Here is a 71,390-nt window from a genome sequence, read left to right as displayed (position 1 = left end):
ACCTGGGGTTTAGAGAAGATGAGCGCGAGGAGAGAGGAAATGCTGCTTTTCTCCTCAGGGAGGCCGGTGTTGGGGAAGGAAACTGTAGTCCGTTAATCCCGCCATCTTAGCCCCTCTATCTTATTAGCCCCAGCCTGGGCCTCTGTGTGTCCGAGGGAGGTGTGGGGGGAGGGAGGGGGCTGACAGCATCATCCCAGCTGATACCACACCCAGCCTCAACTGACCACACTGTACTCTGGACTGAGACTCTGAACTCTTCCCTTTCTGAAGCGTGGAAATCTCTTGCCCTGTGGTCATTTCCCCCCAGTTGTCTCCATAGCTGAGAGTTCATATTGATGGCACCCCTGTTATCACGTGGAGGGGGACCAAGGCCTGACCAGCCATAGCTCAGCACGTCTATGCCACATCTCCACTTTTGGAGCTCCTACCTAGTAGGATTGACCCCAAGACTTGGAATTTCTGCATGTTGAAGGGGAGTGCTTGCTTAGATAATAACTTCCATGTGGAGTGAAGAGGGAGGAAGGTGGCAGAACTCTATAGCATTGAGTAATGCCCATGGTGGGTTGCCTTGGCAACAGCCTCTGGAAACAACACCTGGGGATGTTGGGGGAGAAGAGAGTTGCCATTAGTTGATCTTGTAGGAGGGGTGTGGAGGTGGGAGGAGGAGGTGACTGTCAAATTGGAAACACTAAGTGACAAAGATCCCTGGGAACAGAATCATACTTGTCTAGGCATCAGAAGAGTTCCGGACTCTTAGGACATGCCAGCTGATGCCTCAGAGTGGCCTGCCACTGAGAGAGTATCACCCAGCAATCCAGGGACTGATGCACTACTCCAGTAACATCATCCTCTACCCCACCCTCTGAAAGGGCTCCAGGATCTTCCTTTTCTTTCTCCTGAAGCCGAGGATATAATCCTTTAAGTTGCCAGAAACATCATTCCCAAATAGCCCAGATGATGCTCAGCCTTTCATAACCAAGGCATAGATTTTCATACCTAGAACTAAACTGGAAATTATAGACCCCCTAGGAAAGGAACCCTGGCATGTCAGTTGAACTCGAATCTTACCGAGGTTAGGACAAAGGGAAGAGTAGACATGTTTGAAAAGGAGGAAGAGGGGGGACCGTCGGAGGAAGAAAAGAACAGAGGGCACTCTGGAACCAAGCTGATAGGTCCATTTCCACCATTTGCACCCTTGCCCACGCTTGCTTTCTGTCCTCTTCTGGAGCCTTTCTGAGGCCAAATGTCTAGTGAGGAATTGGGGAGAGGGTGTGGGTTCACTGAGGGGAACTGTCTCTGGGGAAGATGTGGGGGGAAGGGAAGAGAGATCTGGAGGCTGGGAAAGAATGGGATGCGGAGTCGTGGAAGGTAGACCTGGCTAAGGACACACTGCAGGCAGGTAAGGGAGCTCTCTGTCAGGTAAAGCAACAGGATCAAAGGAAGGAGGAGAATGTGCTTCAAAACGGCCCTAGGAGTTTCCCATGCTCCAGCCTGAGAGAGATGGTGTTGCTGGATTGGAGTTGGAGGAGAACGGGGAACACATTTGTGACAGATTGTGTGTGATTATTAAACACTGTGTCTAGGTCCTTACCTGTGGCTGTGGTTGACAGTTACCTCTCTATTTGAAATCCGATTGTGGTCCCTGTTTCACAAGTGGGTACGGCAGGAGAAGGACAGTCTCTGGCCAAAGGCATGGGCACTGACCACTCACAAGTTGGTCGTGTCCTTTAGAACATAGTTTGGCTGACAGGGCAGCCCCTAGAAACTTGAGGGGAACCTGCAGTTGTCATAGGAGGGAAGTGAACCTCGGGAAGAGATAAGAAATGGAAATCCGGTGCAGATTGACATCGTCAACCTGGATCAGACTTTGGGGAGTCTAATGCCAGGCAGTTCACTGTCAGCAGATTTAAGACACAGTACAATTTGAGAAAGGGTTTCCAGGCAACAATCCGTCCAATTCCAGGTGTACAGTAAAGCTTAAGGTGTGACTACATAGAAGCTCCTTTACAAAGTTCACGTGACCGTGAGGGTGTGTTCTATAAATAGCTAAAAGGCTTAGAGTCTGTCTAATCTATCTCTGACCAATAACATAAAAGTCAGCAGGTCATAAAGTAGTTGTGACATCTCCCTTAAGGATGGGTGACCGTCTAGGGAAGGAAGAGTCTGGGATAATCATTCTGGGGAATTTGAGTGAGGTCTGCCTCCACAGATAGCAAAAAGGTCACCAGGTCTTTAACAAAATCCACTTCCAGCCTTCTGAGCAGGAAAACAGGTATTTTATCTCCTCCATTGGGGAGAGGTCCCTGTGTGTTTAACATTCCTGGTTTCCCCAGTGATCTGTGGAAACAAGGAGCAAGGACCTTTGTGCCCCCAACAGAACCTGAGGCATTTAATTCACTTCCTAGCTGAGAAGTCAGGTCCCAGTAATTAAGTGCCAGCAGACTGCTCTGCCCCTTTCCAGCTGTATATACTTGAGCAAATTGCTCAACCAGTCTGTGCCTCAGTTTCTCTGTTTGTAAGATTGAGATGAAACCATAGAGGGCAGGCTTGTGCAAGGACTATCCTCAGGTCAGCCAGTGACCTCTTTCCCCAGGGTTTCCTCCTCCTCCTCCTCCTCCTCCTCCTCCTCCTCCTCCTCCTCCTCCTCCTCCTCCTCCTCCTCCGATAGAAAGGGTTGACGCCTCTTGTTCAGGCTCTCCTAAAGCTGAGTCACATAGTATCATTCAGTCAAATCAATCAGCCTCTTGACCCAGGCTGACCTTCTCCCTGACCTCATTCATCCACCTGTGGCTCTCAGGATCCAGCCCACCAGCCTTCTCTCTCCCTCCAGCATCAGAGTGATGTCTCAAGGTCATGCTACTGACAACCTGCCCCAAGTGCAGTCCACCGCTCAGCCCGGATTCACCTTGCAAGTCTCGACTTAAATGTCACCTCTTCAGGATGTCTGCCATTGTTCCCCAAAGTAATTGGTCTTCTGGTTACCTCCACTCTCCGCACTGTGTGGTTTCCAGTCAGAAATGCCTCACCGTTGAGCTCCAGCCAATCTTTGTGTCACATCAGCCTCTCCACCCCTGAACTGTCCGTTTCACGGGGGCTAAGGACTAGGCCTGCTTTATTTGCACCTGAATCCCCGCTGCCTGGAACATAGGGATGTTAAATAAATATTGCATGAAAATATTAAATATTAACTAGCACTACGGGCAAGTGCTTTGGACAGTAGAAAGTTGCTTTGCAAATGTGTTTTCACTTGACTTTTATTGCTATCTGCGGGGTTACCAAACAATAAAAAAGAGCTGTCTACAACAGCTGAGACTTCCAGAAGGATTGAGCAAAACCATTTGTGAGGAGGCCTTACTCAGAATAGTTCATGAACTGTGTGGTTTCCCGTGCTGTGGCTGTGCCTGAAGAACGAAGGTAGAAAAGGGACTCTGAGGGGACAGTTTGTCTTCGGTCCTGGAAACAACCTGCATTTAGCAGCCTGAGTTTGCCAGCGTCTGATCTGACAGCCAGAGAAGAAGAGAGGAAGCGGAACCGCACAAGATGGCTGTTTCCTAGGTTTGCTGTTCCTTGAGTGGACTTCTAACCTGCCTGTTTGACAGCCTGCCTGCCTGCAGGCACTGTCCTGCTGTGATCTCCAAGTCCACCCCAGCATTTGCGGCTCAGCCATTGGCTGCTCTCTCACACTGCTCCCCTTAGGCCTCGTGCTCTTGTCCCATGTTACTGACTGTGGCTCCCCGGGTAAATCTCACCCTCCAAGAGATGTTCCTTCAAAAACCACGCCCCGGAGCCCTTCTTCCAAGCATCTTCCATTCTCGGGTCCTAGCCCCAAACCTACCCCGCGTTTTCAATTAGTCCTGCCTTTTAATGTGCCAGGAGCAGTACACAGCTGGGCACATCAGGGTCAAGTGGTCACTCCACTTTTCTTGGGATCCTCAGTCTAAGGGAAGGAAACCCGGCTGAGAAATAGAGGCCTGTGGGCTGGCTGTCACAGGTGTGTGCACTGTGAGCAAGAAGGAAGCGTCAATCCTGGAGGTGTCTTTTCCCCTGGAAAGCGACAGTGACTCCAGACAGAGTCACATGGGGACGGTGTTTCACATTCTAGGGGTGTGGGAACTAAGGACAGTCACTCCAACCTGTGAGGCCATGCCATGCAGTTCACAGAGAGGTTAGAGTTGAGGGGTACACAGACACAGGTCTAAGTGGGGGTGCTGTGACCCCTGGGGAGCTCAAGCTTGAGCCTCTGTAGTAGAGAGCTAATGCAAAAAAAAAAGTTACAGTCGGAGAGTGAGAAAACCAGATGTCATTTGGAAATAAAACAGAAAGGAAGAGGAAGTGGGGGGGGGGCAGCAGGAGATGGCAGAGAGAGAGCTGTGGGGCTTCCTCTAACCCTGCTCATAAAGGATGCCATCGATCCTAGAGTTTTCGTGACAAGGAAGCAGAAAGGAATGCTTCTCTACTCCGCTGCAGCCGTGGTGACAAGAGGTAGCATAAGCAGACGTTGAGAGATACCCTAGCCCCGTGGCTCCCTGGGTCACAGCCTCGTGAGGTGCCTTGGGCAGAGGCGAAAGAGGTAGAATTTTAAGCTAGGTGAGGCCCTAGGCCAGTGTTTCTCAACCTAGGGGCCGTGACCCAATTTGACAAACATCTTTCTCCAAAAAATGTTTACGTTAAGATTCATAACAGTAGCAAAATTACAGTTATGAAGTAGCAATGAAAATAATTTTGTGGTTGGAGATCACCACCACACGATGAACTATATTGAAGGGTCGTAGCATTAGGAAGGCTGAGAACCACTGGTCTAGGCGCGGGCACTGGGGCTTGCCGGCCTTTGCTCCCAGGTGCCTTTGCTGCCCACTCAAAGGAGCAGGGGGACGTTTGGCCCCTAGAGCCAGGGGGAATGTGAGCCTCTGTCTGTACACATTTGAAATCCTGGTTTGCCATTTCAGCTTCAGACACAGTGTGCATCCCTAGCAGAAAGAAAATTATTTTCTCAGTGGTAAAATAAACCCTGGTTCTAAAAGCAGCCCTCTTGCAACCAGAAGTGGTCTCACTTGGGTCTCTGTCCCTTCTGCATTCCCCAGTGAGCAGAACTGTGCTCAGCTTGCCTGAGGTGAAACACAACCAGTTTCGGAGAGGTGGCTTCTCACTGTTCTTTGACCACCTACCACCACCTTACCCTGCTCCCTTCATGTTCTGGGGGCAGCTCTGGCCACGATGCAGAAGCCCACCGCTACACCTTCTCCTTCGGGCCCCAAGTTGCCTGATCCCACGGCACTAGTGAGGGCAGCTTGGAAGGAAGTAGGGTCTATACACAGCCTGGGGGTGGCTTTGAATCTTCCTAGGCTACCCCCTGCCATACCTGACTCACCTAGCCTTCCTGGTGCATTGGGGGCTCCAGATCATATCAAAACAACAGAGCCAAGCTCGAATTGGTTTTCAAGATTTGTTAACTGTCAAGTTCTTTACCTGGAACAGGTAGACGGGAAGAGAGTCTGCTGGCCAGACTTTCCACTGCACTAGCTGGGACACCAGTCTGGTCCTGGGTGCTAGTCCCATCCTGTATTCCCAGCTAACACCCTCCATCATGGTGGGGGTGGGGGAAGGAGCCCAGGTCCTGATCAAGGGAGAACTGTTCAGACTAAGTACTGTAGCCCATGGATCCTGTTGCTGCTAGATATGTCAAGGCTCCAGGGTCTTCTGCCACGAGGACTTTATCAGGGTGTAGCAGAGGCTCCTGGGAGGTGGGGATGGGGGTAGACACCAAGTGCTGGTAACAGCTGGGTGACTCAGGAAGGGAGACAGCTGCCCTGGGTGTGGAGATAAGGCTTCCATCGTCTTTCCTCCCAACCCCAACCCTCCCTTCCTGATCTCTGTTCTCTCCTGTCTAACACGAGACCCACAAGCTGCTTTGTATCACCAGGACTCTGATTGGGTGGATTCCTGTGGATGTGTGTAGTGTAAAGACTGTCCACACCTCTGAGTCATCCACTGTCTCCGTTACACCCAAGGGGAGAAGAGAACCTTTTTCTACCTGGCTCCCCTCAGACTGAAATAATACAGAGCCAACTTTAACCATCAGAGCCTGGTCTGGCTCCAGGTGCCAGGTGCATCGCCGGGCATCAGCTCCACACATCCTCTTTGGGAATATGGACAATATCCTGACAGTTATGGTCATCCAAAGGCTATGGGGTGCCTGGATGGGCCTCTCTCCACACAGGCAGCTGTGCCGAGTCGGGTCCTGCCACACTAGTGACCTGGTGTCCTGTGGCCGTTTCCTCAGAATTGAAGCATCCCCTCTTGGAAGTTGGAGCAAGGCTCCTAAGACTTGGAAGCCTCGAACCTGTGAAGGGCCTTCTCCAGGGTTATGTAAATAGCAAACAACTGATGAGGGGTGAAGGTGCTGAGTGCAGCCGGGGCAGGGTGCTCTAGAGATTCAGCTTTTGTGTGCCCCCACCCAGGCTAGGGTGGTCTTTGTTTGTTTGTTTGTTTGTTTTTCGAGACAGGGTTACTCTGTGTAGCTTTAGCGCCTTTCCTGGAACTTGCTCTGTAGACCAGGTTGACCTCGAACTCACAGAGATTCACCTGCCTCTGCCTCCAGAGTGCTGGGATTAAAGGTGTGCACCACCACCACCCAGCCATAGAGTGGTCTTTTTAGTGATAAACCGATCTTGAATCACCAACTGTCCTCTGGTTCACCAGCTAGACTTTGCTCTGCCATCCTTGTCCTATCGTAAATGAAGAGATGTCCAAGTGTTTGCCTCTCCCCAGAGAAAAATCACACAATACCTAAGGAGAGTCCTTTCTCTTCTCTGAGCCTCAGTTTCCCCACCCAGCCCCATGGTTAATCAAACTTCCTTCCTTTCCCACGGGAGATGCAAGCACACACGAGACTTTTCCAAGCCGTACCTGATTCGCATGCTGGACTCGGTCTCTTTAAATTTCATAGACTGCTGACTCTCCACCAGCCACACTCACTGCCTGTTACCCGGCTAATGCATGCTCATGGCTGGCCCTGCTCTTCCCAAGCAGCCTAATCATTTACAGGGGTGCACTCCGAGGCCAAACGAACTATTCCTAGAGCGGAGGGAAGTGTTCCTCCTCCCAGCAATTGCATCTGCCTGTCCACAAGTAACCATTGTGGCATTCTGGCAATTTGAGTAAGGACGCAACAATTCCTAGGCCATTCCTGGATGTCATTGAGTAAATCTGGGGGCTAGAAGCTTGGAGGACTGGATTCTACGCCTGTACTATTGGCAAGCCTGTCTTTACTGGCTGTGTTCTTACACACTACACCCTGCCACTACACACCCGACACACCCACTCTCCTGCCCTCTGTTAACATCTCCGTCATAGAAAAGGTTTTAAAACTAGAGTCGGAACCACGTGCCAGAGAAAGCTGGACAGAAGACATGCTGCTGTGTACCTTTTTTCATTTTACCTCTCATTCCATCAGGAGACACCAAGGAATGTCATGAGTCTCTTGGGACAGTATGATTTTTTGAATGGCATTCTACACACACAAGCCTCTTGGTCCTGACGGTCAGGACCCTTTGGGAGGCCATTGGTCCATAATGCACATGATGTAGGGAAGACAGAAGTGACCAGCCGTCCAATGAGGAACCCTCAGAGGGGAAAAACAAGGTGAACAAGGTCAACACAGTGAGCAGTGGCCTGATGACTGCCCTTGCTTTCTAAAACAAAGAGCTGAGAGACAGTGTCTGCATGACACTGGTTTCCCACCAGCAGGCATTTTTTTTTTTTTTTTCCCTCAGCTCATTTTGGTTTCACTTGGAGAAAAGTGAATATTCAGCCTTTAGGTGCTATAAAAGTTCAGGTGATTCCTGCTAATTCCTGGCTCACCACAAAAGGAAGAGTAAGGATTGGCAGTTAATGTCTGCCGCAGGCACAGGCTGGCGTAAAAGGAGCGCACAGACGCATTTGCCTTTTCTGCTCTAGAATCAAGGTAATGCTGACTCCTGTGGTTACCCGGCCTTTGCACATCTTGCCCGGGGCTCTGGGTAAAGAGGATGTGATCCTATTGAAGGTCCCCAGAGTTTGGTAGGAAAGGTCAGGTGCAAACTCTGGGCCTTCCCAGGCTTGTGTGTTACACGCGGGCTCACAGAGTAAGCTCCAAACTCAGGAAAAGCAGTGGGACCCCAAGGAATTGCAGAGGCACCCAGATGTCCTGGTTTCCCTTCAGAACACAGCCCAACAAAGCCAGCATCAAAAAGACCTCACCGACTAGCAGCCAAAGTCACCATGGCGCTGTTAGATTTTTAAAGGAGCTGCTATCTTTAACTGGGCATGGTGGCATACACCTGTGACCCCAGCACTCAGGAGACTGAAGCCAGAGGATCATGAGTTCAAGGACACCTTGGGCCACATAGCAAGACCCCATGTCATACTCCCCACCCCACACCCCAAAAGAAAGAAATCTCTAGTTTCTACTCTCCTAGATTTCCTTTTAAGAGAGAAAATGGGAAGTTTTGCATTTAATCTACAAAAGTTAAGTGCAGGAGTCACCTGAAGTCAGAACTGAACCACTGCAATGCACGCCACCTCTCTGGCGTACCCTAGAAGTCACATTCCCAGGCTCGGGCTGGGCAGGTGTGTCTCCACTGCTGGCACTGTTTCCATGGAGACACTTCATGTAAGGGAACCCAGTTTGTTCTGTTTCCTCAGCTTCCCCCAGATCGGGGCTGGAGCTACCACGAAGCCATTGGAATTTCTCCCCCTGCTATTTCAGCGTGTTGAAAGTTCTGGAAGGTCTTTGTTTCCCTGGATGGTTATATGATGTTCCGAAAAAAAGAAATGGTATCACACACCTTCAATCCCAGCACTGAGGAGGCAGAGGCAAGAGGATCTCTGTAAGTTCAAAGCCAGGCTGGTCTACATAGTGAGTTCCAGGACAGCCAGAGCTACACAGTGAAGCCCTGTCTCAAAAAACCAAAATAATAATAATAATAATAATAATAATAATAATAATAATTAATAAATAAATAAAATAAAAAGCCTGCAGGCTCTGTTTTACTCGTTTATGGGAGGTGACCCTGCCACAGGTCTGATGTTCCTTAAGCAAACATTTTATTAAGCCCTCTGAGGCTTTATTTTATTATTTTTTTTGTTTTGTTTTTTGAGACAGGGTTTCTCTGTGTAGCTTTGTACCTTTCCTGGAACTCGCTTTGGAGACCAGGCTGGCCTCGAACTCACAGAGATCCACTTGGCTCTGCCTCCCGAGTGCTGGGATTAACGGCGTGCGCCACCACTGCCTGGCTAAGGCTTTATTCTTAACTCCTACTCAGAGAGAAGGAGAACAGGCATCATCTCCTTTCTTGGGATCCCCATGAGCATGTTCTTTAGGAAACTTGATAAGGGAACTGCAATCCGTGGCAGATGGTATGGCTGTGTCTCAGGGACACTAAGTGTCTGCAGTTAGAGTGGATTCATAGACTTGACCATCTCTCTTGACAAGAAAGCCGGGCTTGGGTACCCATAGATGTGGCTCAGCTCCTCATGGTCGTCAACAAGCTTCGCTGCTCATCTGCCACTCCTAGTGTGCTGGGTTTGGTCCTCCGACTTCACTGTACATCATCTCAGATGGCTGCCATTACACCAACATCAATTCCTCTACAGCTGTGTCCACAGACGGGGGGCGGGGTTTCTTGCTCCTTGGGGAGGAAGGTTTTTCCACCCCAAAAAGCGTTCCTTTAAAGCTGATTGTTCAGGAGTTGACCCTGTGACCACCCAGTGTCAATTTCTGCCCACCGAAAATCAGATTACAACTGTTGTGGATTCTGGGTTTTCACTGGATTTGGGGTTGAGAAGTACAGTTGCCCCCTAGGATTTTAGGGGCTGTATAGGTTGCCTTGACAACTGGGGAGTGCCATATGTAGGTGGTGGGTTAGACCAGGGTTAAACCTTAGGACAGGTGAGATGGCTGAATGGGTAAAAGCACTTGCCACCAAGCCTGAGAACCTGAGTTCAACGTCCAGATCCCACGAAAAGGTGGAAGGAGAGAACTGACTCCACAGAGTCATCTGACCTTCACATGCATGCCATCGTACAAGTGTGCCAGCAGTCACGTGACATCATACACACATATACACAGTAATAATAATTGCTCCACAAAACAAGGAGGGAGCTGCTGACCCCGAGCAGAAACCATGTAGATCACATTGGTGAGCCTGGTAGAGACTTTGACCCAGCAAGTCATCACGTGACTCCAGCCTTGTCAGAAAGTATGACTGATGCCCTGTGAGAGACACTGAGTCAGGCACTGGGTGGCCTCTTAATACTAATCTGCCTCTGTTGAATCTTCCCGGCGGACAGCAGCTCAGTGGAGCTGACTCAACCCCGTGGGCAGTGTTTAGAGACGCTGTGGACAGAGTATTACTGCCATGGAGTGGGCAGAGGCCAGTGCTCAGGAGGGGCCCTGCTGACAGTGACCTGGACTCAAATGTCCACAGTACTGAGACTTAAAAATGAAGGGTAGAGATACCTTCTCCATGGCTAAACCAGATGTGGTTTTTACTCACGTAGAGAAAGCACTAGAGACCTGGGTAGGTGGCCAGTGTCAGCTAGAGGTGACACCAGGCAGGACCTCTGTGAGTAGTCAGCTCACTGGGAGGAAGTCTGGCCACAAAAACCATGTTGGCCCTTTATATAAAAATGGCTTACTGATCTTCCCTCAAGAACCTTGGAGTCAGTCAGGCCCATGTGTGTGACATGAACGGTTTCACCTGAGATTGTGCGGTCTGTCTGTCTGAAACTTCCGCCCCATCTGAGAATTGACTACAGGTTTTGGGGGGTGTTTGGGAGAAGGAAGGAATCAGTAGCTTTGAAAGGTCAGTGCCTCATAGGAGGTCTTTCCTGCTGAAGTCAACAGCATGAGGTTTGGGAGATGCTGAGCAGGCGGAGGGGTGAGTCTAAATTTAGATTTCCCAAAGCCAATTTGTAAACCCGAGCCCCAGGAATCCCAGAAAGAGACAGGTGGCCTATACCACTTCACCTCTGGTTTGCCTCCATCTGTTAAAGTGCTGCATAGTGAGAGAGTAATTCACTGGAGTTCTGGGAAGCTGTCTGCAAGAAACCAGGCACAAGCTGGGGTTCCACTGTAAGGAGGCCTGGGCTCGAGGTTTTTATTTCCGGGTTTATTGCGCGGTGTTTGCTATGGAACTGTGGGAGCCTGTGCTGCCCTTGAGGGAGCTACACGCATTTGTCTTGCTGACTGCCATCTGAGCGCAGCTGAATAGCGTGACCTTTCTGTCTCATACAGTGAATGCCGTGTCCTTTGGTTTGAAATCATAGCGGTTCTGAGCCAGCTCGAGCTGCCACCTCCTCATGGGGATGACCGGTCTTTGCTGCGGAACCTTCTCCGCCACCCAGGGACACATCGGAGTGCCATCTGTCCCTCTCTGGGGGGCGAATAACCCTGCTTCTTGGCATCTCGTGCCAGAAGTGGACAGAGAGGACGCTTCCTAGCAAACCGCCTGTGGGGAAAGGAAGTGGGTTTGCGGTAGATATTACAGAGGAACTAGAGAAAGCAATGTAGACAGTGTCTCAGTTTAGGAAGAGATGAGTGACAGGAAACTCAGGTGGGAATACTTGGATGAAGGCCACCTGTATGGGGTGTTGAAATTGTGGGAGGCGATATATTGGAGTGGCAGATGATACTAGGGTCAAAGTTCAAATGCAGGACAATGGACTTGTCTGCATGGTTAGAGCTCATGGTAAGAAGAGCCTACTCCCATAGCACACAGGGAGAGGAGGCCCACCATCCAGGAAATGTGCTGAAAAATCTGAAAGGCACAATTGAAGAAGCCAGGTGAGAATTAAAAATGGTCGGTTTAGACCCCCCAGGAGGAAAATGGTGTTGCTGGAATGGAGTCTTCCCAAGGTGACATGTTTCCCATGTGCTTTAGCTGACTGTGTTGGGAAGAGACTGAGAAAGAAGCAGGACACACAAGGAAGAGAGTCCCTCCCACAGGGCGCAGGAAGAGGAAAGAATTTAAAAATAAATGAAGCCCTTCTTAATTATTCACAGATTATCTGCATTGCAGCCCTGATTGCCAACAAGTCCTCCTCTGAGCCATTCCAATCTCTGTTTACCACCCAGCAGGAGCTGGAAAGGGGAGGAGGCTTGGGCGTCTCTCCTCTTAGAGAGATGTTCCTAATTAGCTCCCTCTGCAGTACCCTTGGGGACCATTGAGGCCCATCCGTGGAACTGCAAGACACTCCAGCTCAGGTGGTATCATCTAGCTTGGCTGGAATGGAGATAGAACCAAGACACTCACTTTCTCTGTCTCTCTGTGTGTGTGAGGAGAGAGGGGGATGTTTCCCTGAGTTAGGGGTCCAGGAGGACTTTACTACACACAGTCTGTGGCATTATGTCTTATCTCAGCACCCTGGTGGCTGCATGGCTCAGGTATCTGCATACCAGTGAAGGGTATTCCTTTAGCCAAGTGTCCGTCTCTGCCAGCACCACTGAACCAGCGCTCACAAAGTCTCAGTCCTCCACCTGAGAACTTGGGTCACCTGAGAAGTAAGCACTTGGGTCAGAGGGCATGCTCTTGGCATTTGGGGACACGGATAGGGGACAGGGGTTCAGGTGTCAGTCACTAATGGATTTGCTCAGTAGAATACTTAGTAGCCTGGCCCTACCCAATAAAGGTGACTCCTGGTGACATGAGCCAAGGAGGACAGCACTGTCCGCAGCTAAAGACACTGGGACCTGTCCGCTTTGGACTGTTCCCAAGTCTGAAGTTTTGTTAACTCTGCGGCTGTTTTGCCTCTGGGCCCAATCAAAGCTTCAGAGAGGAACCGCTGTAAATGTGACAGACAGGCAGTCAGCAGAACCCATCTCCTTCAGGTGTGAGGAACTGCTGGGCAGCAGCCAGCCATAACAGCGGACAGCTGTAGAACTAAGCACATACTATGTTCCAGAGCCCCTGGCTAATTTCCTTGTTCAGGAATCCTCAGAGGGCACAGGGTGGGAAGCGATGGCACAACCCAGGGGACGGCTCCTTCCATAACGTTCTTACCACACAAGCGTGAAAACCTAAGTTCAGCTCTCCAGCACCCACATAAAAGCCTGTAAGCCCAGAGCTGGGGGAACAGAGGCAGGAGGGTCCTTATGGCTTGCTGGCTAGCCGCTCTAGCCAAAGCAGGGAGCTCCAGGATCAGTAAGAGACCATGCCTCAGAGGATAAGGTGGGGAAGTCGTTGAAGGAGGCACCTGGGTTCAACTTCTGGCGTCCACATGCACAGATGTGTGCCCGCACGCACGGCCTTCAGTGGGGATCTGATTATTCACTAGTCTGATCATCCGTATGCCACACCCTCCATATACATACATGCACGCACACGCACACATACACTGTAATTTCAGAGCATGAAGTTCATGGTTGTTTTGCCTCATTTATTATTTGTAGAGTTGTTCGGATGGGAAAGTGTACTCACATGGGGCCCTGCACTGTGTGAGACTTAGACGAAGTGGGAATTAAGAATTGAGGAGACTAGCCAGGTTCCCTCTGCGCTAGACACAAAGTTCTATCTTTGTGTACCCATGAACTCTGTACACTTGGGAAACGTGTCGCACCTCTGAAGTCACTGTTGCCTTACTTCAGAGTTCTGAGTTGACCTGGCTAGGATTTGGAGGGTTTTTCACTTATCGCCTAATATCCTGTATCTGCAATTTGACAGCCACCAGAGGGGAGCGATCAAGCCAGATGTGGCCAACTGCTTCTAGCAGTTAGGTCCCCAGTGTCCCTGTCATAAAAAGATCAGGGCTCTCCACGCCAGCCCCGATATAACAATGGTTTGGGGACAGACAGCCCTTTTCTGTGAGTGGCAGGAGAGTTTTCTTGTAGTTCTGTATGTGTGTTTCTGCCACCTATTTGGAAAGAATACAAATGCTAATTGTATCTCAGAGGAGGAGAATTTTCTCTTAAAGTGTTCAAAGGCATTTGCAAAATAAGGGAGGGACCCTCGTGAGAACACAAGATTACTGAGCCCTCATTTTCCCTGCGACGGGTTCCTTTCGACTCTCAGCCCTCCGAGCTAGCGCAGATGTGTGTATGTCTGGAAAGCAGAACAGATTCATCTTGCAAAGGTCAAAAGGGATGACTCCCACCCCCAGTCTGTACATGTTAGCCCCAGGGAAACAGGCACTCATGGGCTTATCAAATCAACCGGTCGGTCTTTCTCTCCTCTGCCAGGGCACCGCTGCACACAGCGTGAGGGTGGCTGAGCAGTGAAAAGCTGGAATCCCCTGAGCAAGCAGCGTTTCAGCTGGCTGGACAGATCAAATAACACTTGGGCTAGTTAACAAAAGACGCCAGTGGGAAGGTGTTGGAAGCCGGAGTGTGGAAATTTACCCAACATTGTTTCTTTGACAGGGAAGGGGACTCTGAAAGATGCTGCATTCCTGCAGCCCTACCGCGTCCCGCGGAGCAGTCTCAGTCAAGGTGGCGTGGATGCTTGGGTGAAAGAGGATACGCCCCCATCCGAAGCCTCTGGAGGGTCCTGGACTGGCAGCTAAGTTCCTTTTGGACTCGGGACAGCCCGTGCAACTGCAGAGCTCAGGAGAGAGTGTGGCCTTTCCCGGCTCTTTACTCACCAAACTAGTTGGAGCTTTGGATTCTAAAGGGAACTAGTAGAAAGATAAACTGGTGGAAATGAAAAGACGCCCCCTAGAACCTTCTAGAATCCATTAACTGGATCCCCTCTTACTGCTCAGGGCACAGAGGGAGGCTGTGATCCGATTAAGCTTTGGACCCCCTTAAGTAAAGCAACACAGCTCAGCAAGCAGCTCCTGCATTGGGGCCAGACAGAAGGATCGAAGGGGGAGAGTTGCTGCATATTTTACTTTGAGATCCGTGGAGATAGAAGATAAGGACACTGGCTTTTCTCCTTCTAATAATGCCAGATCTGGAAGAAGCATGAACCATTTTAAGCGTCTAGGAGGGTTCTTGAAGCCCAGGAGTCGGTGGCAAACCCTCCCGGTGCAGATGAGAACCCTTGCAGCATCCCGCTGAGCACGTCAGTGAGCAAGGACTTGCAGTCAGCCGTTCCTGTCCCCTGGCAGCAGTGACCTCACCAGGAGCAAAAGCATCCCTCAGCTGTGAGGTCGGACAGAATGAGGTGTGCTGGGGAAACCATTAGCTGGAACTTGGCCTTTCCTGACTGCCCCTGCATCCCCCGGACGGCCCCAGACCACTGAGTCAACAATGGCCGAGAGAGGGGACTGCCTCGCCAGTGTCTACGGGTATGACCTTGGAGGGCGCTTCACTGACTTCCAACCCCTAGGCTTTGGGGTCAACGGGCTGGTGCTGTCGGCTGTGGACAGCAGGGCTTGCCGGAAGGTAGCTGTAAAGAAGATTGCTCTGAGTGATGCCCGAAGCATGAAGCATGCGCTCCGAGAGATCAAAATCATCCGGCGCCTGGACCATGACAACATTGTCAAGGTCTATGAGGTACTAGGACCCAAGGGTAGCGATCTGCAGGGCGAGCTCTTCAAGTTCAGCGTGGCCTACATTGTCCAAGAGTACATGGAGACGGACCTGGCACGCTTGCTGGAGCAGGGCACGCTGACCGAGGAGCATGCCAAGCTGTTCATGTACCAGCTGCTCCGTGGGCTCAAGTACATCCATTCTGCTAACGTGTTGCACAGGGACCTGAAGCCCGCCAACATTTTTATCAGCACAGAGGACCTTGTGCTCAAGATTGGGGATTTCGGGTTGGCAAGAATCGTGGATCAGCATTACTCACACAAGGTATGTCTGTCCGGAAAGGCTGCTACTGCTGCTGCTGCTGACCTGTGGGGTCCTCAAGGATGCACACAGTGTTCCAGAGGGCTTGTCTTTCTCCATTGTAATCAGGAGACTGCTATTAATGTTAGGGAGGGGTGAAAAGGTACAAGAAAGATCCATGGCTTGAAAAGTTGTTGAGAGTGGGAGGTATCTAGTTCCTAGTCATGACTTTGCCCACTTAACTGTGGCCAATGTCTAAACTATCTTTTAGCCCTGGGCTCTATGGCTGTAATATTGTGTGGTTGATGATTTTTTTTTTATCGCATCCACTGATCTTGGACATCTGGCTGCTCAGGAGACACCAGAAGGCTCTGGCTTGTCTCACCTGTTTCTCTTACCAGGGCTGGCCCATCCTGGGTTCTTTTCAGTCAGTCAGGAGTGAGCAATGGGGGGGCGGGGTGGGGGGCTAGTCTGATAAACTAATGCTCACTACAGATCAGCTAATGACTGCCCTCTTGGTCCTTCCCTCAATGTGGAGTGACTTCATGCTTGAGGATGGTTCTGTTACAATTCCCCATGGTGCGTCACAGAGTCATCCCAGCTGCGCTGATAGAGACACATGTCACCACGATTTGTTTCCAAGGCCCAGGCCTCCTCCTGACCTGCTGTGTCTTCGGGAACAGCAAGTTCTCCTCTGCCAGACATTGTTGCCACTGTAGGGTACCTGGGAGCCTCCTCATGAGCATGTTACCAGTCACCCTGAAACAGAGCCAGTCTCCCAGAAAAACATACTTTGATTTTTTTTTTTTTATTAGAATAGAACATCCTATTGGAAGCAGGTACCCCACGAAATGTTGAAATCGTCAAGGGTGAGAGTGGGCCATGGAAGACGAGGGTGGCTCTGACCTTGAACATGGTTTGGCTCTGTCTTAGGGTCCTCCCTGTTTCCCTCCTCTGTGCAGAGGGAAGGCATCCCAGGCCAGGGAGCCACAACTCCCTGTTCACCCTCACTGGCTGGAACTTGGGCTCCTGACCCAATTTCAGACCCCACATCACTCCCACTGCCTCTGGCTTCTCAGTGCCCAAGTAACTTTGCCGCTTTAACAGTGTGCTTGTCCTCTGCACCCATTCCTGCAGCCACGCCATCTGCCAAGACTGACAGCCGAGTCTGTAGGCAAGAAGCCCATGGCAGAGACCCAATACTACAGGCTGTTTGTTCCCCTTCCTTCTCAGGGGCTATGATGTCAAGTCATTGAGCCAATGGTTCTAACCCCGATTCATCCTTTTTTGGCAAAAAAAGATCCAGAGAATCTACGTTTCTACCTGGGATACGTGTATGGGTGTTTGCCTGTATCTGTGTCTGCACACCATGTGTGTGCAGTGCCTGGGGAGGCCACAAGGAGACGTCAGATCCCCTGGAACTGGAGTAAACAGGTGGTTGTGAGTTGCTGTGTGGGTGCTGAGACTCGAACCCAGGTCCTCTAAAAGAACAACAGGTGCTCTTAATTCCTGAGCCGTTTCTCCAGCCCCCACAACCCTCTTAATTGCAGTAAACTAGTACTCTTGGGAGTCATCTGGTGAGGTAGTTTAGTGAAGTGTCCAGGGAAGGAGTGAGGAGATACGTGTGTCACCTACAGTACAGTCAGGAAGACGGCTCCTTGGGGTGAACAGTCACCACAGTAGCAGTTTTGTTTTGTTTGAAACAGCGTCCAGCTCTGTAGCCCAGGATGGCCTGAAACGCGAATCGGTCCTCATGCCTTGGCCTCCTTAGTGTTGAGATTACAGGCGTGTCCCACCAATCCCAATTGTTGAAACAAGTCTCGGGATGGGACGCGGTATGAGCGATCCCACAGTGTGAGGAGTTGAGGAGATGGGCTCCTCGTTGATGTCACTCGCCCCTGGAGCCTCAGTTTCCCCACCTTTGACAGAGCTGTGTCCTCCCTGCCTCTCTGGTTTCTAGGTAAGAATGAAAATTAACCATAAATGTAGAATCCCTTGAAAAGTGGTTAAAAAAAAAAAACTGCCACTGAGCACCCACAGAACCCAAGCACAGTGCAGGGGGCTGGGGCTGGAGAGGGGCGGGGCTCACCTGACTGCTTGCTAGGTTCCTGCTACTTCTCTTAGAGGGGGTTTTATTCTCCCCACGCAAGGGAATTCATGTGTTCTCTCACTTCATCTTTTTAAATATGAGAGAGCGAGAGCGCGCTATATGAGATTAAAAACAGTAATTGGAGCCAGTTACCAACCTGGTGTGTGCTCACATCAGCCTGGTACCCCGGGGTCTGTCAGCACCACCCACTGCAGCCGTTTGTCCTTACTCACTTTCTTTTAGCTCGCTGCCCTCCTCTCCCTCCAGGGATGATGAAAGGCTTCATACTCGCTGCTTTTATTTATCCAATGTGCATTTAAATCAGTTCTCACTTAATCCTCATCATACCGTGAGGCACTTAGGGCAAATGGTCCATTTGACAACCCTGAGAAGTGGCTTGATGAGGAAGCATGAGGCTCCCAGGGCGGAATGGCAGGAGGGGAGGAACCTGAGGAACCGGGGACTCTTCATACATGGTGAGGGCTCTTCCTGAGGTGCACTGGATTCTGGGTGGCAATTGCCTCTCAGGGTTCTGGTCCTTCCTCTCTTCCAGCACTGACCACTCACTCTCCACCCTACCTTGTGGGTGTTGTGTCTGCACTGACCACTCTCTACTCTTACCTTGTGGGTATTTGTGTCTGGGTCTCTTCTCCCTGGCAGAGTCCCATGCTTTAAGGGGGGGGGGGGAGGTGCTGTTTGCTTTTCATAATGGAATCTTATCAGTTCCTGGGATCTGGACCTCAGTTGATTTTGCCAGTTGTACTAGTCAGAGGGAAGGACAATGATCTACCGGATCCTCACAGATAGGAAGCTAATGTGTTTGTAGATTCCATGGTTGGAAAGTCTGACTCAAAAAAGGAACTCTACATTCTTGAGATGATAGCTGGAATCAGATGTGTGCATCTGTGCTCACTAGTGTGCTTGGAGGATGGTGTCTACAAGCCCGATGCTCTGTGGGTACTCAGTCTCTCTTGAAGAGGACCATTACTTATCTGGACATACCTTTTCCACATCCTGATCCAGTCCAGGGCCAGAGTGGTCCAGCTAGAGACTTCTTGGGTGTGCATGACCCATGAGGCAGTGTGGAGCAGTCTGGTCCTCACCCTTCCATCTTTATCACAGGTGCATAGTGTCTCTTCACACCTGCATCCTTCAACTGCTACAGGACCTTCCTAGGGCAGGTACCCACTTCGCTAGTCTAGAGATAACAAAGGAAATGGCCTTCTCTTCTTTAATGAGCTTCTAAACTGAAAGAGCTCCAGGGCACACTCAAGAGCCCTCTGGGTCTGTCATAACATTTCTAGGGATCTTGGCCTTTACCTGGTCCAGGGGGCAGTAAAGTCAGTGCAGCACAAAGGCAGGAGATGGCATGGGTGACAGTGAGGAAAACACATTGGTTCTCCCTCATCAGTGGCAGCCTAGGAAACCCTGGTACCTGTGTCATTGAATTAGTGACTTCTGCATCATTGTATCCAAAGTATTTGATGGGGGGGAAAAGCTTACTGGAAGAAAAGTTCATTTTGACTTATACTTTTAGTGGGTCTCTCAGTCCATCATGGTCGGGATGACAGGGTAGAGTTCATGGCAGCGGGATGGGAGGGTAGGGAGCTCCTCCTCGCACTGTGTACCAGGAAGACGACGGGGTGGTGAAACCTTTAAACACCCACACCTAGTGTTCTACTTTCGTTTCTCTTGCTGTGATCAAATACCCTGACAAAAAGCAACGTAGCAGGGGAGAAGTTTTAGTTCACAATCCCGGGTTACAGCCCACAATAGCAGGGAGGTCAAGGCTGCAGGAATGGAAAAACCACTCAATGACATCTACAGTCAAGAGCAGAGAGGGGGATGGGTGCGTCAGGCTCACTGGCATGTTTGTGCTCAGCCTCGTTTCTCCACTCACGTAGTTTAGAACCCCCAGCCTAGGGAATGGTTGTACCCGCAGTGGACTGGGTCTTCCCACATCAATTGAGACAAAGTCATGTGGGTCAACCCAGTGTAGACAAGTCTCTCATTGAGAATCTCTTCTCAGGTGATCCTAGGGTGGGTCAAAATGACAATTAAAACCAAACCATCACAACGAATGGTGCCCCGCCTCCTAAAAGATTACACACACTCTTCTAAAGTCCCCAGGATACGACCCTCTAGGGGACATTTCAGGTTCGAACCATGACAGTCATTATTTGGCTTACTGCACGATTGACAATTCCTTTTCCTTACGTAGGTGATTCTTGGTGTAAGAGATCCATACACACGCTTCATGGCCATCTTGCCCATCTCTGTCATTTCCCAGGTGTAAGTACTAGAGGGGAAGAGCCCTGCTCAAGGTCGAGTAACGAGCACTTGGAGCTGGTTGTGACTGTGTGCACTGTTTTTATATGAGCTCCTCTTCTCAGTTGTTGTTCACATTCTGCTGCAGTTTCTGTTTTCATTGTGAGCAGCTGGGTTTGGCCTGGATCTCCTGATGTATCCCACCCTGGCCTTAGACTCTGGATCCTCCTGGCTCAGCCTCCTAAGTGCTATGTTATAGGCGTGCACCCCCACATCCAGCTTCCATTCTGCTTCTCTCCGAGGATTCTGATTGGTCAGTGGAAAGTGAGGATGTCAACATGCTTTCAGATGCACTAGGGACTAAATCCCTAACACAGCTGCTTGCCTAAGTCGATGTCATAATGAAGCCAGGCATCAGTTTACCTCTGCTGAAGCATGGACCACAGCGTGGAGCCAATCTTGTCAGCTTGGCCCTGGATGGGTCATGAGACCCTTCTTGAGGGTGTATTCATTTTTTTTTTTTTGAGTCCCTTTCTCCCCCTTCCTCCACAAACCTGATTATTAGTTCCTCGTTATTTGTGTCAAGAAGAGGTGGCTGAATGATCAGAGCATATTTCCCTTTGAATTTGTTAGGAGACGAATGATCTCAAAAGGAAAAAATAATGCTTAAGACTTTACTGAACCTTGTGTAAACTCTACGAAATGTTACCAACTCCCCGGAAAGCAGGCAAGACTCCATCCACTCACTGTCTGAGTCAATGTGCCCTTCCAGGAAGGGCCACCCAGAGCCTTCCAACCTGCCAGAAACCTTCACAGGGACTTCTAGAAGACTGCCTGCAGACCCAGCTTCCATGGGGTGCAGGTAGAAAATGCCCAGGCAGGAAAGGAAGGGGAACAGACTCCTGAGAATTTGGGCAGCAAAAGGTCTTACGTTTTTGGCAGATTTCCCAAGCAAGTGTACCCTTCCTGTTAGGTTGGTGCTTTGAGTCCCCAACCCCTAGCCACTTCCTAGTCTTTTTTTTTTAATTTAGTGGCTAGAGAGACAGCCGTGGGTTCTGGGAACCGAACTCTTATATCTTTGGTTGTGAGCCTAGCCTTTAACGGCTGAGCTATCTCTCCAGCCCTCTTACCTCATTCTTGACCAGAATGCTTTCTCTTCACCTTCCCTATCTCCTTACAATTCCTTTAAAACCAGCTAGCTTGCCGGGGTCTCTAAGGGTGGCTACAAGCCAGCAAGCATCAGCTACACCCGAGAACGACTCAGGGAGGCCAATGCTTGGCCTCATCTCAGCAGCTCAGGTCCAACCATCTGTGTGTCCGTGGGCCCCCAGGGGAATCTCGGGCTCCTGACCTTTTAAGAGCCGTTGATCTAAAGAAATGAGGTAACTTGCTTGTGGGTGAAAGCTGGTGCTCGTGATATGTTCCGTAATGCTCAGCCTTGTGGTTCTTACACCGGCCCTGGGAAGACCATGTGGGTGAACTTGAAGCATGTACCTTCACTGGAGGGCTTGATCATGATGGGTCTGTGAGGCGCACGCAGCACAGCTCTGGAGAGCCTCGATTTCATTACCTCGGAAACCACCCCGTGGTACTATTTGGCCAAAAGTTACACAAACCAGGAACCTGCTGGATTTTAACAGTTTGGAGATATGAACAGTGATTTTTGGAAAACACGGACTTTTCTTTCTGGTGTAAACTACTTCAAAGAGTTTATCTAAAAAACGAAACACTAGTTTCACAGTTGGGTAGAAACGAGTGTTTGAAGGCTCAGCAAATCGCCGGAGTTTGTTTTAGGCTGTGTTCCTTTGTGGCCCCGGAGGAGTCCACAAGGCTGAGCACAGACTGCAGCCTGGGAACCCTGCCAGGGACAACTCAAAGCCAGTGCTGCCTTCATGGTGTTGGTTAGTGTCACCTCGCCTCCTCTCGTGTCTCTTCTACCTGCCTTGGGTGGCCTCTGCCATCTGCCTGGGAAGGTACCCAGAAAGTGTCCCCCTTCCAACATAAACCCTTGAAACTGAACCTAGGAGGAAGAATGGTCACCCCTGGGGCTTCAGGAGTCCTTGCGATTAGGAGAACATCCTTTGGGGTTTCAGCGCTTGCTTACATCCCAGATGCTCTCTACTGGGAAAACAGTGCAGAGTGGGGAAGACCTGCCCAGGACCCCACAACAGGACCAGCGTCCATCATACTGGTCCTGGGAGGGACCCAGACTCCCTCAGAGGCCATGGGAAAATTGACTTGTAGAAAGACACTTCGCTGAGGGACCAGCCAGCAGGGAAGGTCCCTTTCTTCTTAAGCTGTTAAACGTGTTATTCCAAACCAGTGGAGCCGAAAAGATGTATTTAAAAGACTATGGAATATCCCTTTTTAAAGAGGAAAAATATGACCTAGGGGATTAGAACAGAGGCTGGGCTGAAGAGCAAGTGTCTGGACACTCAGGCAGACTTGGAAAGCTACTTTTCTTGGCTCTCGGGGCCTCCTTGCTCTCTTCTCACTGTAGAAGTCCTGGGAGCAGGTATCTCAGTCTCCTGGTGTCCTTCTCTGCCCACTGCACCCAGGCCCTCCTGAAAGCAAGCCCACTGAGCTCCAGGGGAGTGTTTAACAATTGCCTCAGCCCAAGCCAGCAACCAGTCAGGACTAACCTCACCAGAGTCATGAGGTGAGGGCCTGGAGTTGCCATGCTTACCGGCCATTCACCTTTGGCAATCACATGAAGGCGCAGAACAAGGGAGTAAGGGACTCCGAGTACCAGCCATTCACCAACCAGTCTGCTGGCTCATTAGGTTGAAATGGCCCACAGCATCCACACATTGCTGCTGCCTCCTCAATCCCAAGTTCAGTTTCTTGAGTGTGCCTGGGGGTGGAGTCTCCCCTGGGGAGAACAACAGCTGACTGAAAGGCTCAGGGGGATCCATGGCCGCCTCCTCTGGCCTCCCTTCCGTGAACCGCCCCCTGGCACTTACCTCTCAAACTGAGCTGCCAGCAACTGCTAACATAAAGGCTGAGTCCAGGAACACGCAGCCTGCCGAGGACGGGGTACAGGCTGGCGGGTGGCGCATCCTTTATTACTGGAACAAAGTACCTGTAGTTTACTCTCGTTTTAAAAGTCCGTGCTCCCTGGATTCAGGACTCACAAGTTTTTGTCAGTCTTTAAAAATGCCCTCTCTTTGCTGTCTGTCACTGTTATTTACAAAGAGATGAGATGTTTTTCCTTCGTGCCATTAGTCCTCCCGTATGTCATGTGTCTTTTTTCCTCTGGCCGCTGTCAAGATTTTCTTCGGCCATCTCACCGTCAGGAGCCGAAACATGGTCTTTTTTATTCAGCCTCTGCTGTGTTGGGCTGTTGAGGACAGCGGCATAGAACAGAAGGTTCCGAGGGTGAGAACCATTTTGCTGTTGAGTTTTCTGACATTTATGGCTCCCTTCTAAATCAGGATCATACGGCTGAGTCGGAGGAGGCCAGCGCTTATCTTGAGCGTAATTTGCAGTCACCCACCTCACCTAGTGTAACATCACCGACTTGTCATCTTGCCCCCAGAAAATGCCATTCGCAGTGACAGCTCTGGTCCCACACACTGTTCCCTCACTCCCACATGGACTGCCATTTACCCCTACAGATTCTGCTCAGATGTCCCAAGTCACCTAGTTCTCTAGGAGTCAGTCACTCCCTCCTCTTGCCCAGAGCGCTTATCCACACTGTTGAGCAGCTGATCTCCGTGCCTCTTCCCAGATGGGCACAGTGGGTTCTTGGGTGAGGTACACATTCGTGTCCATTTTTCTGGCATGTAGCACAGTATCTGACCCATAAAATGTGCTCAGTAAAGGCTGGTTGACTAATGAACAAGCCATGCCTCTGCTTCCTATGAACCAGAGTGTGGTTTTCCAGAGTCTCAGTATGAAGCTTAACTTTTACCCTCAGGAGAGCTTTCAAATATTTAACGTCCCCCCATCCTGACCCTTCTACCACACCCTGCAGTCTGGGCCGTTTTGTCTTTAATGATTTTCAGGCTTTGTTACTCGGTGTTAAGTGACTCAACTCACACGTTATTTATAATAGGCGCTACCGTTTGCAGATGGGGACACTGAGGCACAACAGTCACCCAGGTAGGCTGTGGCAGAGTTGGACTTCCAAGCCCGGCTGCCTGCAGAGGACCCACGTACAGCCTGCCCCGCTCTCAGCTCTCTTCAGCTGACTGCACTCCAGGGCTCACACCGTCCTACCTACCCTCTCGCTGACCACCTCTTCCTGTCAGAACCTTTCTTAAAGTTCACGTGCAGACCAGCCCCTATGTGATTTCATCAGCAGAGTCAGTGCGCGTGTGCGACCTCTGCTCTGTAAACGACAGGCCACTCCTGTGCGTTCTTGGCCAGTGTGTCACCGTAAGGGCTCACACTGGGCTGCTAGCCAATTAATTTATGTCAGTTCCGTATTCTCTACTTTAAATGTATGGGATTGGGTTTTGGTTTTTGTTTCTTGCTGTTGATGTTTGGTTTTGTTTTTAATCCCAAGCACAAGTTGTGGCCTTTGTCCCTGGTAGAGTTCATCTTCTTGGTTCAGACAAATATTCCAACAGGAAGAGATCTTTTTGGATCTTTGTTTCATCATACAACCTTGCCCTTTATAGCTTCATAATATATTTAAGGACTTCACCTGTCTCCTAGGACTTTGCCTCTATCACTAATTCAAATGTGCATAAAGAGATTAGGCCAAAGGCCCAGCCTCCTGGCCACTGGGCACCTCTGACCTACCCAGTCAGTTACCTGTTTACAAAATTATAGCCATTTAACTCACATTTTAAAAAATTGTCTACAAAGACGTTGTAGAGGATGTAGCTAAAGGAGGTGTAGTCTCTTTATTGAGACTCAGGGGCACTGTTCTCAGAAACCTCACTTCCCCGTGTCAGACTACGTTTAGGGAGGATGCCTGGTTTAAAGTGTGTCTCCAGACAGTGGCCCTCAGCTCCAAGCTCTGCATAGCACACTCCTGTCTCTGGGACAGGTGTCTGATGCCTCCAGTGAGTCCTGCCAGAGACACAGCAGGTCAGAACTCTTAACAAGAGAGTGGCATCCACAAATTGCAAAATGCTAGCCAACAGGGTCTCTTGATCAATTCTTGGCTGTCACAACCAGGTTTTAAAAAAAAAAAAAAAAAAAAAACTCTCAACTCAGCCATGTACCCAGAGAGACCTCTGGAAAAGGACGCTCGGAAAAGGAAAAAGGAGAGAAGAGGAGGTAGAGAGAGACGCCAACTTGGCGTCCATTTTGTGCAGCTGCTGCTGACCCTCCAAAATGTAAGTTGCCTGAGGTAATGGCAGAGTCAGCTTTGTGGAAGAAGGTAACGGACAGCAAAATGAGAACAAGTCTCTTTAGGAATTCTTTTGGACTTTGGCTTTTAACGTCAAATGGGTTTCTAGTCTGAACGCTCATGGTCCAAGCTGCCAGATGTAATTTAAGGTTCCCTGTTCCTACCTGTGGGCTTGCGCCATAATAAACTAAAATTCAGAAAGTCCTGCAAGTGAAGGAAGCCGTTCAGCCATAGAAAATTAAATTCTGTTCCCTGGGTGTTATGTACCAAGGCCGGAAATTGAATAAGGACATTCGAAAGATATTTCTAGCAATGGGACCTGAGACAAAGTCTTTTCTGCTTAACCCTCATGTGGCCAGAACTTTGCCCCACTCCCCACACAGCTACCAGAGTTTTGCCCACCATGTGTTCTTTGCAGCAATACACTTTGGAACAGTAACTGTTCTCAGACGTGCTTCCTAGTTTAAACAGATTAGGTCTACATGATTTGTTCTTAACCACGTTGCTAAATGTGGGCTGCTTGTTCGTGTCACAGAACCACGGCCGACTTTGCACGCGGGCTTCCACCGATGCCCTTTAACCTCCTGTATTTGAAGGTCTGCGAGGTGTCCCTCCATCCAGCGTGGGCCTTCTTAGCTCATCTGCTCCGTGAGATGAGACTTTCCTGGAGTCCTATCTGGGGTCTCAGGACCCTTGGATGTGTAGAAGAGATGGGAGCAGAGTTCAGTTGAGACTGAAGATTCTGGGCTGTGGGACCGGGGAGCAAGGCCCGATGAGGTCAGGTCTGCATGTGCCCAGAGAGCATGCAGATGGAGACAGCTTTCCTGAAACACGCTTTCTCCAGATGGGACGTATCTCCCAGTACCCCCATATGAGTGCCTCCGTCCATTCCTTCCTCCCCCTTCATTTCCTATCCCCCCACCACCCCCACCCCACCCCCCCACTCCCAAAACCATCTCCAGACCTTAAAAAAAAAAAGTGGCTAGTGCCAGCCATTTACATTTTGGAGACACTTCCGATGTAAGCTTTAGTTTTGATGTGAAGGTTGCAGCCCAAAACACACCCCTCAGGTATTGGCCAGCAGGTCAGGTCAGAAACCTTTTTATTCTTGCTATAGGAATTACAGCACCCGGCTTGTCGTTTATAATCTCGATCATGAGTGTTTCACCTGGAGCATCCCCACAGGGCTGTACTCACCACCCCTTGCGGCCTCCTCTGCCCTTAGCTTGGCGATGTATATGAGATCTACAGGACAGCCCACTGTACACAAAGGAGAGAATTTCCTTGGGGTTTGCTGGGGGAGAATCCTGGAAGTTGAATGCCAAAGCAGCTGAGAAGGTATATGCTGTCCACGCAGTTGGGCAGGCTGTGAGCCTTCTCTGGCCTGCCTTTCTTACGCTATCAAAGGCTAACAGCATCAACCATACAGGATTATAGCCCTGTAGCCGAGTGCTCGGTACCAGGCCCGGAGGGGGGAGGCAGTAAGCCAGAGCTCTTCGAAGCTCTTGTTCTTGATGGGAAAAAGCCCAGGTGTCTCCTATGAGTCTGTTAGGGTCCCACAGAGCAGAAAGAACGAACTGACTTCCCAGAGTCGTCCTCTGACTTTCATACGCCTGTAAAGTGTTACATAAAATGCAAGAAAAAAAAATCATGTTATCTCTCTCCTTTCTCTCTCACACACACACACACACTTTTCTTTTTTAAATACCCTAAACAGAACATAGCACAGTCTACACACAAAGGGACATGGTACAGAGCCAGTGTGCCCTACTTACACACACACACTCACATACCTTTATCATCCATGTATCAAATCTAGCAATGGGGACCAGCAGATACACCCTGAGCAGAGAAAAATGGAAGTGGATTGTCTGGCAGGTAAGGAGACAGAATAGAGAAACAGACAGTCGCCAGGCCCAGCTCCCAGGCTAAGGAGACGGAGAATACAGGCCTGGCTCCCACGCTCTTCAGCAGTGATTCTCAGAGCTGCACTAAGATCTAGGTTGTAGCCAATGCTCCAAATCTTGCCCCTCCAGAAGGTAGTAAATTATGTTCGGTGTATTTAAAGAAGCCCGTTGGGTCTGTGCTGTGATGTACAACAGGCTTCGGCCATTGCTCCCAGAATGTGCAAATGTCCCTCACCCTTCCTTTCCATTTGATTCCAGTGACAATCCTCTAGTACAGGAAGGGCTCATGTTATTGGACCCGTTTGATAGATGAGAAACTTGAGGCCTCAAATGACTGAGACTTTCCCAGCCTCAGAGAACTCAAGAGTGGTGATCTGAGCTTGACTCCGGGGCTTCTGTCTGAAAGTGCAAAGCTCTTCTCTGAAGACATTTCCAAGCGCTGGCATGCTGGGTCTGTGTGGGGCAACGGGGGTTATGGTAGCAACAAGGCTTCCCACTTCTAAGCAGTGTGTTTAGTGTTTGGGATTCAGGTTCTCTGAGGAACCCCTCACCAGGCAGTTGGTAAGCTTCCATTTCTTCACCCTCCACCCCAGGCACTCAGCATCCTCAGGCCACCCAGGGTCCTTGGCATCCTTGGTGACCCATCTCTCATGAGCCAAACATGTTCCTCTCCCTCACTTCACAACCCTACCCCCGAGTTGGGGTTCTGGGCCCTCAGTGTCCCACTGTGAGCGCCCTCTGGAGCACCTCTAGATGGCATTCTCCTAACGGAGGCAACTCCTTCACACTGTGTCTTCTCCATCCAACACCACCCTACATTAAACGCTTCATAGTGGGCTTAGACCTGAAGGTAAGCGACCATGCTCTCTATTGTTCCGTTGGCTCCTTTCAATCCAGGACAGATGAACTCCAATAAGACAGTTCAGACCACAGTCCTAGCAGAAAAAGTGGGCAGCTAGCTGGTGGGAGTGAGTGTCAACATCCCCATCACACACACTGTGGACATCCCATTCCCCTATGGCTGAGCACCCCGAGGACCAGGCCCTTGAAGTGACCTTTGTGGAATCTAAGGATGTAGATGAGTAGAGAGAGAAGAGCAAAGGTGGTAACCCCTGTGCAGACGGGGTACCTGGGGAGAGAGGAGAAGACTGCCTGGGAATGGGAGAGGGGAAGCCAAGGAGCTTGGATGCAACATAACCAGCCAGAGAAAGGAACCTATAAAAATGGAGGCCGGGAAAGGAAAGGGCAGACTGGCTGGGGCTTCTGTGTGTTTTCCGCTGGTCCTGATGGCAGCAGACAACACAGGAACTACCCCTACTGTGCTGATGACGAACCCAGGCCTCACAGAGACTAAGAGCAACGGTGCTGTTAGTCACCAGAAAGGAACTTGCTGGCACAGGATTTGAACACAGATCTGAAGCAGGTGTTCTTAACACAGATTCGCATCCTCTGAGGATCCTTCTGTCTGGCAGGGGAATACCAGAGGAACTGGTGAGATGAGAACCAAGTTCTGCTGTAAAAAAAAAACCAGCCACCACACCAGAAACTTCTCTGTGCAGTGAGTACACAACCCAGAGGCGGGCCTCCAGCAAAACAGGGCATTCACCAGGATTTGCAAAGAATTTTGATTTGGTGGTTTGGTGTTTTTTTTTTTTTTCTTTTTTTTTTTTCCAAAGCAGGGAGTTGAGGAAATGGTTTAGTGGATGGAGTGCCAGATGCACAACCGTAAGTCCTGAGTTTAGATGTCTGGCACCCCCACAAAAAGCCAAGCGTGGCGGCACACTCTTACAGTCTTGGCACCGGAGACGCAGAGACAAAAATGCTGGGGCCTCTGACCAGCTAGGCTGGCTGAATCGGTCCGGGGACAGACCTTGTCTCTAAAGAGAAAAGGTGGAGAGTAAACAGGACACCCTGTTGACGTGACACACATGTGCGCCCACACAACACACACTCACCATCAAATGAGTCATAGCAGACTGTGTCAAAGGAAAGACATTTATGGGTCTTCCATGTGCTCATTTTATGGTTTGGGATAGATTTATTCAGATTGCAACTGAGAAAGATGCCATCCCAGCCTCAACCCTAAGGGCTGGAAGAGGCCTCCATCTGCCCTATGATCTACTGAGCTGAGGGCTGAGGACAGCATGCCATCAATCTGCCCTGACCTTGAATCCCAGCTAAGGTCACAGGGCTTACCTTGGAAAGATGGGAACTGAAGCAGAGCCTGCAGGTTTTCAAGGACAACTCAGGGTAACCCTAGCTCCAAACAGAGCCCGGAGAACCTCCTGACCCACGGGCAAAAACTCCACTGGTGTGCCATCTTGGCACAGCCTGGGCATCAGGTGCAGGCACAGCACTTGCTGAGCAGAGCTTGTCTACATGGATAGTAAGTAGAATGTGTTTGATGAGGATAATTATATGCAGGGACAGGCTGTGACAGCAGCGACCACTCATGAGGGCTGTGAGCATGCTGCTGCACTGGACCGCTTGCAGGTGCATGGAAGATAGGCATGGCTCCCTGAAAAGAAAGTGGGGCTTGAAAGAAGCAGGAGAGCAGGATGGCTTGGAAGCTTGGTTCTGTAGTGAAGCTTCAGGCTGCTGTTAGACATGCAGATTTTCCCACGTGGCATCCAATGGCTTCGAAGCCGTGGGGTAGGTCCAGCTTCTGAGTGTCAGGTGACTAAGGGGGCTGAAGCTTGAGAAGCGCGGATGTGAATGTACTGTACAAGACAGGACCCGATTTATTTGTTACCACCACTTTATCATCTCAAAGGTTCACTTTGCCCATCTGTAAAATACCCTGTGAATACTTGAACTGCCAGAGTAGCTGGTGTATGACATAGGATGGGGATGTCTGTGCCCAGAATCCAAATTCAGGACTGCACCAGTGGGCCTGGCAAGCAAAATGAGGTGAAACTATGGTCTTCCACAGATGGTCTCATTGCCTAAATAAAACTTTAGCCTACAGGTTGAAAAGTAAAGATTTTGTGGGTTTTAGTAAGTTACCTAATATATTTCCAATTCATAGTTAATGACATTGGTGTTGAGAAACACGATTCACACATTCATCTGTACAAAAGTAACCAAACAAAGCAAATGAAGACCACTTGGTCAGATACCTTCGCTTGTACAAGTCAACACCATTATCAGTAATTTTTTGTTATATTTTTATTTTAAACAATTTTTAAATTTAAAGCTATTTTGATCATATCCTCTCCCTACCCACCCAATGTAGTGGGAGCTTTTCTGTGTCCCAGCCTGCCTGCAGTCGGGACAAATCTCTCCCACTCGCGTCCCCCAAGTAAACACACAGAGGCTTATATTAATTATAGCTGCATGGCCATGGCTCAAGTCTTTTGCTAGCTAGCTTTTATATCTTAAATTAGCCCATAACTATTAATCTACATGTCACCACATGTTCCGTAGCTTTACCTGCGTCCCATTATGTGTTGCTCCTTGGGCGGCTGGCTGGCATCTCTTCCCCCACCCCCAACTTCTTCCTGTCTCTTTGAATTTCCCACCTGCCTCTAAGCTGCCTTGCCATAGGCCAAACAGCTTTATTTTCAACCAATCAGAGCAACACATACAGAAAGACATTCCCCCATCAACCCCACTTTAAGTTCTTTCTCAAAAACCCAATATAACAACAAAACCAGCCAGGCAGTGGTGGCATACGCCTTTAATCCCAGCACTTGGATCTCAGTGAGTTCTAGGCCAGCCTGGTCTATAAAGTGAGATCCAGGACAGCCAGGACTGTTACACAGAGAAACCCTTTCTCAAAAAGAAAAAAAAAGAAAAAACCCAAAACCAAGAAAACAGAATAAAACCACACTCAAAAAGCAAAACAAAACAAAAAACCACCAGACCATAACCAAATAAAAGCACACAAAAACAACTGTGAAGTCCATTGTATATTGGTCAACAATTCCTGACCTGGAGTGGTTGATATACCCAGTGTCTCTCTATTGGAGAAAACTGATTTTCCCTCTCTCAGCAGGCAGAAAGTGGTGCTTCAATATAATAATAAAAACTCCTTTTTGGAAAAAAAATAGTAAAGACTTTGGCAAGGTTGCTAAATATAACAGCAATATACAAAAATCAACTTTATTTCTGCATGCTGACTAAAAGCACAACGTAGTTTGGGTACTATACCATTTAAGTATAAAATAGCAAGCAAATAGTATTTGCCAGTTTGGCCATATATTCCTGACCCAGAGACAGGCCAGATTTCACAGAGTAGGGGAGGTCTCCACCCACTAGCCGCAATTCCCATCTTCCCCTCAGGTTTAACGGTTTTCTAGTCTGGTTCATAGAACTTAGAAAAGTCCTATATGTAGTCAACCAAATGACACAAACCAGGGCCAGATGAAAGGAATGGTTACAGGTACAAAGTGTCACTGTCCTTCAGAGGCATCACCTCTGGCCACACTGACATGTGTCACTCAGGTGAGCTTCCATGTCCAGAAGATTTCTGTTGGTTTGGTTTCAGGAAGGGAGGTCTGTTACGTAGGCATGAATGGCCTAGTCATGCCCACCTAAACACTATCCAACTCCATTCTGCTCTGAGACCACCCAGGAGCCTGCCATGAACAACAGATAGTCTCCACTCAGGACTTTCCAAGGGTAGAGGCTTTCTCCCAACAATTGGAAATAAAGGCCAGCCATATTTTTTATGATGCAGCCAGCAGCTGAAGGTAAATAACGACAAAAATTTATAGTTCCTTTACAAAGTCTCTGTATCGCTACACTGAAATACGGCCTGGCTGTGAAAACAAATAAGCTACAATCCTTGTCAACTGTTGCGTATATTACGGTTAGGGCTGCTGAATTCATTGACGGTGCTGTATGGTCAACCACGAAGCAGAGATCGCCATTATAGAATCATCAGTAGCAGGATAGAAGATCTGAGCAGAGGAACCTCATGAACACAACTCCTCCTCTTAGCTCCGCCCCTTCCCCCAAATGACCATCACAGCTACATGCCTTTGGCTCCCTGTCTCTGACTTCCTTCCTGAAGCCAAATTCTTGCAGATGCATTGCTCATGTGAAGAGTGAAATCTCTGCCTGTTCTTGTGTCATTTTCTCATTGTTTCTCTCAAAGTGGTATCAAGGTCTAGGCCCTTGATATGTTTAGATTCCTTAGCTAAAGGAATCTAAGGGGACCAAGGAGGAAGGGGGCCAACCAGGGAGAATGTGCTAGTGTCCAAAATCTCTCCAACCTCCTGGTGTGAGGACAGAGGAATTTCCCTTTCAAAATCATGATGGGGTCTCTGAAGTCACCCTTAACCCTCACAGCCTGTCTTCTGAGAAAACCGTCCAAGGTGACCAGATCTCTAGGTAATTTGTCTCCACATGTAAGGCCATGGGTTCTGCTGTAGCTGACTTCAAAGAACGTTCTAGAATACATCTCTGCATTCCTTCCTAGCTCAGAAATTTTCACAAGAGATTCCCTGACCTCATTAGCCTAGCCAATCCTCTCCTCTTGCCTTTTTACTCACTGTGGAGTTCATGAAAGCTTACTTTACGGTCACTTACCTGCAGTTACCTTGCGTACTGGAGGAGCTCCCGTAACCAGGCATTTGCTGGGATCACTTTAGTTAATGGGATGTGTTTACGTGGATTTCTGTTACCTCTCTCTCTACAGTGACTGTCAACACTTTGCCAATTAAGTTACTCCACAAACACTCGGTGACACACTGAATCAACTCCCTGAGGTCATTAAACAAAGAGACAAGGCCAACCAGTGACTCAGAGCATGGGACTACGAGGAGAACATACCCAACCACCTGACAAGCATGTGTCAGCAGTCCCAAAACCGCTCCCGAATCTTACAATTCATAGGCCAAAGGATACTTCATACTTACCCCATATTTGATGATAATCAGATAATAATCATAGCAAATGTATAAGATCCTACCAATAGCTAGTTTTGAACATGAGAAGTGTTTCACATAGCAACCATACTAAAGTGTCACTCATACTGGAGGAAGAGACCATATTATCTTTTCAATTATCTTCCAGGCACTATTTTAAATTCTTTCTGTGGGAAATTATATTACAAAATTCCCATAGAAAAGATAATTAAAAATTATGCAGCACACATTTGCTACCTGCAGCTTGCCAAGCGGCTAATTAGTGGAAATGTGATTTTCATGAATTCTGTGATGTTTGCAATACCTGCCAACTTTTTTGTAATTTGTTGCCATTACTTTTTTGATTCAAAATAAACATTCATTTTCATACCTAATTTTATACTCATAATTTGGTATTTTTAAAAGACTCCCAAACCTGGATCCACCTGCCCCTTTCTCTCTCTCAGTGACCTCAGTGACTGCCCCATCTGCCTTCCCTCATCAGCGTTGACAGTTCCCTGGATTGATACTATCTTTGAGATTAAAGTAATGTGCTCTCTGCCCAGACTGGGAGTGTAAGCTCTCTGAAGACATGCCCTTGCCTCAGCACACCACAGTCTTTATCACTGGAAACAATAAGTCACAGTTAGCAGAGCATTGGGAAGTTCAATGGTAATTCCCCAAACAGGTGGCCCTGGGCAGCCTCCCAGCTTGTGGGCATCTTATAGTCAGCATGCCCATCCCAAAGCTTGCCCAGGAAGACAGTGGCCCTGCCAAGAGCCTGTGCTTTCTGGTCAATAAAAATTCTAACACGTACTGTTTACCAAAGTAAAAAGACCCTTCTCATGGCCAAGCTCGGACAAGGTTACCAAGCCAAAAGTTGAGCTTGGGCCCTGACAGAAGTCACATTGAAGAGGGCCTAGAGTTAGTACTGGACCTTTCTGTGACCAGTCTCTCCATTCCAGCATGCCTTCACTTCTTCCCTGTCTGGGGGTAGAGGGCTCCAAGTGGCTCCCTGTCTCCTGCCTTCCCACACCTTGCCCAGCCTCCCTTAACAACCCTATCATCCCTGCTTCCCTTCTAGAACCTCTGGTGTATGCAAGTAGCTGATATTTGTAATGTCAGCCCCCAGCCTCTTCTGTGTCCTCATCCCAAGCATACCAAGCGAGTCCTTGGGTCCCTGTGAGCAGGAGTTCTAGGGATAAGTTGGGGAGGCAGTGGGAGTATTCGTTCACTTAGAGGTGGTTTCATCGGGTGTTGTACTATTAGTCATCTAATGGGAGACAGTCAGTGTGGTTCCTACAAGAATGGAGGCATTCATAAGACCATAACCAGCATTTCCCTTAGTCTGTCCTGAAAACTTTATAAGTTGATTGTTGCCCACCAGTCCCAAAAGTGTTTGGTTGAATGCCCTTACACCCCCTGGTGCCTGTGAGTGTCTGTTATGGTTTGAATATTAAATGCCCTCCATAAGTTCACGTGTGGCAGCTTGGGTCCTGACTTGTGGCGCTGGGTGCTGGAGCCTAAGAAGACCACTAAAGGCAAGCCCTCAAGGTCCCTGACCTCTTCCTGGTCTGTTTCCTGACTGCCATGAAGTGAGCAGCCTCTGTCACAAGCTCCCACCACGATGGTCATACCTACCTTCAGGCCAAAGCAATAGATCTAAGCAAATTTGAACTGGAGCCTTTGAAACTTTCTTTCTTTACTCTCAGTGGCAAAAATAAGGAATCTTTAGGATGTAAACCCATATAAAGAAATGCTTCCTTAACAAAGGGCAGTAACCTGTAGATGAGATTCCTATACCAGGGCAGCCAGATAACCAAGTTCAGGGTGAGCAGGCTCCCTCTACTATGCTTAGCAAGCAGTTGCTTCCTGCTGACAGATGATGGGTCCTGTTCAGGGTCCTCCCTGCAACAGAGACTCTTCCTCCCCTGTCCCTCACCCTTCCCATGCAACCCCATGACATAGGGACAGTCCTCATCAGTACAGCAGGAGACACAGCCCAGAAGTGCCGTAAGCAGCCTGAGGAGTTCCTTCACTCTTAGACCTCCACTCAGGTGAAGCCCAACCTTTGACTTCATTGAAGAAAAGAATTTCAAGATAAGCCAGTATGAAGCAGAGTTGGGATTTATTCGAAGGCATTTTTAATGTAGATCTTAAGCACAGGGGTTAATAGAGAGGTGCTCAGGGAAAGAAATATGCTGTGGGATGGTATGTCAAATCTGTTGCTCTGATTGGTCAATAAATAAAACACTGATTGGCCAGTGGCCAGGCAGGAAGTATAGGCGGGACTAACAGAGAGGAGAATTGAGAGAACAGGAAGGTGGGAGGAGACACTGCCATCCGCTGCCATGACAAGCAGCATGTGAAGATGCCAGTAAGCCACGAGCCACGTGGCAAGGTATAGATTTATAGAAATGGATTAATTTAAGCTATAAGAACAGTTAGCAAGAAGCCTGCCACGGCCATACAGTTTGTAACCAATATAAGACTCTGTGTTTACTTGGTTGGGTCTGAGCAGCTGTGGGACTGCCGGGTGAGAGAGATTTGTCCTGTCTGTGGGCCAGGCAGGAAAACTCTAGCTACAGAAATACACCTGGGTGCTTGTGTGCAGGCTTCTTAGAGTCGAGTCTAAGTGTCCGAGTGGTGCCCATATACAAGATTTTGTGAGCTTTGGGGACTTGATTGCTTAATGGTTACTAAGGGACCCTCACTTCCTCTTTCCCTCTTCCCCTTTTCAATGATTGGAACTACAAGGTGGTCCCTGAAGTGCTGTGGCACGATTATGCTCTTATTAGATCAGAAGTCACTGGGATTGCACAAGGGCTTTACCTGGTACTGTAAATGTGCTCTCTGGTGAGAAGTAGAAATTGCAGGTTTGTGGCTGGAAAGGGAGAAAGGCCTTAAACACAAACGCCGTTAGTTGTGTTGAACTTTTTATTCTCTGCTGGGGAGACTTCAACCAGATTCTAGGGGGAGAGGTTCCCTTCGATTCTCAGGCTCACATAATTTCCCCCATCTTGCTGGCCTGCTTCCCGGAGCTCTAACCACCTCAGGCAGCCCTCTGGGGCTCATGGCAACCCCTGCCCCACACCCCTCTAACAGTCTCTGTATAATTAAGCTCCCAGGGGGCACTAAGATTTGCCCTACCCTCCAGACCTAAGTTCCACCTGATCCTAAGTGACAGAAACAAGACAAAGACATGTCTCCCCGCACCTGGTGCACTGACTCTATCAGTTACCTCGGTGAGGGATACCCTCAAATCCCAGAGTCTTCTGAGAAGGCTAAGGTCTGGGGAAATTCACTGTTCTGAGTTCATAGCTGAGCTGCGGTGAATTACCATGGGTTGTGGGGGGACTACCATCTGAGGTGTGGTAGGCAAGCTAGGGAGCATCATAGAAGAGCAGACAAGGAGACTGTGTGGTCGGTCTTGTCAGACTTTCTTTGGACAGCCATCCCCCAAATAATAACAGGTAGACTTATTGTTAATTATGAATTATGATTTCGGCTTCAGCTTGTTCCCAGGTAGCTCTTACGGCTTTTTACCTCTCCTCCACTCTGTATGTTGGTGTGTTTTGTGTGCCTAGATTCATCCCCCCGAGTTCCTCTCTCAGCCCAGAAGTCCTGCCTAACCTCTCCTGGCTAGCTATTGGCCGTTCAGCTTTTTATTAAACCAACCACAGTGACCCATCTTTACACGGTGTAAACAATATCCCGAAACAAGGCTGGGTTTGGGGAAGGCATGTGTTGTTGTTGTTGATGATGATGATGTGTGTGTGAGTGTGAGAGAGGGAGAGGGAGAGAGGGAGAGAGAGAGAAGGTCAACACTGAGTGTCTTCTTCTATCTCACTCCACCTTATTTGAGACAGGGACTCTCAGTGAATCTGGAGCTCACTGACTGTCTACACTGGCTGGCCAGCAAGCTCTGGGAATCCTCTATTTCTGCCCTAACCCCCAGCACTGGTTTCACTGAGGGACTTGCGGTGTTGCTACTGTGACCCTGACGCATGGCCTCAGCTGCCTCCTCTGCAGAGCAAGGGCAGCAGTGATGAAGAGACAGAAGAGAACAGGGAGAGCTGAGAGAGGAGGCAGCACACGGTCATCACCCAACAGCATGTCACCCTTATGATTCTGACTACTCAGAAGTACTTTAGGATTAATATTCTCTGTCTTTCTGATTTGGGGTGTTTGGTGGTTGCTAAAGTTCGGATTCTGACAGCAGGATTGGCAGGACAGAGGGTCAGCAGCCTAGAGGACTCACCTAACACCGTAGGACCCCAGTCCAGTGAAACGGGACGCTCCACCAACACTCCACAGTGCCTAGACCTCAAGGTCTGCACTTGAACAGAGACACTGCCTGTGTCCTGTGGGTTTTGACTTCTGAATAGCTCCCTTTTAACTGGTGATCGATTCCTGGCATTTCCTTTGGTTTGGGCATATCATTAAGCAAGAATTTCAAACAGGCAGTCTCTTGGAATAGCAATCATTCCTTTAGCCTAACATTTGTATTCCAGTCACTCAGCAAAGTTAAAGTGAGCCACGACCCTGCGTAGGGTGTATGGAGAAGTGGAGCTGTAACAGCTAGTGTCCCCCTGCAGGGGTCTCTACCTGCTTCCCCTACCTTAGAACTGACGACCGAAGATCAGGCTGCTGTGCAACACCAAGGCTTACCAGCTGCATCAGATAAGGGGATCTACAGTAATTTCCACAGATAGAAGTGAAAAAAAAATGATATGATGATTGATAGGTAGAGAGATATGATAGAGATAGATATGATAGATGATAGATGATATGATCAATAGATAGATAGATAGGATGATAGATCAGTTATACTTAATGTGCCCTAACTAGCCTCAAACTCATCATGCTCCTGCCTCAGCCTCCCGAATACTGAGGATCCTGAGGAAATGAGCTGTCAGCTGCTGCAGTCCAATCCTGTGTGCAGGGCAAGTACTCACTCAGTGTGACTTCCCTGCACCCGCCCCCCCCCCCCAAGATGTTCCCAGAGCTTAATAACTGCATGTAAATGAGGGAGCTAAGAGGAAGGCATGCCGGTGGGAGGGAAAAGCAAGCTTGCTGCCTCCTTTGGGTTTGGAGAAGAGGGCAGAGGGCGGGTTATCTGATGTTCTCCCAAGTGGCCCCACGACTCCAAGATAAACTGATCTCTGCTCAGAGGCACTCTTGTGAAAGTGGCCTTCCTGGACCACTGGCCCCATCTCCTTACACTGTTTTGTTCTGTGTTTCCTTCCCCATACTCATTCTCCATGATCCCGTTATACGTGCGACTGCTCAGCTGTCTTTCCTACCAGAATGTACTCCTATTACAGAGACTCTGTTTTGTCCCCTGCTGACGTCACGTCTCCACTCTGCGGAATTTGACCTTGGCCATATCATTCAGCCCCCTAGACTCTCTTGGGTCATTTTGATAATTAAATGCACCAATGAGAAAGCAACACTGGGCACCGTGCCTGGCACACCCAACGTTCTCAAATCAATCCTTGCTGTCATTTGATGAATTATTTTCTAGATTGTTATCTCCCAGGATCAGCTGTGTGGAAAAAGCTCCGTAGCTGTTCAGGGACTTGTTTCATCCTGCGCAGAGCTAGAAATAGAAAACTGCGCTAATTAGGGACTATGAAATTGCTGCTTACCTTTCCAAAGCCAGTGAACTCGAAACCTCTAAGAGAGATCCTGCTTCTCAAATATGACTGCACATTGGAGTCCACAAGGGACTCTTAACAATTATTGGTGCCTAGATCTCACCCCAGAGAGTCTGATGTCATTGATGTGGCAGGTGGCCTGAACATCAGGATTTTTTTTTTTTTTAACTCCCCAGGTACTTTTAACCTGTAGCAGGTTTGAGAGTCCCTGCTTGCCAGATTTCCCCTTGAAAGTCAGTGAGACAAATGTCTGTTTGCGGCCTGACAGTTACTGGATCTTCCTAAAAAGAGAGATGTTCTGGCAGACTGGTTCATTAAAAATTCATCACCATGGTCTAGCAGGGCTCCTCTCAAGAGACTGCTGTTGAAGCAAACTCAGCTGGAGAGAGTATGTAAGCCCAACGTTGAGTTGCAGGCCAGCCTGGGCTACATTGCAAGGCCTTGCCTCGAAAAAGGAAGGGAAGGGCAGGGGAGCTGTTGACTATTGCAGAGTCACAGAACGCTAACAGAGAAAACCTGGGAGGCCCCAGCAGCTCAAGCAAGTGGGGAAACTGAGGCTAGAAAAGCCAAGCCAACTTTCACTCCACCCCTCCTCTGCCTGTGTCCCTCAGCATCACAGCCATTGGCCCCACAGGCAATGGCCATTGGCAACATTGGGCTGCTTATTCTAACGTACCTTGGAACAAGCAAAACATTTTGTCCTGTCTTTGAACAACTGTGGAATTCGGAGTTCTTGATTTGGACCTTTTGAAGAAAAGGCCCAAAGCTGTTCTCTGTGTCAGTAGACTCTAGTTGAATTAGAAGACAACCCCATCAGTAAAGTGCTTTCTAGAAAGCAGTCCAACACCATGTTCCCGTTGGCATGCCATTTGAGAGCAAGGGGAAGTACATGAGGATAAATGAGTCAAGCCAGTCACACAGGGACAAACCCTGTGTGGTTCCACTGAATAGGAAGACCCTGGAGGTGTCACGCTCACAGATAGGGAAAGTGGTCACCACGGGGTGGAGGGAAAGTGAATGGGGAATTGTTATTTAATGGGGACAGAGTTTCAGTTGGGAAGGACCCTGGAGATGAATAATAATGGTTTGTGAACATTTTAATGCTGCTAAGCTGCACACCTAAAAATGGTTGAGATGGTGAATGCTATGGTATGCGTATAACCTACCCCAACTAAAAATCATCTTTTAAAATGTTATTCTGTCACTCAGGTGTACATGTGGAATGCCAGCAGGTGGGCCGACACACATGTGTAATCCCAGCACTTGGGAGGTTAAAACAAGCCACAGGACCTCGTCTCCAAAAGAACTGGGAGTGGGTGGGTGGGGAGATGGCTTGATGGCTAAGAGCAGGTGAGAAAAATCCTGATTCTCAAATATGACGGCACACTGGAATCCATTGGGGACTAGTAAACAACACCCTGGAGAGTCTCATGTCACTGATGTGGCAGGTGCCCTGAAGAGCAAGATTATTTTTTTATTTTTAACTCTCTGTGTGCTTCTAACCTGTAGCAGGTTTGAGAGCTACAAGCAAGAGAACCTGATTTCAGGACATAGCACCCTGGAAAGAAGCCTGGTGTAGGCACGTGTGTGCTTGTAGGTTTGTTTGGGTTTTTTTTTTTTGGGGGGGGGGGCTTCCAAGTTCCAGCAAGGCTCCAGTGTCCTGGATCTGACTGGGACAATGAGGGAATGAAGAAATGACATATGGACACAGGAAAACAGCTGAAGTCAGGTGGATTGGGCTCTATGTAGAGACTGCTACACCCCGGAAGTTCAACATGTTCACTATATAGAGTGCAACAGGGAAGTTGGATCAAGGAGGTGGGGTTAGTACATATAGATAAACAAGGGGGCAGGGTTTATGCTATACAGGTAGACCAAGGATACAGGTTTAGCTAACCACAGTAGGAGAAGTCTCTGGAGGGGAGCAGACTTCAGGCCATAAACATCTGTGAGGGTGGCTGGGGGGAAAGCTATGGCAGACGTTTTCTGCACACACTGTGAACATTCACACGGACCAGAAGACTCTGTGGTCCCTCTGAGCCTCACCCTGAAGGATGGTGGCAGGCTTTGCCATTTTCCCATGGGACTGAGGCTAGGGTCCTTGCCATGGTGATGCCCGTATCTCAGCAACACACATTCACTCAGGACATCCTCCACTCCCCACAAGGGCAGAGAGGAAGGCCTTAGGGGCTGGCTGGCCACTAGCCCAGCTCCAAGTTCAGCAAGAAAGAGATCCTGTCTCAAGAGAAAAAGAATGCTAGCAAAGGACACTGTACTTCCAGTCCAGCTCTGCTTTCTAATGGCTACCACATGAGAAACCACCACTGCACATTCCCACCAGCTGAGACCAGCCCACTCTAGTCGTGAATGTACCCCCTAAACTGTGAACCAAGAGAAACCCTTCCCTCCTTAGTAATAAGAAAATTAATGGTCCAGCGCTAAATGGAGTCTGGGGACTTAGTACAATCTTGGTGATTTGAGTTAGCGTGTAAAATAGTGGGATTATTATGGCATTACTTAAAATGGCTTATTTTTAACTGTGTGCGTGGGGCAGGGGTGTGCACATGTGTGAGTGCAGTTGCCTAGAGTCCAGATGAGGGTGTCAGATCTCCTGCAGCTGGAGTTCCAGACAGTTGTGGACTGCCTGACATGAGCGCCAGGAAGCACACTCGAGTCCTCTGTAAGAGAAGCACATGCTCCGAACCACTGCGCAGTCACTCCAGTTCCTCATGACGACTTGTTTGTTCACGTATATCATTGTGCCTGATCCTATTTTCTCCCACTGCCTCCCACATCTCCCTCCTCACCCTCACTGGTCTCCTACCTCACCTCAAGTGGCTCTGCTTTTGTGCTATATATACATGTGTGTATTTGTAACATATTTAATCTAGGTCCCACATTTGAGTGAAAACATGCAATATTGTGTTACTCTTCCCTCCTTTTAGACCTCCTCCTCCTCCTTCATAGTCTCCCTGTGCTTTCATGTTTAAATATATATAAATGTGTGTGTTTAAATCTGGATTCCACATAGGAGAGAAATGGTATTTGTCTTTCTGTGACTCCTTTATTTCATTTTACATGATGATTTCTAATCTATCCATTTTGCTGAAAATAACAAGTGGGGGGGGAGGGAGGGAAGGGAGGGAGAAGGGGAGAAGAGAGGGAGGGAGGGAGGGAGGGAGGGAGGGAGAGAGAGCGAGAGAGAGAGAGCAAGCGAGAGAGCACATGCACAAATGGAAGTCAGAGAACCAGAGAGAGAGAGAGAGAGAGAGAGAGAGAGAGAGAGAGCGCACATGCACAAATGGAAGCCAGAGAACCACCTCTGTGTTCCTTAAGCTCCACCTACTCTGTTGTTTTTGTTTTCTTGCTTTGCTTTTGAGACAGGGTCTCACTGGCCCGGAGGTCACCATGTAGGCTATTGTGGAGCCAAAGAGCCCCAGGGATCCACCAGCCTCCAGCCTCCCCGGTGCCGGGAATACAGCTGTGTGGCACCACAGTTTTTATTTAAATGTATGTCCTCATGTTTTGTCCCCATGCTCGAGCATCAAGCACTGTGCCATCTGAGCCATCTCCCCGGCCCTAATTGGATTCTTCTCTGTGGCTGGGTAGATCACATTTTCTTTATCAGCTTGTCTCTGGATGGGCATCTAGACTGGTCCCCTCTCGGCTGGCGCCTTGGCTCTTGTGAGTAGTGCAGCAGCAAACCTCATGTTCAAGTATCTCTTCCGTATGCTGGCCCAGATCTGTTCAGATAGGTTCCGACCTAGGAATGTGTACGTGCTGGCTGTTACTCCTTCTTAAAAAGGTTTCTAGCATGCTTCAATGTATGTTAGCACAAATGGGAATCACACCGTCAGAAGGAGAAGGCTATGGAAAAGGAGGCCGTATATTTCTGCTTACGCAGGGCCTCTCTGGGAGCATGCTGCTCTTCTAAATGATCTTTTGATGAGCACCCCCCACAGCAAAGACTTAACCTCTGAAATAGTCTGCTGCTGAGTTGAGGAAGTCCCCCTAGCCTGTAAGCAAAGCTACTCATCAGTTCCTAGACAGACAGGACAGGGTATTAGAGATCAACAGGAGCACTCAGTCTAAGTGAAACATCTGTTTCACTTCCCTCCAGTGCTAAAGGAACATTTCAAAAGAGGGGCTGGAAAGAATGTAAGAGCCAGAGGGTGGGGAGGAGCACTGTGACATGCTGTCTTCTGCATAGGACATGGCCATGGCACACATGAAGTCACCACAGCTGTGGTTACCTGCACAAGAGAGAGCCTGTCAGCATTCCTTCACATACATGAGAGCAGGGTTCATGGTTCCAGTTACTAGTTCTGAGAGAGGAGAGACATTTCCTTCAGTGGTGTGGCCATTAGTAAACTGTCCGTGCTCCAGTAAATCGCTCCACACTTGCTCATGCCAGCAACCCTAATTAAACTCAGTAGCTCATTAAAAAAATAATAATAACAAAAGAAGACATGAAAAAGTCGGAAGGAGATGGGAAGAAGAGTAAAAGGAGGTGAGAGAAATAGGGAGTAAAATGAGCAAAATACGGCATATGCACGTATGAAATTGTCTACAGATTAAAAAAAATACATTTAAAGGAAGCAGAGGTGAGAAGAGCAGGCAGCAAGATGCTCAGGGAGTCCAGGTGCTCGCTGTGTGAGTCTAGTTACCTGAGTTCAGTCTGTGGAACCCACATGGTAGAAAGAGAGAAAGGACACCCCAAAGTTACACTTGAAGTTCTTTTAAAGAGAAAGTATCAAGAGGGTTGCTGGCCCAAGAGAGGGCTCCCCAAAGGCAGGATCAGCTTGTGGAGTTGAGAAATGGAATCTGCATTTAATCGACCAAGGTCTCAGGTGATTTGGGTGTACCCCCAGAGTCCGAGAAGCCAAGCTTCAGGTCATCCACTAAAAGCACAGTATTGGCACAGGTCTTCTTGAGGCTGTCCATTCTGTGTTGGGAGTCTCTGCCTGTCCTAAGAGCCCACATGGGCAGCCATTGCGGTCTTTCTTATGTCAGGGGCAGTAGAGCCCCCTTCAGATGACAAGCCGGCGTTAAGTCCTATCTCTGTCACTTGCAGCCTGTGTGACTTATCCTGTCTGTGCCTGTTTCCTTCCTATGAGAGGACTGTTAGGAGAGCCCCTACCTCAGATGGCATTGCCTGCCAGGACAGAGTGAGTCATCCATAGAAAGCAGTTATAACGTGAGTTGAAGGAACTGATTGCTGTAAGCTAGTGTTCCCAGATCACAGATGTCACACTCAGCTCCAGTCCCCCTGTGCACCTCAGAGACCAGCAGCTCCTCAGATGGCAGCCTTGCCGTGTCTGAGTGTGGCATCCTGTCACCCCTCCATGTCATGTAGACTACTTGTGCTAATTTCATCATGCCTTTGTGCCAGGCTTTTGATTTTCCCAGCCCGCCCTGTGAACCCAAGCCCTCCAAGGAGCATAATATCTATTCCTCATCCATATCTCCCATAGTCCATTTCTCCCCAAGGCTGAAATTTACACTTCTCTCTACTCGGTTTCTTTGGACTTTGACTTACACTTCTCTCTACTCGGTTTCTTTGGACTTTGACTTAGTTTCTCCTCCTAGATCTGACAGGAACACATGTGTGCCCCACCCTACCAAGGAAGTGTGTCCACAGGGCTCTCTCTGGCCTGCTGCCCTCCTGAAATGCAGCATAATTGTTGCCTGTGCCTCTCTCCTTGATGGCACATGTCTCCAGAGCAGTTCCTGTGTATAGGTACCAACCAGGTAGGACCTGGACAGGCTGTTTCACACCCCCCCCCCCCCCCGAGAAGAGTCACATCCAAAGACTGGGGGTGGGAGATGTCTGGGAAGACATCTCGGTGGATAAACTGCTTGCTGGACAAGTATGAAGATCTGAGTTTGGACGCCCAGCACTCATGTAAAATAAGCCAGACCTAGTGGCATGCAGCTGTAAGGCCAATGCTGTAAGGGCAGACAGCCGGACCCCAGGGCCTCACAGCCACACGGCCTAGCACAGTTTGGGGTTCACTGAGAAATCCTGTCTCCGAAAACAAAATGAACAGAGAGGAAGACACCTGACATCAACCGCTGGCCTGTGTGCGTGCGTGCAGATGGACATGGACACACACACACACACACACACACACACACACACACACACACTGGGGTGGGGTGGGGGAGGATTCTTGAACTAATTATTATAGAACACTGACATGAGGCTGGGCACAGCCTATGTCCCATATCCATGTTAACCATGGCGATTTCCTGGTTACCCTTTTCATATTAACATTTCACTGTTCTCACCACATGATACTCTATATATCTCTACTGGGAACTGACCCATGTTGGGTTCCCAGAATACATTCTGGACACTTCTAATGGAGAAAGAGTAGCCATTAGAACCTCTTACATCCTGGCCTGGGAATGGTGGCCACATTCAACATCCACTCAGAAAGAGAGGAGAAAGAGCCCTTCCTACCTTACTTCACATTCACAGGGGCGCGCGCGCACGCACGCACGCACACACACACACACACACACACACACACACAATGAGGGGTGGCTGAGGTTTTATTCATAGACTCACACCTGTAAGGGATTAGTGGTCACCTAGTCATTAAAGGGTTTGTTAGGCCAGAGCAGGGGAGACATGGAGGGGCAAGCAGACCTGGTGCCCACCTGCCCGGTGTCACTTGCCGGTGTAGCGACAGCCCTGCTGCTAGAGTGATATGCATCTAGGCTATTCCGAGTCCCCACACAGGCAGCAGGGAGGACTGCCCCCTGCTCCCCGTGGGAAGGGAACACTCAGAGCTTTAATTATACCTTCTGTCTAGATCGACCGGGGCCACAATTACACTCTGTATGGGGCAGCGGCTACTAGATTACTTCCCAAACACTTTTAAGCTATTGAAAGCAAAACCTGTGGATTCTATACATTCAAAAAGACAGCAAAATAGCCTGGTGGGAACAGCTGCAGAAGGACAGACTGTATCCAGCTACCTCCTCTGCTCCCCCACTGTGCCTCCAGAGTCCTTCTTGGCCACCAGAGGAGGGGAAGAACAGCAGATGAGACCATCTGAAGCCTCTTCAGCCCTGCCTTCTGCATGCCGAGAAGGGGTCAGGGAGAACCGCCCAAGTGTGGGCTGCTTCCAGTGACCCCTGCCTGCAGATGGTGCCCAATTGTGCTGACCTGAGGACAGCCATCATACAGATGGAGCCACAGGCAGGGCCGAGAGGCCAGTGGAAGACCTCCCCCTTACTGATTTATGAGCCCTGCTGACAAATCAAGTCTCATGCCCAGATATTTGTGGGATTTTTTTTTTCCTAGAAAATTCGGAATGTCACCCCAACTCACTCAACAAAGACTCTTCTTTTGGATTCAAATCACCAGCATGGTGTCGTGGACCACCCCTACTTCCCACCCCCGGGCTTCTACCAATCAGCTCTCTAGGGTTTATCCAGCCAGGATTCCCTGGCCCCAGTGCTCAACCCCTAGACAGGAATGGAGCACCCTCATTTGTTCCCATCTAGAGTGGGCCTCCTGTTTGTCCCAGGCGTTCTCTCGGTACAGGGCTTAGCAGAAGACACAGTGATTTCCCAGATCCTCCCATGCCCAGTGGCTTCTCAATACACCCCCATTTATCTTTTTTTTTTTTTTTTTGGTAAAGACCTTGGGGGACAGCATCCATAAGGAAATAGCTGTTGTCACTAATCCAGCAACACTGAGAAGTAAGGAACTGTCTTAGCTTGTATCACAAACTAGTCCATAATTGTAGCCGATGAGCAGTCTTGTCATGTAAATGAGCAGGTGTTTCAGATGGAAGCTCTATGTCCTCACTTTTTTCCAATCCTAGACTCTACAGGAAGGTAGACTGCTTCCAGAACATTCCATTCAATGCAGGTCTGCCTATCTACTTGTCGGCAAAAGCTCTTGAGCCACCTCCCCAGTGGGTACTGTGCTTTAGTGTTCTGTCAGTTCCAGCCTCCGGCTAGAAAACAAAACGAAGCCATTCTTCCTCTGTAACCCAGCCACACAGGAGTCAAGAGCTGCTACAAACACGGTGGCTTCTCCCTGTGGTTTTCACAGTCACAGAGAGCTACTGTCCACATGGCGAGGGCGAGTCTCGGGTGCCCTGTTCTAAGTGAAGAGTGTCAAACTCAAAAGGCTAGGAACTGGTTCTACTTACACGGTATTGTATTTGGAGTGAATCCAGGAGACGGCTGGGTGCACGGTGAGTACGTGTCATCTCAGCATTCAGGAGGCAGAAGCCGGAGCATCAAGGGTTCGAGGCTGGGGCCAAGGTGGTGGAGTGGTTAAGAGGACATGGATTTGGTCCCCAACACCCACATGGTGGCGCACAACTGTCTGGAACTCCAGTTCCTGGGGATCCCATGCCTTCTTCTAGTTTTCATGGGCATCAGGCATTTACTGGGTGCACAGAAGTATATATGCAGACAAATGGTTGTGCACATATAAATAAACTATTTGTTTAAAAAATAAAAATGGGGGTTCAAGGCCAACCACCTTCATAGTAGGCTTCATAGTGAGACTTTCTCAACAGATAAGTAATGTTGAAGAATACAAAACCCCAGGGGAACAGAAAATGGTGGCTGCCAGGGCTGCTTGGGGCTAGAAATGGTCAGAAGGAGACATGATGGAATTGTTGGAGATAATTGAACTATGAAACACCAAGACTAGGATGGTAGAGGCATCCTTGACAAAACTCACAGAAGTAGGCTAGAGAGATGGCCCAGTGATTAAGATCACTGGCTGCCCTTCCAGAGGACCTGAGTTCAATTCCCAGCACCCACTTGGTGGCTTGCAACACTTTGTAAAGTTCCAGGGGATCCTATGTCCTTTTCTGGCCCCTGAGGTGGTACTGCTGTAAACGTGCAGACGACACATCCATACACATAAAAATTGTGTGTGGGGGGGTGCCTCATAGAACCACACACTGAAAGGGTAAATTATACTGTGTGAAAATTATGTCTCAATAAACCTGACTTTTAAAAAGTGGAACTATTGTAATAATTACGCTCACTAATCCTTATTTTGGAGCAAGGCAAAACATAAGAACTGTCAACCCTAGATAGCCTCCTGAAGGGGGAAGTTTCTTGGTCCTGCCTGGCTCCAGGGTCCAGACAAATCTCTCCCACCAGAGCTTTCTCATCTGCTTATAAAATAATCACTCAGAGGTTTACAGTTGTATGGCCTATGGCAGGCTTCTTGCTAGCTAGCTCTTATAACTTAACCCATTTCTATTCATCTATAAGTTGTCACGTGGCTGTGGCATTACCAGTCTGCTGGCATCTTGCTGCTCCTTCAGCAGCAGCTGGCGTCTCTCTGCCTCTTTTCTTCCTGCCTCTCTCTTGGATTTCCCGTTTGGCTATAACCTGACTCGCCATAGGCCAGAGCAGCTTCTTTACTAACCAATCATAGCAACACATATTCACAGCGTACAGAAAGACATCCCACAGCAGCCTCCCCATCCACCTTTGAAAGTAGGATTTGGAACTGACCCTGAGGTTGAGTGTGTCAAAGAGAAGGACCACTGAATCCTTCAGAGCTTTCTCGTCTGAAGGGGCTCAGGCCACACAAGCAGGGTGGTACTCAGCCCCTTGTTTAGTTCCACGTAGTGTTTTGTCGTGCTTCCAAGGAGACAGACAAGACTGGGCAAGGTCGAAGCAGCAGTGGAGCAAGCCAGAGCGGCTCCCCGTGAGGGTCACATTATCCAGTGCTCTTGGGGAAGGGGTGGGGTGGCATCTGAGGAGCTCTAGAGATGACACTGTCTTAGGTGTGTCAGCCAGGAAGGGCCACAGGTCTGATGACATCCATCCAATGGATGTGAGGAGAGCGAGAAGCAGCTTCTAATGCTGCAAGTTAGACATGGAGGCCAGAGATGGTCATATTTTAGTCATCTCTAGCTGAAGGGTATCCTGAGGGGAGAGAGGAAAATGAAGTCCCACTCATTTCCTCCTCCTGTCTACTCCCCAAAGAACGAGAAGTGTTCTTTTGTGACTCAAAAACATGATTACGGAGCCAGCAAGTAAACTGTTCGCCAGGACCACCAGCTAGATGTCTGTCTTAGTTAGGGTTTCTATTGCTGCGATGAAACATCATGACCAAAAGCAACTTGGGGAGGAAAGGACTTATTCAGCTTACACTTCCTCATCACTGTTCACATCATTGAAAGAAGTCAGGACAGGCACTCAGACAGCAGGAACCTGGAGGCAGGATCTGATGCAGAGGCCATGGAGGGGAGCTGCTTACTGGCTTGCGTCCATGGTCCTGCTTTCCTATAGAACCCAGGACTACCTGCTGAGGGGTGGCTCCATTCACAATGGACTGGGCCCTCCCACATCAATCACTAAGAAAGAAAGTTCTCTACTGGCTTGCCTGCAGCCCAATCTTATGGAGGCATTTTCTCAATTGCGATTCCCTATCTCTCAAATATTTTTAGCCTGTGTCAGGTTGACATAAAACTAGCCAGTACAAGGTCTTCAAAGTCATTTTAACCTGGATGCTGTCTAGCTGGAGATAACATCAGATCCCACTGGGCGGGCTCGGTGCCACCAGAATGTCCCTACTTTTAGACAGCAGTACCAGGTAGAACTTCTGGAACTTGTGACTGGTTAGTTAAGCTCCCATGACCCCTCCCTGGGTTGGGCTCATTTGATACAGTGGTTCATAGAACTCAGGAAAACACATCCACAGGTTGAATTTTAAAGAGTACAGATGAGGAGATGCAGTAGGGTGAAATATGGTGAAGAGGTGTGGCACGTCTAGGCTTTCTCTGGGCACACTACCTTCAGGGTCCCCTGTCCCTTCTGTTTTCATAGAGACGTCATTGAATAAGCATGACTGAAATGTATGCAATTCTGTAGAAAGGTGACTGGACCAAAAGTTAAAATATTTTTAAAAAGTAGGAGGAATTGCTCACAGACTGAGTGGGGGATCTGGATTCTTCCTGGTCTCTCTTTGTAGCCTGCTTATTTCTGGTTTGCAGAGCAGGAACCCTCAAAAATGAGGGATGTCTTTATGGCCAATTGTGGACAAGAATAGATCCAAGGATGTCTTTATGGCCAACTCCAAGACAGGTGCAGGAAAATCAGAGCTGTTGTTAGCTGCCCTAGGTGGGAAGGATTCTAGTGGCCATGGCCTGACTTGGGAAGTAGGATCCAGGAGCAAAACCACAGATCTGTATATGACAATATTACAAACAATCCCCATAGTCCTCCCTTTTCCCACCAGTCTTGGACCTGCTCTTCAGTCTTTGCACAACCAGTGAAGAGGCATCAGACTAATGCATCAGAAGCTCCTGGGTCTGTGGGCTTCCTCATTTTTTTTGTCTGTGTTAACCTCAGTCTGTGATACTCTATATCAGAACAAAGAAAAATTTGGATGCCAAACTAGGAGCAACAGCAAATAGCAAGACCAATCCCAGAATTTCCTAGGGCCCCTTGGTCTTAATATTTACCTACAAATGAGTCTGTGCTTTTCCTTCAATGATGAACCATTCCGGGAAGTCCTCAGACAGTCTGGCTTCAGTGTCTGGCCCAGTTTCTGAATTACATGGAAGACAAGTTCTGTGTTTCCTAAATATATTTCCCTGTCTGTGCATAAAATATCATCACCATGTACAATTAGGACCGATTCTGTCCCAGACTACATATTATAATACAGTGACCCAAATCAGTGACCCAAATCAGCCAGAATATCTAGCCCTCAAGAACAGTTGTCAACTTGTGGGTTACGACCCCCTTTGGCAAACCTCTATCTCCAAAAAATATTTACATTACAATTCGTAAGAGTAGCACAATGACAGTTAGGAAGTGGCGGCGAAAATAATTTTATGATTGGGGGTCACCACAACATGAGGAACTGTAGTAAAGGGCTGCAGCATTAGGGAGGTTGAGAACCACTGCTCTAGCTCTGTAGAATCCCCAGGGTCTCCTGGACCTGTAGGAGCCCTGGCTGCCTTGTGACTCAGGGCTGCTTTGGTGCATGTGTCATTTGCCTGTATCTGTTAAGGTCTTTCTTGTGCTCATCAGGGGCCTGCCTGGTACCTGTTGGGGCATTGTTATTTCCCATCGTCAGTACCAGTGCCACTGGCTCAATTTCAGATCTGTGGCTGCTTCTCAGATTCAGCCACCAGATAATTCCAGTGTTTTTATAATGGCGGTTAAGGGCAGCAATGAATTTGAGCATATGGCTGCCATTGACCTATCTCCTTACCAGTGTGAGCAGACTTGGTTATATCAAGGGGTGTGGAAAACCATTCCTTCTGAAACAATGATGCCCTGGATCTCTCCCTCCCACAAGGAAGAATCCCAGAGCCTCATAAGGTCCCTGAACCTATGATCAAGAGAAAAGGTACAAGGACAGGAGGGATTCTGAAAGCAGCTCCAGTCTTCTCTGGAGGGGAAACCAAGAGGGATGGAGGGATGGATAGTATCTGCAGATCTCTGGCTGATAATATAGGGGAACTTTATCTTTTAGGGTTATCTGTCAGAAGGGTTGGTGACAAAGTGGTACCGCTCTCCACGACTGCTCCTGTCCCCCAACAACTACACAAAAGCCATCGATATGTGGGCAGCTGGCTGCATCCTCGCTGAGATGCTCTCGGGGAAGATGCTCTTCGCTGGTAAGTTGCTAACCAAGGCTTGCCCCATGCTTCCTTCCCAGTGTTGTCTGAGCTCTGCACAAAACACTCGCCGAGCCCAAACCCTGCTCCTCTTTTGCTGAAATGACTCCTTTGCTTTTTACGATACTTCTTGTAGATATAGTACTATAATTTCATATAAAAATATTATAAAAGCTCAACGTAGCCTTCTGAGCACAGGACTTTTGCAAGTGACTAGCCGTTTTCCAGTGGTCTGAAGCTACTACCTCAGTGTAGTATGCGAAGAAATGGGGCTTAGGGGAAGCAGTCTGTGGGGTTTGTCCTCTTAGAAGAGCTCCCTCACCCCTTACACCATGCGAGGACATAGCAGGAATACACCACTGAGGAGAAGCAAGCCCTTAAGTAGTCACTGAATCTGCCAATGCCTTGACTTGGGACATGCCCGCCTCCAGAACTTCAAGAAATAAATGTTAGCTCTTTAGCTGCTTTGTTGTAGCAGCTCCAGTGAACTAAAATGCACTTATACTCCAGCACCTTCAGACTAAACACTAAAAACAACCACTCAGTGTTTTCAGGCTCTTCCTCCTCCCTCCCTGACACTCTGTCCCCCATCCTGTAGCCCCAACGAGTAACCCTTTGCTTCCCTAATCATCTATCAAGACTTTCTTCACCTTGACACAAAGTTAAACCCTTCTCTGCTTGGAAAACTCCCACTGAAGCCTTACTTGTGTCCTGTCCTCCATGATGGCTTTGCTAACGCCCCCAGGTGGTCATCCATCCCTCCTGGTGGTCCCACACTTCATCCTCACCCTTGTTCCCGATCTTTGCCTGGAGGAGCGGTTGCAGTCTCCCCTCACGCCCTAGCTCAGCTATCTCAGTCAGTTTGCGTCATCGTAGTGACAAATACCTGATAGAAGCTGCCTAAGAGGAAGGCAGGCTTGACTTTGACTCAGTTTCAGAGGTGTCAGTTACTGTGCAGCGGGTTGGAATCCTTCAGACCTGTGGCAAGGCAGAGATGTCATGGTGGAAAAGCAATGTGGGGGAACGGTGCAGAGAGAGAGATCCAGAAATAAAATGCACCCTTCCAATGCATACCTACAGTAGGCTGCTTCCTCCAAATAGCACCCACTTCCTGCTCCAGCTATGAACTCTTCGGTGCATTAAGCTACCGAAGACCCAATAAACTCTAAATAGTGGCCATGGAAGCTCTGTGCACTCAGACCGCAGGCCTGACTGTTGTTAATCCAGGAGAACCCATTTTACCCTCATCCTGCCAGGCTGGTTAACAGCAACTGTCCCCTGCTCCTTCTGAGTCAGCAGCTTCTACCTCCCTCTTTGGCCAGGTCTCCAGACCTGCTTCTCGGTCTACTGTTTCCTCTGTCTTGGATCCCTCCAACCTCCCCTAGTTCCCACCTCTCGCGGTTCTAAACCAGCCCCGGTCCCTCTGACTACAGTGTCGGAGAACCAAGGCAGTGCACAGCTGACCTCCTTATGCTGAGGCAGACAGTGGCAGCCAGAGGGCTTCATTACAAGGGAGGTAGAAAAGCCAGCAGCTAGTCAGGTTGTCTCTGACCCCAAGGACACATCAGAAGAAAAGGGGGAGAGGTCACAACAGCACCACCCTGCTCCCAGTTTTCAATGGTTCCTTAGTAAACTCACAATGTTAATTTGCCTCCCCCACAAGTGACATCTGTCACCAAAGATCACCAGGGATGATCATCAATTAGGTCATCAATTTTCCACATGGATTTATGTCGTTGGCTTCTCTGAGGAATTCGCATTCCACCAGCTCTAGAAAGCAGTGGAAGCCAGGGTTTATCATACATTTGCCATGAGCTGGCACCCCTGGTGTGCCAACAGGATGGGTTCCTTTTACCAGTCATTCCAAATGTCAGAAGTCATCCTCCATCTATAAGGTGTTGCAAGAGAGATGATGGATAGCCAGGTCTCCCTGACTCCGAGATCCCTGCCCTTTGCCCCCTGCATAGATCATGAGACCCTACTCACCGTCTCTGATAGGACACGGTTGCTCGCTAGCAGGAGCTCACAAATGAGAAGGAAGAGTTCCCTGCCAGCTCAGTCCTTACTGAGGAAGTGACTCCACGCTCAGGGCTGTGTGTTACTGGTCTCTGTGTCACAGAGGAGAGGAGTCAGGGTCTAGAGAGCAAGGTGCCACCGTCGGTCTTTGACTTGATCATCACTGACCTTCTGGTCCCCTAGAGAATGATCTAAAGTGCTCATCCAGCGAGGACAGTCTGCAAAAGGCTCCTAGAGTCCCATAGTTGACTCTCATTGGGTACAGGACAAGGAGAGGCCAAAGGCATCTTTTAGGGAATTCCCAGAGCTGTAGGCCCTTGACTATAGTGCTAGATGGGCCACTAGGGTATGATATCCCCCTAAGCCATCAGCTGCTGGAAGACTGGGGTTCTGCAGAAGCCAGTGGACAGTAAAGGGCTCCCTGTGCAAGTGGATGGCTGGGGAGGCCTTTCCAGGAGGGATGGGTATGACTGAGGGTTCAGCGTGGCAGAGAGGAGCAGAAAGAGCCTTGAGGCTGAGAAGAGGGGATGGAGGGCAGAACAGCCTGATGGCAGGGAGAATTCGCACATTCAGTATGATGCCTGACGTAGGGAAGGCACCTACCTGTCCTGTTAGCATTCTATTGCTGTGAAGAGACACCATGACCAAGGTAACTTATAAAAGAAAACATTTAATTGGGGACTTGCTTCCAGTTTCAGAGGGTTAGTGCATGATCATCATGGTGGGGAGCAGACAGGCATGGTGCTGGAGCAGTAGCTGAGAGCTTTACATCCTGATCCGCAGGGAGCAGATAGATAGATATTGGGACTGATGACACACCTCCAACAAGGCCACACCTCCTAACCATTTCCAAAGCAGTTCTACTCCCTGGTGACTAAATATTCACACTTGAAAGGATGGACTATGGGGGCCGTTCTCACTCAAACCACCACAGAACTCAATACATAACTATTGAATGAATGAGCAAATGGATGAATGAATGCTTGTCTCTATCCTGCTCTACCACTTCTCCTTCAGACCTGGCAGGACCCACCTTCCTCCCTGTGCCCACACAGGGAATGTACTCAAAGGCCTTCCAAACTCAACCAGTTATTCCTTATTTTCTTTCTGGATGGGATCCTCCTTGTGGAAACTTAAGGCTCATCCTAGCCTTATAATTGTTCCTTCCCCAACCTAGTAGAGAGTGCGCAGAGCCATAGCCCAGCTGCTCCCATAGCCTTAGCATCAGCAGACTCGGTCCACATGGGACGCCAGATGCTAGCGGAATAGACAAGCCTCAGAGAGAACTAGATACAAGCCTGGATGAGCTACTTCCCTGATTACTGGCTGTGACAGAATACTTGACAGAAACACCTTAAGGGAGCAGAAGTTCGTGTTGCCTTATAGTGTCACGGTAGGGAAGGCTTGGTGGCTGGCGTGGCCTGGTCGGTGGTAGCAAGAGCTTTATTACGCAGCTGTTCCATATCTCAGTGGTGGACAAGAAGCAGAGAACTCAGGTCAGAAGCAGGGCTCTTACCCACAAGACCTATCCCCTTGGCCTGTGTCAGCCAAATAAGCCCTATATCACAAAGGTCCACAATCTCCCCAAACAGCACTGCCCACTGGGGTCCAAGTGTTCAAATACATGAGCCCTTCAAGGACATTTCATGTTCCACCATAAGAAATTCCTGCTTTTTACATTTAACAAAGCCAACCCCAAAGACAGCAAGCACTCTGCAATGCCCACAGCTAATTTAGTTGTAGAGTGGATATCCGAAGCCAACTCCCTCGGCTCCGAGCCTGGGGCTGCCTGCTGCCCCATGGTGTTCCCTCTCTAGCCAGCTGGAGCTGCTCGGGAGCATCCTCAGATGCAGCTGTCCAGGGAAACAACTTACCCGTGTGGCATTTGCCTCCCCAGGGGCTCACGAGCTGGAGCAGATGCAGCTCATCCTAGAGACCATCCCTGTGGTCCGGGAGGAAGACAAGGAGGAGCTGCTCAGGGTGATGCCGTCCTTTGTCAACAGCACCTGGGAGGTGAAGAGACCACTGCGCAAGCTGCTCCCTGATGTCAACAGCGAAGGTACCCAAGCCTGCACAGGGGCACCATCCCAAGAGGCGGAGTTCTGGCTTCACCTTTGGGGGCAAAGGGCCTGTGGGCCTCCATCCAAAGAGCAGAACATGAGATTCAGACACCAAGCACCCCTACCTAGCAGCTGATGCTTTTCCTAGCTAAAAGCTCAAAAAGCTTCACATTTTAGAACACTTAGGTGTTTAGATTTTTGGGATTGGGATATATATAAATATATATATATATATAAATTATATATATAAATATAAATTTATATATATATAAATATTTTTTTAAAAAGAAAATATCTGAAATTCAAAAGAAGATTCAGGTGGGAAACACTTTGGATAAAGGATGGTCAACCTGTGCTTTCAGACCGTAGATTCCTGACCACGAGGCAGTCCCTGAGGCGGTCACTAGTGGGCCTCCACGCTCTACTCACTGCCCGCCTCCTTTGCTGTTCTCTCCCCTGGAGGCCTGATGCAGTGCAGAGAATGTGTACATCCTCAGCGTCAGGGCTAGATGCATGCTCAGTTCCCAGGGACTAGCTAGCTGTGTCATCTTGAGCAGACTGCTTAACTTCCTTGAGCCTCAGTTTCCCTAACTGTAAAATAGGTGCAGTAGTACCTTAGAGCATGTATTAGTCAGCTTTCCCTGACTGTGACAAAATACATAAGAGACACCAAAGGAGGGAAGGCTCATCTTGGCTCACAGTCTCCGAGTCTGAATCACTTGGCCTCCTTGTTTCTGGGTCTCTGAGAATCAGAACATCATGGTAGAAGGGCCATGAGAGAACAAAGCTACTCATGAGCCAGGAACAAGAGGAGGGTGGTATGCACACAAGAGCGTGAGCAAATGGCCACCAACAGGATACACCCTTGTAGAATACACCCCAAGGACCCACTTTCTCTAATCAAACACCAAATGCTCACCTAATACTCTATAGTTGTGAATGCGCTAATGGGTGGATCCACAGGTGAGGTCAGAGCCCTCCCGACCCAGCCACTTTCTAAAAGGCCTCTCCGAATATCACTGTTCTGGGAACCAAACCTTCAACACCCATCTTTGGGGGACATTTCCAATCCAAACCACAGTGGGGTGGATGTAACAGTTAACATGAGCTGTTACATGAGCTTGTAACATGAGCTCAGCAAAGCCCGTGGTACAAAAGAGTTGTTCTGTGGGTGTATGTGCTACATCATCAGTGGGTCTCACATACAGATGGGATACAACTTCAGCCAATTTTATGAGAGAGCCAAGATCCCAAGGGCTTGAGTAAGATTTCTTATTGAGAAAAAAAATGTTTTTTGAAGTTTATTGTTCTCTCACATTATAACGTGATGGCAAGTGATCTGGGCCAATATGGTAGATTTGCTCTACAAGATCATTCAAGCACTCGGACACCTCTTATAATGCTGCCAGCTTAGGGTGTGACCCTCTTCCCCCAGAGAAAGGTGGGGAAACAGAGCCAGTGCCTTAGCTCCAGGAATTCTGGATCTAAACTTCGTTGCCCGGTCCATTTGTCTGCAAGCAGACCCTCACCATTGTGGCTCCGAGAGGGGTGGATGCTGCCTCCAGGCAAAGTCAGTATGTGACAGAAGACAAAGCTTCTTGTCATAGCCAGTCAACATTTGAGAATCCCCTGAAGCTGGGAAACCAAATTAGGCACAAGAAATCAAAGGGACATAGGGCAGTCTAACCCCAAGACAAAGAAGTGCTTCCCAGTTGAGTATGATTGGCAAGGAGTACATCCTAGGGACTGCTGAGGGGTTGGGAGAGCAAGGGGGAGGCACCAGGTGCTGGGAAAGCTCGAAAAGCAGGGCTGGAGGAGGCGGAGAACTCAATGGACGAGTGTCGTGGTCAAGCAGAAGAAAGGCCCAGAGGCTATTGGCTTGCACAGACCAGCTTCTCTCTATATCCGCACTTGATCCTGGAGCAGACCAAATGCCCTTCAAGCCTTGCTGGATTCACCTCCCACTGTGCGTGTTTCCCAGTCTCCCTCTTGTCTTAAAAGATAACCTCAGCAACCACTGGTCTTGAGTTAATGAAACGTCATGGACTTGAACTAGCAGCAGGGATAAGAAGCCCAGTGGAACCATGGTGGCTCTCAATGTTGTCCCCTTTGCTGGTATAGTCGAGATCTCCAAAGCCAGGAGAAGCCAAAGAATCTGCCTGGCTGGATGTACCCTCAGAGGGTAAGAGATTCCAGCTAGGTGACAACATCACTCAGCAGGCTTGAGTGACCTGACACATGACAGATGAAAGACCAGGGAGGTAGGACCTGATGCCACAGTGTGTGCATCTAGTTGGGTAGATTCACAAGTAAATACACCCAAAGGGGCAAATCTGGTAAGAAAGCTTGATGTACACACACATAGGAGGAGTGCTGTGGGCAAAGCAGGGTGATGAGCCAAGTCCTAACTCACCTACTAGAGGGAAATCCTTCCAGTATGCCTGGGGCGCTAAGAGCCCTGGGTAGGATGCAGTGAGCCAGAGGAAGGTGGCGTAATTATACAGAGGGCTCATTATGCAAGAACTGTCTTAAGCTATTTAAGGAGACTGAATGGCTCCACCAGGACCCAGGCCTTCAGATCTGCTGTCTAAGGAAAGCCTGCAAGGCTGCCCTGGGCAACCACACCCAACAGAAGCCAGCAGTCTGCATAGACTCCTGTAGGAGTTCGGGTTGGGCTTGAAGTGGGATACATACATTAGTCCAGAATGGCCCCAGTCACAAGCCACCCCCCACTACAGGAGTGTCTTGAAGAAGCCGGTCAGTGGGGTGCCATGAGAAGGGAATTTGTAGGGGATATACAATCACTATCTTAAAACAAAGGCCAATCATAAGACAGAGGGGTCACCTTGGTTCCCGGAAACAGCGACAGCAGAGCTAAGTCCAGGGGTGAAGTTAAAGGGGGCAGATCTAAGGTTGATAGAAGGCTTTTCTGTCTGGGGCACTGGTTGGAGGCTGGGCTGTCACAGAGAGGGATGAGGGCAATCTTACTGTTGCTGGAGCAGCCTGGGGATGGTGTTTCTCCCTCCCGGTTCCACTGGCCTTTTTTGATAAAGATGGCAATGGAGTGTGGAGCTTTAGTGCTCCGTCGCCTTGTTCAAGGCCATGGGTAACAGGTGAGACTCAGAGGAAGCCCAGAGAGGAAAGACTTGCCAGCCTGGAGCTGTACCCTGCCCGGATTTGTGCAGTTCTGAGCACTCTGAGGTGGCATTTCTTCCAGGTCTGCAGCCAAAGACTCTCTGAGCATCAGGAAGGACTCGGAGTCTCCGCTGCTTAACTGGTCCTTCCAACCCAGGGTTATACAAGGCCACTGTGTCCTCTTGAGAAGCCGGTAACCTGAAGCCATTGACTTCACACATTGTTGGGAAGGTTTCCTACAGAGAGGTCTAGGGCTATTGTGAGGAGCCGGTCTGAGGAACACTAAGAGTAGGTAACTCGGGCTTGGAGCTCAGCTCTATCTCCCCCACTGGGGGGGGGGGGGGGGGGGGATGACCCAAATGGAGCCAGTGAAATGACAGGGGTGAGAAGCACTACAAGCCCCTAAGCCAGGCCATGCCTTGAGATGAACCGGGCACAGTCCTGCTCGGGGATACACACTACCCATTGGCTACAGGACACTGTCCAGCCAGCACACCCCAGACAACTGTCAGCTGCTGAGTGGACGGCCATGCAGGTTGGCCAATGGCTACTGCTGTGATAAGACTCCACCTTCCTTTCCTAGGTGTCTGCTCCGACAGAGTCCTCTGTACCTAGTCACTGGTGGGTGGTTGCCAAGCACAGGAGGGTACTGCTAACTGAGTGCTGCATATTTCTGAGTATTGATTAAGTCACCTGTCTTGGTGAGAATTCCGGGGGTGACATATTGTAGAAAGAACTCTGGCCTCAGACAGGAGCCATGGCATGCATATCCCTTGTCCCTCTCTCTCCTTCTGCACACCTCCACACTCACCTTTCCCAGCAGGGCTTTCTCCCATGGGCTCTTGCCCCTCCTCCAGAAGTCCTCAATGCAGTCAATGGGGGTGGTGTTTGAATACCCTAGATTTCCCCACCCCTCTGAGCTGTCCCGGCTGTCTCCAGGAGGATCCCAACAGAACTGAGCATCTGTGTCTCAAGAATAACCCCTAACTGTCCCCAATCCCTGTGTTTAGAGCAGTCCAGTATAAGGCCAGCTGTGGCCTCTGCCCAGCAGTGAGACCTTCAGCACATCACCTTATCCATCTGCCATTCCGTTTTGTTCGGTTGCAAAGCCAAGAAAACACTTTCTGCGAACACAAAGTTAGAAGGTGCCAGGGGCTGTCACCATGCTAAGTCTTCTCAGCTTGACAGGAGCAGCACATGACCTTTGTGCGCCTGCCTTTGATCCCTACAGCCATTGACTTTCTGGAGAAGATCCTGACCTTTAACCCCATGGACCGCTTAACTGCAGAGATGGGGTTGCAGCACCCCTACATGAGCCCTTACTCGTGCCCCGAGGATGAACCCACCTCACAGCACCCCTTCCGCATTGAAGACGAGATCGATGACATCGTGTTGATGGCTGCCAGTCAGAGCCAGCTCTCCAACTGGGACAGGTGCGTGGCCAAGGCTGGTGTCCAGAGCCAAGCCCCCTTATTCTCTCACGTCCGTTTTGCCTCTGATCCTCCGTGACCTCTGTTTCCCAGATTGTATATTGTGTTGGGCATTTTCCCCAGCTTAGTTCCCTGCCTTTTTCTTGTCCCCAAACATTCCCAGTGAGTAGCCACCTAGGTGCCGCCCATGGGAGTCAGGCACTTCCACTCTGCAGAACATTGCTCCAGGCTTTCCTTGACACCCTAAGACCACTGAACATAAGCTCAGTGCACAAGGGCCAAGTGTTGGTGAGTGTCTACTGTAATATTTCGTGAACAACAGGCTGGAGTTTTTCCTCCTAGCGTATGCTACGCAACCACTCTGCCACTGAACTACATCTTCAGTCAAGATTCTGCCCTTGAAAGGCCGAATAGGACAATGCAAGAAAACAATGCAGAATTCCCTGTCACAACACATTTCTCATTTCACACATCATTCACACCTCCCACGAGCGCCCTTGAAGGAGGCTGTGACATTATTACAGTCTGTGAGAAAGCCACAGCTTAGAGAGGTTAAGGCACTGGCATCATGATACACAGCAAACCCATGTAGGGCCATCCCCAAACTGTACCCGTGTCCCACGCTACTAAGAGCTTTACTGCGGAGCCTCGCTTAACTTCAGGATCTTTGACAGGTGTCAGTGTTAGAGAGTAGATTCGTAAACCGTTCCTGCGGGAATACTAGGATGTCATAGTTCCTTTCCTGTCCTGGCTTTCTCTGATCAGGCACCAGGGGAGGCAGTGTCAGTACTGCTCAGTTCAGAAAAGGCAATAGAGAGGATGGGTGCTTAGCTGTGTCAACTCCAAGGGGGCTAACTGGGAGCCTCACTGCCACGGGAATGTGACAGCTTGTTACGTAAGTGACAGATAGGCAATTTCTCTTTTTCAGTCATTTGACAGATGAGAGGTTTCAAATTGAGGGGGTGCAAAGAGGGGGCAGGGCACTGTTATTTGGGGCAGGTTTGCTAGCTTCTTCTTGTCAGCAAATAGCAATTTAGAGACTCTTCTACCAGCTTCATGCTGGGGCTGCCCTAGACTGTGCCACTTCCATGCCACAGAACTCAGGGCACACAATGTTGGATTGGCACCAGGGAAGACTAGCAGGATCACTAAGGTCACTGCTTGTCGGTTTAGGGTAGTATCGAGCCGGACACTCTTGCCCCCTGCCTTCTCCATCACACCTGCACAAGGGACCAGGATGATAAAGTCCATGGCCCCACTGCAGTGGCCTTAACCTATGTGGTATGCTAATTGTCTCATCTTTAAGGCTGTGGCAATCCCAAGTCCCCTCAGGATGGCTGCAAAGGCGATTGAGAACGTATGACCAGCACTTGGGGTGTAATGTACAAATGTCGGGGCTTCCCAGCTCTTCTTCCTAGAAACCCCTGCAGTTTCAAGGCCGTTCAGGGGAAGGGCAGTGCTGAACTCTGAGAACCATGCCTACGTTAATGATATTCCTGGGAGGTGGGCAACTCGAGCCTTTCCCCTACCTCTCCAGCCATAGCCAGAGTACCCCATAGTCTCTGGGCTGCAGCTGCTCGGCCTTGGCTGGTCTAATTGTCCTGTGTGAGCACCAGGCCTCTAGCTCAGGGGGCAGCTGGCCAGGAGCTGCCACCTTGTCTGTGTTCCTCACCATAGCACCTGGTGTGAGAAAGGGTTTCAGCCAGAGCTGCCAGCCAGCCGCCTGCCTGCCCATCTGCCCTTCGTTTGCTCTTGGCTATCTGATTCCACTCTCCTTGGCTACAGGGCAGTCATAGGAGGGCAGAATTCCAAGGATCTTTGGCCTCCCCTGATGGTGTCTGTGATCTTTCTGCAGGCCCCCATCTGCTCTGCTTGGATGCAAGGTGCTATGGGGCACCTGTCCAGATCCACCATGGCAGAGGTTTTATCAGCCCTGGCTACACCTTAGAATCCCTGAGGGAAGTCTCACAAACATGCCCAGGCAGGGCCATCTAGACCTATTAAACCAGAACATTGGTAGTGGGCAGCAAGGGATACCTGGTACTTAGTTTTAATCCTCCTGTGTGATTCAAACCTGAGCCAGGGTTAGGAAGCACTCTTTAGGGCTTGTCCCTCAAAATGTGGTCCAAGGATCAGCAGCAACAATAAGGGAGCCTGTTAGAAGTGCAGAATCCCAGGCCCCATGCATTGGCAGGCAGGGATAAGGCGATTTGGTTCCCCATCCCTCCTGGGTGTACTATCGCATGTCCATTTGCACCCTTGCAGGTATCCTGTGAGCCTGTCGTCAGATCTGGAGTGGCGACCAGACCGGTGCCAGGATGCTAGCGAGGTGCAGCGTGACCCACGTGCTGGCTCTGCACCGCTGGCTGAGGATGTTCAGGTGGACCCACGCAAGGACTCGCAAAGCAGCTCCGAGCGCTTCCTGGAGCAGTCCCACTCGTCCATGGAGCGCGCCTTCGAGGCCGACTATGGGCGCTCCTGCGACTACAAGGTGGGGTCCCCATCCTACCTAGATAAGCTGCTGTGGCGCGACAACAAGCCCCACCACTACTCAGAACCCAAGCTCATCCTGGACCTGTCACATTGGAAGCAGGCAGCCGGCACGCCCCCCATGGCTGCAGTAGCAGCCGACCCGGTGTCGCGTGAGGATGAGCCGACCAGCCTCTTCCTAGAGATCGCTCAGTGGGTCAAGAGCACGCAAAGCGCGCCTGAGCGTGCCAGCCCTCCCCCTGATGCCCCAGAGCACCGCCTCTCTGCCTCGCCCCCGGGACACCCGACACCCATCGATGGGGGTGCCAGTCCCCAGTTCGACTTAGATGTGTTCATCTCGCGTGCTCTAAAGCTCTGCACCAAACCCGAGGACCTACCGGAAAACAAACTGGGTGATCTCAACGGTTCGTGCATCCCTGAGCACCCTGGCGACCTCGTCCAGACAGAGGCCTTCTCCAAAGAAAGGTGGTGAGCACAGAAGGGGTGCGGGAGAACTTCGGGAGCAAGATGGCTCCCAGAAAGCCGGACCGCTCCCTTGCTCCCCTAGCACTTCCTTCAGCCTCCCTCTGCTGCATTGGGGTTAGCAGAATGCACGAGGATCCGGGGAGCGAGAGGAATGTCCATTTCTTAAACTGCCTTAAAAACTAGCCTTTAACCTCTGGGAGCGGGTTCGAACGGAGCTGGGCTGGGAGCTGCCACTTTCCCATCGAAAGGGAGGCCTGTGCTTTGTAAGTGACAGTATGCAGGGAAGAAAGGGGTGTCGGACAGCAGTCTACAGCCCTGCCAGGGTCGAGGAGGGGGCAGACGCAGCTTGCAGACAATAGTTTCCAAGCCATGTGACCCACCTAGTCTCAAATGGACGTTTGGGCCCAGAGAAGCCGTGTCTGACTTAGGACCACAGGCCTAGTGAATGTCAGGGTGAAGTCTGAACCCCAGGCTCCTGTCCCCTGGTCCAGTGTCTGACCACAGTATAATGTCTTCCTCCGCTGGGGTCACTGGCTTTTTGCTCAGCAAACTTGGTCCCGAGTGCTTCTTGCTGTCCCTGACCATCTGTCCCATCCATTCCTTTAATTTAGAACAGTGCTTCCTGTGTTCTGAAACTGGAAACAGAACCGGTTTCTTTCTCCTAGCCACCAGACATATTTTTGTGACTCCCCAAGTGCTTCAATGTCCTCACCTGCCGCATTCCCTGTATTTGCCCAAACTCAACACAGTCTGTAGTTGTTGCTTGAGATCAGATCAGTTCAGGGGTCTCTGGGTGAGTTTACTCATCTCCCAGGCCTGCGCGCACAGAAGCTTCCTCCAGCATGCCCTATGCACTTTTCCTAACTCAACATAGCACAGCCCTCATTCCGCAGTGGATGTCACACATGGGTGAGTTTGAAGCTGGCTATTCCAAGAATCCCTCTTGTCCAACCCCTCAGCATCCCACCCACCCTGCCCACATACACACAGCTCCTCTCCAAACCTACTTCAGAACCAAATGTTCCTGGCACAAATTGCTCATTTGTAGGAAAAGCAATAAGGTACTTTCCACAGAAACAAATGAGTTAGGAGAGAAGGTTCCACAGAGGGCCCATCATCCTTCATTAATGCTGCCCTTGATGCTGAGCATCTATTTAGTGCTAGCCGAGAGTGGACCCTAAAGGAATGGCTGGAGAGCTAGTAACCTTGTGGGCAAGAAACATAGAAAGATAAACTAAGTGTTTAAAGAGGGGTACCAACCTCAAGTGTCCTGAAGAGGCAGCTGTCAACTGGAGAACCCATGACAAAGAATTCAAAGTAACCATGCCCTCATAAGCTTAAGTTAAGATGAACTTGGAGTCCAAAGCCCTCTGCAGAAGCACAGGGTGGGGACGCCAACAGTCCCCAGTCTGTCCCTGAGTACTCCGCCGCTGGTTTCTATCCTCCCCCTACCCATGCCAACATCCAAAGATGCCCACAGGAAGTCTAGCTGGTCTGTCCAGAGATCCCTTTGGAATGTGTTTGTCCTCACATCGCAGCACCTTAAATCTAGCTAACTATGGTTTGTATATTGAAACCTATGAGGCATTAGAAACTTGTATTTTAAAACAGAAGCAACCACACTGACCAGTTTTAAGTGGAAAATATGTAAATACAAAGTGTTTAGGTTTTCCTTTTTTTTTTTTTCTTTAAGAAAATGCAATGCACACCACCTTTCCTCATGTGCCATTTGACCTCAGAGGGAAACTTTACTTTTTGAGTAAAGGGACATGCTGCTGATTGACCCTGAGTTCACAGAGAATTGTTATTACAGGAGAATTGTTATCATTATTCATGTTCTTAAAATAATCTGTTACATATTATTAAACTTGATCAGGATGAGCCAAATAAACTTTTATTGGAACGTAGATTCATCATGAATTGTCATATTAATTGGCGTCTTATCTGACCCTGTCTTTTACCATGATTGAGTCATGAGAGCCTCATTGGCGTCTCCCTGCACCAGGAAGGCCAGTGTTTGGAGGGGTGAGGATGCGGGGGTTGGGGTGGGGGGGTCTGGAAGGGGAGAGTCCACAAACGTGAGATCAGGAAATGACTCCAAAATTAACTGTGGATTTCTATCTTGATGTCACCTCCAAACCTCTGATAGGGGTTGGTCCTTCCTTATTGTCATAGGAGGTCTCAACATCATGAAATTGCAGAGACAACCTGTCTCAAATAGCCAGCTGAGCCACACCCATCACAGGTACCTACCTAAGGCTGCATCCATCTGAAGTTGACTGCTTTGTAACACCTGTGTCAATATGAGCCCTTGTAGATGTAACCAACCGTCTTGTTAAATAAGAAACACAGAACCAATGCAAAGAAGAAAGCCAAGAGATCAGAGCTAAGAGCCTTACCTGTTTGCTGCAGCTAGCCTCTTCAGCCAAGAGACCTTTCTGAAAGAGACCTACTTCCTGTCTGTTTGTCTTTATATAGACTTTCTGTTCTCATTGTTTGTAAACCCAACCACATGACTGCCTCGTCACTGCCTGTCTGTACAGACCTCCAGGTCTTCTATGGTTGGTATTGAGATTAAAGGCATGTGTCTCCAATGCTGGCTGTATCCTTGAACACAGAGATCTACTTAGCTCTGCCTACCAAGTGCTGGGATTAAAGGCATGCACCACCACCGCCCAGCTTTCGCTATGGCTCTAATAGCTCTGACCCTCGGGCAACTTTATTAACATACAAATAAAATATCACCATAAGCCCTGGCTTCATCCATTACCCAACAAATAACAGACCACAGAGTTTTCAAGTTTTCTTTCTGTTTGACTTCTCAGGAAGGCTCTTTGGTTAGAACACACAGCTATTGAAATGTACCTATGCCAAAATGAGCGGGCTTGTGAGCCATTTATCAGATTATCTCCAAACTACCTGCCAAGTGTACCACGGTGCCCCTTACCCACCATTTCAGTTAGTGCTCACAGTCAACTGCAGTCTGAAGGTAGTTACTAGAGGAGTCCAGAAATAAACGGTTCATTGGTTTTACATTCCACACAATTCTGAAGCACAATGAAGGCTCACATGGTTCCACTGTGCCCCCACTGGGACCCAAATCATCCTTCGTCACGTATATTCACTTCACTGACCCTCTTGGTCACTTCTGTAACTATCTTGGTCATGAAAGCTGCTGTTATCTTAGTGTTTGTGTATGGGACTGGGTATTATGCAGAGCTTCAGGCAGCCGCTAGGGATGTTGCCCTACCTAGGTGGTATGAGTGAAGACAGAGCCCACAGTCAGGACAGAAACCTTGTTGAAGTGTTCTTGTTAGAGAAACTTGTATGTCCATTTGGAAGCCTGAGCTATTAAAATGTTTTAGAATGTAATAGGGATAGAAAAACAGAAGGAGATGAGCAGCCCAAATAGCACCAAAGAAGAACTAAGAGAAGGGGAAAAGGGACCCCAAATGGAATATATCACAATTAAACCTAGCCACATGATGCTAAGATGAACACTTCCTGAAAGGGCCCCACAGGGACTGTGTAATATGAGACAGCAAACTCACCTACATGCTAAAGGGTTTATTGAAACATAACTACGTACGTGCATTCAGATATCTTCTGATTCTGTATTTGAACTTTTGATATTTTGTTTATCTTAAGGAGGCTTTTTAAATAAAATTTTCCATTTGGGAAATAACAGCATTAAAATATTTATCTTGTTTACTGAGGTTTTTTTGGTTTCTTTAAGTTCTGTGCCCAAGGTTAAGGGTCCCTTCTCCCCTCCATCCTCATCAAAGCTATAGTTTGGTCTGCCATGCCTCAGCAGCAGAGCTGAGAAGTTGCAATAGTGACCACATGGCCCGCAAGCCTGAGGCATTCTATAGCTGACCCTGTGCAGAAGTTTGCTGAGCCCTAAAACAAGATGCCTTGCTGGGCGGTGGTGGCGCACACCTTTAACCAGCACTCAGGAGGCAGAGCCAGGTGGATCTTTGTGAGTTCGAGGCCAGCCTGGGCTACAGAGTGAGTTCCAGGATCTCCTCAACCTTCTAGTCATGGCTTACTAGCCACACATTCCCACCCTGGTTAGTACACTACTTATCTTCCAGTTATATTGGATGCCATGTTCCTTTAGCTAAATTCTACTTCATGTAACTTAGTATTTCCTAAGTGAGTTTATTAGTAAATCCTTTATAGCATCCATGGTATTGCTTCCAAGTTTCTCCTGCACCAAAGTCAGACTTTCAGCGAGAGTGGTTAGAACAAGCAATTGGGAAGCCAATGTGAAAGCTGGGATTCTGCTAAACCAGCAAGCTCCACATGGAGAGGGGGAAGGGTCACACAGCCTCTCATAACCATGCATCAAACATCTCCCCTCAAGACACGTCACCTGCCTCTCTCCACTATTTAACAAACACGGATGTGGACAGTAGATGGGGATTTATTTACAGGTTACCCACTCGGACCCCCTCAGTTTGCAGAGAAGTAAATTGAAGCCTAGAAACTGAAGCCACAGGTTAGGACGTGGCAGAGCTGAACTAGAATCTAGATACTCCTTTAAGGATGCATGTCATCGCAGCAGCCCATCTGGGTACACATGGTGGGGTTGTAACTGGAACAGCAGATGGAACACAAAGGTGAGTCTGGGTCACCAAGGGCCACCCTCTACCTCGGTGCCTCTAGCTGCCTGGAGCCCCAGGACAGCTGGTCTTAAAATGGTTAGCTGCGTCTACAGATAATTTCTGCCCAACTTGGAGCCTGGTCTGTATAGCAGGAAGTGGGGGAAAGAGAAACAGACGTTGGGGTGCGAGCATAGACGGATTATCCTCAGAAGCAAACTGAGGTAAAGACGCAAGTACAGGAGTTGAGGGGAGGGGTCTCAGGAAACACTGACGGGGTAACGGGAAAGCAACAGGAAGGAGAGAGAAGCCACTGGAGGGCACAAGTTCCTACCCCAGACAGCGGCCATTGCGTCTTGCAGGGGTGTGGGGAATTCTGGGAGGCAGAGTCCCAGCTCAATAGCTGAAGGGACTCTAGCCAGCCCGAGCATGGCAAACGTGGCCCTGGCAGGCCTTGCCCTTCTCCCCATCCCCTCTGCCTTGCTAAAATCCGTTAGCTTACATTTCTAAAGCCGGCCACTGAGGTCCACTCCCTTATTTGGCCACTTCCTCCTCCTGAGACTGACTACCCAGGTCCAGCTATCGAAGTATTGAAGGCCAACAATCAAAATCCCCCTTGTGGCCGCCCTAATTAACATGCCCAATTAAAATTAAGCACCCCACCCTAACACGGGGTTTCCCCTTTTACATTTTTAAACCACCGTTTTCCTATGGGCCACATCTGTCTCCTCTATCCAGAGGCAGTCCTTTGTCCCTCTCCAGGGGATGTGCTTCCCCATCTCCCTTGTTCCCATCCCCTTCTCCCTCATCCTCTATCTACTGTCTCTGTCTCTTATTCCCTGCCCTCTGACCATCTGGGACAAATAAATCTCTTTTGCGCTGAGAACTTGGTCTGGGGGTGTCCCAAGCTGATACCCATTCTTTCAATAGCAAAGTGGATAACCTTGGGATACTCACTGATGACTCTTCGCCTCAGACAGAGCACTTCCCCAGTAACTCTGGCCTCCACTGCATCCAAACAGGTCCCAAATGGCCACAGGCAAGAGGACACAGGTGCAGGCAGGTGGAAGCTAACATGGCATGCACAGAAATGTGAGGGCCAAACGCCTACGGTGTCAACAGTGGGAATCCAGGACACAGGCCGAGAACACCTAGTGCTGGCAAAGCCCTACCTGCTCTGGCTAGGACTGCTCAGATCTCTTCTTTCCTTCCTACAAGAGCAACAACTGAGCTCAGGACAAGCAGCTGTGACTGAACTTCAGAAGTAGAAGGAAGGAGCTGGGGAGATGGTTCAGCCCTGCTGTGTTAGCAGGAGGACCTGAGTTCCAGCCCCAGCATCCAGCTAAATGACAAAGCACACCGTACATCTGTAATCCCCGTACTGGGATGGGAGGTGGAGACAGGCAGATCCCCAGAGACCAGAGATCATTGCATTGGCTAGCCAACCTAGCCAAATAGATGAGCTCCAGAGTCAGAGATCCTCACCTAAAGAATAAGGTGGAGAGAGATCAAGGAAGACACCCAACATTGACCGTTGGCTTCCACGTGCAAAGACACAGAATTCCACATGCACAAAGCACCCACCCACATGAACACAAATATACACCATATACACAAAGAAGTATAGAGATGAACGTGTTCCTCAGCTACCCCACGAAGTTCTTTTTTCTCTTTCTTTTTGTTGTTTATCTTTGTTGTTGTTATTGTTGAAACAGGATCTCACTATGTAGCCCTGCTGGGCTGGAACTTAGAGATATGCAAGCCTCTACATGGAGCATACTAAAGGTGAGCATCACCATGCCGATCTCCTAGACATACCAAGCCTATCATCAGTATCCTGCCTGTACTCTCAGTAATCTGGTATCAGCCTTCCAAGCTACTGTTGGAAAGTGTTCGTGTCAAACTAATGGAGTCTTTGTGAGGCAGCCAGCAGGTCTCACCTTAAATGAAGCAGCTCTATGTTCTTGCTAGACATTTATCTGGGCCATTGGGTGGTGAAGCTAAATGGCATTAAGAACACCACAAAGATGGCTACAATCCCATCTAGAGCTTGATGCTCCAGGTCTTGGCGTTCAAAGCACTCCTTCACTGCCTGCCTTTCTCTTTGCATGTTCTCAGCTCTCCGATGGGTGAATGTCCCTACACCTTCATGCCTCTTAGCATCCAATGGCCCAGTAAAAATGGCAATAGAATGTAGCAAGGTTCCAGGTACAGTCAGGTACAATCCAGGAAACCAAATACAATCTACCGATGGACCACATCTGTGACATTAGTCTCCTTGGCACCAGGCTTAACCAAGCGGCTCAGCTAAACTCTGGAATGAATTCCAGTTCATTAGGAGGAATTGGCTGTTCCCACTCTGAACCAAAAAGCCATCTCAACACTGAAATGATACTAGCCTCAAGGTCCCTATAACTGGATCATGTTGGCCCTTCAGCCTGCCTCCACAGCAGCCTGCTCAGGCTTCTATGACAGCTGTGGACAGGTAGGTAGTGCTGCAGCAAAGAGGACTGTACGATGAGGATTTGTTTCACCCTCTGCCTCCTAGAACTGCTACAGATATAACTGGTCTGTCTTCTCCCCTTTAGTTCATGTGCACAGAATTGAGATAGAGCTTCAAGAAATTTAGAAACATGTAGCTGGAGTTTTCTCCAGTCCTGCCTGGCCCACGGTCAGACCAAATCTCTCTTACCCGCCAGTCCCGCAGCCACTCAGACCCAACCAAGTAAACATACAGAGACTTATATTACTTATAAACTGTATGGCCATGGCAGGCTTCTTGCTATCTAGTTCTTCTATCTTAAATTAACCCATTTCTATTAATCTATAAGTTGCCACATGGCTCGTGGCTTACCAGTATCTTAGTATCTTCTCATGGCGGTGGCTGGCAGCGTCTCTCTGCCTCAGCCTTCCACTTCCCAGAATTCTCTTTTCTTCTTGTCCCGCCTAAACTTTCTGCCTGGCTACTGGCCAATCAGTGTTTTATTTATCAACCAATCAGAGCAACACATTTAACAGACAGAACATCCCACAGCAGAAACAAGAATGTTGTGGTCTGTGTTTTGTGCTCCATTGACATGGTGGTGGTGATTTCACTGGCCAATGAGAATTTGACTATCATTGACCTAGGATGGCTCTTCCAGTCAGTCCTGAAGATGGGGTTCCTAGACAAGTGATTTATAAAGGGGGAATGAATGATCTAAGAAGATAGCCGATACAGGAAACAGATGGAGCTTAGAAAGAATACACAAGAATGTGGCTTGAACCAGCAACCGCTTCTGCCTGACCCCATGGAGAACTCTGGATTATAAACTTCACCACAGAAATGGCCCCCTTCAGGAAAAGTGGATGACAGCCTTTTGGCCTCTGTGTCAGCTCCATTCAGCCAAGGACTCTCTTGGAGACAGCGATGGGTCATTTAGCAGCCCAAACCCCTAGCAGCAGGGCAGTCTGCACCATCCACACTACAGGGTACCACACGAGGCACTTTGGGAGTAAGGAGCAGGGAAGAAGATCTGCCACCAACAAGTCTATAGTTTGGGTGGGTAGATATGGGAAATAAGCTCTCTGAGGTCTATGGTTTTATTGTCAGCACAGCGGCTGCACCTGAATTTACTGTTTCAGCTACTGACTTCGGCTCCAGTTACTCAGGCAGAGGCCAGCCGGGACTTCTGCATCCCACTGGAACCATCTCTGTGTCTGCAGCCAAATGTAGTTTTTAACTAAGTC

General features: G+C 49.2%; 1 protein-coding gene across 1 annotated transcript; it reads left to right on the top strand.

The window, feature by feature from the left end:
- The first annotated feature begins 14,445 nt into the window (after positions 1-14,445).
- Mapk4 (mitogen-activated protein kinase 4) lies at positions 14,446-64,966 on the top strand. Its single transcript, XM_059246470.1, has 5 exons — positions 14,446-15,772; positions 51,317-51,461; positions 55,375-55,536; positions 59,904-60,105; positions 62,368-64,966. Exons 1-5 carry the CDS (start codon positions 15,227-15,229, stop codon positions 63,062-63,064), a joined length of 1,752 nt encoding a protein of 583 aa, XP_059102453.1. The 5' UTR covers positions 14,446-15,226; the 3' UTR covers positions 63,065-64,966.
- Positions 64,967-71,390: the final 6,424 nt, after the last annotated feature.

Source organism: Peromyscus eremicus, chromosome 19 (assembly GCF_949786415.1).
Source record: "Peromyscus eremicus chromosome 19, PerEre_H2_v1, whole genome shotgun sequence".
NCBI classification, from domain to species: domain Eukaryota; kingdom Metazoa; phylum Chordata; class Mammalia; order Rodentia; family Cricetidae; genus Peromyscus; species Peromyscus eremicus.
Note: the sequence above shows the minus strand (reverse complement) of the source record. Positions and strands in the feature narration are given on the sequence as shown.

Bases quoted from the DNA above. Each gene is read 5' to 3' on its own strand.
- Mapk4 (XM_059246470.1), top strand. From the start codon at position 15,227: ATGGCCGAGAGAGGGGACTGCCTCGCCAGTGTCTACGGGTATGACCTT. The intron at 15,773-51,316 runs GTATGTCTGTCC...TTTATCTTTTAG, and splicing joins ATCAGCATTACTCACACAAG to GGTTATCTGTCAGAAGGGTT. The intron at 51,462-55,374 runs GTAAGTTGCTAA...TTGCCTCCCCAG, and splicing joins GGGGAAGATGCTCTTCGCTG to GGGCTCACGAGCTGGAGCAG.